Below are 72,089 nucleotides of genomic sequence, written 5' to 3'. Positions count from 1 at the left end.
AAGCCCCGGCAGGCCCGTTGGGCCCTGTTCTTCTCTTGATTCTGCTTTCACATCATGTATCATCCTGGGTCGAAGAATGTGAAACCAGACACGCTGTCGTGCATGTATGACTGCTCCAAAGACTCTGCTGCCCCGGATACCATTCTACCTGCGAGCAACTTTTTACTCGTGCAACCCGACCTGCTGTCTCAGATCAGAGAGGCATCTTTGAACTCGCCCATTCCTCCAGGAATTATCTTGACAACCAGGGAGGGCCTTTTGTGGAAGGACAGTCAAGTCTTTGTTCCTGAAAGTATCCAAGTAAGAGTCCTAGCCCTTCTGCATGACCATCCATTACCAGGGCATTTTGGGGCTCACAAGACTTTGGAACTTGTGCAACGTACTTTCTGGTGGCCTGGCTTAAAAGAATTTTGCAAGAAGTACGTCAGCTCTTGCCCTGTATGCATACGAAGTAAGGCAACTTGGAACTGGGCCTGGGGACTAGTGAAGCCTCTTCCTGCACCTGATCGGCCCTGGAGAATGATCACCATGGACTTCATAGTCGAGCTTCCATGTTCCGAAGGTTGCACAGCCATTTTTGTAGTCGTGGATCGACTTTCCAAGATGGCCCATTTCCTACCATTAAAGGGGACTCCATCAGCATCAGAGACAGCCTGTATCTTTATCAAGGAAATCATTAGACTACAGGGGGTACCTGCTAATATAGTATCGGACAGGGGGGGGTCCAATTTACATCCCAGTTCTGGAGGGCCCTGTGTGAGAGTTTGAAGATCGAGCTGGCCTTGTCATCTGCTTACCATCCCCAGACCAATGGGCAGACAGAGCGAACAAACCAGACTCTTGAACAGTACATCAGATGTTTTACGTCCTTTGTACAGGATGATTGGGTGTCTCTGCTGCCCCTAGCAGAATTTGCTTATAACAATGCCAGTCATTCAGTCACAGGACAGTCCCCGTTTTTTGCCAATTACGGGTTTCATTTATCATTTCTTGCTAATTTTCTCCCAGAACCTTCAGTTCCAGCAGTCCAGGACACGGTGACCTTCCTCAGTCGTAACAACCAGGTTTTGCAAGAAGCAATAACCAACGCCCAGGCAGACAGTAAGAAAGCCTTCGATCAGAGGAGAAGGGGAGAATTAGATCTTCAAAACTGGGATCAGGTATGGCTTTCTACTTCTAATCTCAAGTTAGCCTGTAAATCAAAAAAGCTTGCGCCCAAGTTCTTGGGCCCCCCTCCCAGTGAAGAGGAAGACTAATGAAGTATCTTATGAATTGTCCTTGCCTGATTCAATGAAGGAACACCCAGTTTTTCATGTGTCTCTGCTAAAACCCTCGGTACCTGACCGCCTGAACCCATCTTAGTTGACGGTGGAGGCCATTCTTGACTGTAGAAGACGGCAAGGGCAAAGACAGTTTCTGATAAAGTGGAAGGGCTGCGGCCCGGAGAGCAATTCTTGGGAGCCTGATAGTAACCTACATGCTGGAAGGTTGATTCGTACCTTTTTCTCTTCCCACCCTGAAAAGAAAGACTTGTTGAGCACTCGGAGGTTGCCCCTTGTTGGGGGGGCAAGGTCAGGGCTCTGCTCGCACTGTGCGGGTGAATCTGCATGCTCGCATGTGCACGCGCGGAGCTAGGCATCGACGCGTGTGTGTGCTCCAGTGTGCACCTCAGGTGCACGCACATGCGCAACAGGCTCATGTGCACGCTAGTGCGGTTTGACACCAGTGGCCCTATTTAAAGGTGACAGCTGCACTTCTTCAGCACTGTTTGTCTGCAGCTTGTACCTGAGACTTCTGCTACCTGCCTGGCTGATTGATATTACTGACCCGGCTTATGTCTGACCCAACTGATCTCTCCTGCCCTGATCCCGGTCTGCCTGACTCTGTTTATGGACTTGCCTATCTCTGATGCTGAACCTTTGCTAGCCTGTGACCTTGCCTTTGCCTGATGTATCTGCCTGATTACCTAACCTGCTCTGACCCGGTCTATCTGACCATCCCTCTGCTTGTTCCAAGTGTGCCGCGTTCCATCCAGGATCCGCTGCCGCTGTTCCTGTGCCTTCTTACTCCCGGCTGTTGACCATCCACCTGCTCTGCCAGCCTCTGCAGTTCCAGCCATCCGGAGGACCATTTCTCCTGTCTGCACCAGCCGCTGCATCCGGCTCAGACACTCCTACCCCGCTGCGCTCACGGAACCACTGTCTCCACTCCAGTGGGCCCTGAACCAGAGTCATAAAATAAGTCTTCTTCCACCAAGTCAGGCTCACCAACAAGGTACCTAACAACTTCCTTCGGATCATCAAACATTTGGGAAAGGGCGTCCGGTTTGGTATTTTTGGAGCCTGGCTGGCAGGTTATATGAAATGAAAACCTAGAGAATAACAATGCCCATCGTGCCTGGCGTGGTCTCAGACGTTTGGCAGCTCTCAAATACTCTAGGTTTTTGTGGTCTGTGTAGATGAGTATAGGGTGCGCTGCTCCTTCCAATAGGTACCTCCACTCCTCAAGGGCAAATTTAATGGCCAGAAGCTCCCGGTCCCCGTCATAATTCTTCTTGGACGGGGTAAATTTATGGGAGAAGAAGGCTATTGGGTGCATCAAGTCCTTGGGGCCCTGGCGTTGCGAGATGAGAGCTCCAACCGCAGTCTCAGAAGCATCTACCTCAAGTAGATAAGGAAGAGTAGGATCAGGGCGACTCAGAATAGGGGCAGACGTAAAAAGTCCTGATAGGTTTGTGAAGGTGGCCTGCGCCTCGGGAGTCCAATGGAACCACACATTTTGCTTGGTCAGCTGCGTAATTGGGGCAATGATGGCAGAGAATTCCTTGATGAACCTCCGATAAAAGCCTGCAAGGCCAATAAAGCGCTGCACCCCCTTTTTGTCCGAAGGTGCGGGTCAATCCAGAATGGCTGAACTTTCTGTGGATCCATCTTGAATCCCTCTATTGAGATCACTAGGCCAAGGAACTGGATACTCTGTCGCTCAAATTCACACTTTTCTGGCTTTGCCTATAGTCCATGTTGGTGGAGATGACAGTACATTCTTTACATGTTTCCGATGCTGCTCAAAAGATGAGGAAAAAAAATCAAAATATCATCCAGGTAGACAGCTACATAAATGTCCAGACAGTCTCCAAAAACATCATTAACTAGATGCTGGGAAGTAGCAGGGGCGTTACATAGTCCGAACGGCATTACTAGATACTCGTAATGGGCGAACCTGGTGCGAAAAGCGGTCTTCCATTCATCCTCTGCACGGATGCGGACCAGGTTATACACCCCCCACAAGTCTAACTTGGTGAACACAGAGGAAGTTCTGAGTCTTTGAAAAAGTTCAGGTACCAGGGACAGAGGGTACCGGGTTTTGACCGTGATTTTATTTAATTCCCGGTAATCAACACAGGGCCGAAGAGAATGATCCTTTTTCTCCACAAAAAAAAGATTCCTGCCCCTGCTGGAGAAGTGGAAGGGCAGATGAATCCCTTCTTGAGATTCTCATCAACATAGTCTTTTAGTACCCCAAGTTCTTGTTCAGATAAGGGAAAAATCCATCTGAAAGGAATATCAGCACCGGGAAGAAGTCCAATCGGACAATCGTATGGACGATGAGGTGGAAGAACTTCAGCCCCTCGTTTGCTGAAGATGTCCAAGTACTCATGGCACTGTTCGGGCACAGCAGAACGTGCCTCTGGATCTGGTTCCAGGCAACGCAGAGGACCAGAGGTGCTGGGACAGGAAGGCAGGCAGTGATGCAGGCAGTAAGGTGACTGAAACTTGATGCTTCCAGTTTCCCAATTGATCTGTGAATTGTGTGCCTGAAGCCAAGGAAAGCTTAAGATGACTGGAAACATGCGAGAGTCAATGGCATCCAAACTTAATAGTTCCTTATGCTCCATGGTGGTGATTACAGGCAGAGGAGGGGTTTCTTGGGTCACTACTCCGGACTTGATATGGGACCCATCTGCCAGAAATATGGAAAGTCCCTGGGTCTTGGGTTGGAGTGGGATGTGTTGTTGTGCTGCAAAGTCTAAATCAATGAAACAACTACAAGCCCCTGAATCAATTATCACAGTCACTGGTATTGTCCTTCCTGACAACTGGAACGAGATAGATAGAGCCAGGTGAGTGGCACTGGTAGAGGGAGGGGAATGGTTGGGAGAAGAGGTAGCCAGGACCTTACGCAATTTAACAGGACAAGAAGAGACATAATGGACAGCTTCCCCACAATACGGGCACAAGTAATTCTGTTGCCGATGAAGTCATTCTTGGGCGGACAGGGAGTGCTTAATCAGTCCAAGTTGCTTTGGTGTAGCAGAAACAAAAGTCTGGTTAAGAGGCAAAGTCTTAGCCAAAGCTGGACTGGCATTGATAGGATACTCAGGAGATGGCATCCGGGGTAGCATCCAAGCTGGGCGGAGCTGCTGAGTAGATCTTTCGGTTTTGCACTGAAAGATCAAGGCGGAACTGATGTCAGAGGGTGTCACGTACCTTCTAGTAGCGAGCCCGGATTGCGGAAAGAGGTCTCCCTTACGACTCCCACTACCGGTTTCCTGGCAATGTAACAGGGAACACAGGAGTAAGGAGGGGTACAGGTGCCTGGCAGGATCAACAGATGAGTAGGATGGGTAGGTGAAGTTCAGTGGAGCAGGTAATCACAGCGAATGGATCAGCAGGTAATTTATAGCAGATAACACGGTTCAATGGAACAGGTAACTTGCAGCAGATGAGAAGCAGTGCAGGGAAGTAGGCAACTTGTAGTAGATGAACAGTACAATATACACAGGTACTTGCAGCAGATGAACAGTTCAATATAAGCAGGCACTTGCAGCAGGTGAACAGTTCAATACAAGCAGGTTACTTGTAGCAGATGACACAGTTCAATATGAGCAGGCACTTGCAGCAGGTGAACAGTTCAATACAAGCAGGTTACTTGTAGCAGACGGATGGTCAAAGCAAGCCGGGTCAGATATCAGACTGGAAGCGAAGTACAAGGGAGCAGGCAGGAGAATCGTCACAACAAGCCGGGGTCGGGTGCAGGCAGATAGCAGATGGGTCACAGGCAGGCCGGGTCAAACAGGAACAAATGCTACGGATCAGGTCTCACAGGTATAACGCTGTAGAGCAGACAGCAAAGACTATTAGCAAGAGGCTAGTTTAAATAGGCCGTTTGGCGCCAACACGGACGCATGCACGCGACCGCGTACGTGCCCGGGCACCTGTGTACGAATGTATGGGCGTTTGTACGATCGTGCGTACCCGCGACGATCGTAAATCAGAAGACCTGGAGGACAGTCTCTTCATGCTATTTTCATGACATTGCCCCCTCCCAAGGGGCAGCCTCCGGATGCCCTTTCGGGCAAACTTTTCCGGATGGGCCCTTTTAAAGGATCGAATCAAGTTTTTCGCATGAATGTTGTCCTCGGGCTCCCAGGAGTTCTCTTCAGGGTCATATCCTTTCCATTTGATTAAGAACTGGTTCTGGTTTCCTCTTCTTCTGAAATTTAGGATGGCTTCTATTTCAAATTCTTCTTCACCATCAACCAAGATCGGATCAGGAGGAGTGGTATTTCGGTTAGGAAATGGATTGGGAGTGAAAGGTTTCAATAAGGACACATGGAATACCGGATGGACCTTTAGTGAGTCTGGAAATTCTAGTTCGAAAGCAACTTCGTTAATCTTCCTTTTGACTGAGAAAGGTCCTAAAAACTTGGGACCTAGTTTCCTTGAAGGGCACGCCATCTTCAAGTTTACCGTGGATAGCCACACCAAATCACCAGGTACCAGTATTAACTCCCCTCGTCTCTTCTTGTCAAAGGTTGCCTTGTTGTGCTCTTGAGTTCTAGTCATTGTTTCTTGCAGAAGTTTGTTGTTGGTTGAGAAAAAGTTAATCTTTTCCTGGACTGCTGGTACTGAGCATTCAGGAAGGGAGTTGGGTAGAAATGAAGGGTGGAAGCCATAATTGGCAAAAAAGGGTGTCTGTTTGGTGGCGGAATGGAGAGAATTATTATACGCGAATTCAGCTACTGGAAGCAGGGAGATCCAATCATCTTGTGCAAAAGAGGAAAAACAGCGTAAATATTGTTCGAGAGTTTGGTTCGTCCTCTCAGTCTGCCCATTGGACTGAGGATGATAGGCGGATGAAAAAGATAGCTCAATATTCAAGGCCTTGCAGAGGGACTTCCAGAATCGAGAGGTGAACTGTACTCCTCGATCCGAAACTATAATGGCTGGTACCCCATGGAGCCTAATGATTTCCTTGATAAACACTTGTGCAGTTTCAGAGGCTGAGGGGGTACCCTTCATGGGAATAAAATGTGCCATCTTTGACAGACGATCGACCACCACAAAGATAGTGGTATGATCGTCTGCCGGAAGCAATTCAACAATGAAGTCTAGAGACAGCATTTTCCATGGCCTGTCCGGAACAGACAACGGTTTAAGGAGGCCCCAGGCCTTAGTTTTACAGTTCTTACTTCTAATGCACGTAGTGCAGGTGTTCACGTATTTCTTGCAATACTCCCGTAACTGAGGCCACCAAAAAGTACGCTGTATCAAATCAATGGTTCTAGTGATACCAAAATGTCCGGCGAGTGCGTGGTCGTGACACAGCTCTAGAACAGATACCCGCAGAGTTTCGGGGATGTAGATTTTGTCTTTATACCACAGTAACCCACCTCTGGTTTGTAGTTCTGGTTCTGAAAAAGGTCTTTGTCCCATGGAGGCTTGTCTAAGCCGGGAGAGAAGATCTTCCTGAAGCAGAAGGAAATTCCCAGGAGCGAGAATGGTATCTGGAGGAGAAATTTCCTGGGACTTGTGGAACATCCGTGACAAGGCATCTGGTTTTATATTCTTAGACCCTGGGCGATACGTCACATGAAAAAAGAGAACCGGAAGAAGAAGAGTGCCCACCTGGCTTGTCTTGGTTTTAGTCTTTTTGCAGATCTTAAGTACTCCAGGTTTTTGTGATCGGTAAATATTAAAATTGGATGAGAAGCTCCTTCCAACAAATAACGCCATTCTTCTAATGCAGATTTAATCGCCAACAGCTCCCGGTCTCCAACATCGTAATTTTTCTCGGCTGCTGATAGTTTACGCGAAAAGAAAGCCACAGGATGAAGCAGGGCCTTAGTTCCTTGTCTTTGGGATAATATAGCTCCTACAGCGATTTCGGATGCATCCACTTCTAAAACAAATGGCAGGGAGAAATCTGGATGTCTTAAAATAGGAGCGGAGGTGAAAAGTCCCTTGAGAGTCTCAAATGATTCTTGAGCTTCAGAGGTCCAATGAAAATGGGTTCCTTGTCTAGTTAGTTGTGTGATGGGTGCGACAATAGCTGAGAAACCCTTAATAAATTTGCGATAGAAGTTGGTGAATCCAATAAAACGTTGGATTCCTTTCCTGTCTACAGGAGTTGGCCAGTCCAAAATCACAGCGATCTTCTGGGGGTCCATTTTTATACCCTTACTAGAAATGATCAGCCCCAAGAATGGTATACTTTCCTGTTCGAACAAACACTTGTCTGCTTTTGCATATAATCCGTGTTGGCGGAGCCGACCCAACACGCTTTTGACGTGCTTGCGATGGGCTTCAAAGGAGGAAGAAAAAATTAAAATATCATCTAAGTAAACGACAGCGAATAAGTCCAGAAAGTCCCGGAGCACATCATTGATAAAGTATTGGAAGGTGGCGGGGGCATTACACAAACCAAAGGGCATCACCAAATACTCAAAGTGTCCGAATCGGGTACGGAAAGCGGTCTTCCACTCATCTCCGGCCTTGATACGGATCAAGTTGTAAGCCCCGCGGAGATCGAGTTTAGTGAAAACCATAGCAGTTCCCAGTCTTTGGAATAACTCTGGAAATAGAGGGAGAGGGTACCGGTTCTTAATAGTGATGTTGTTTAATTCACGGTAGTCCACGCAGGGTCGGAGAGTGTGGTCCTTCTTCTCGACAAAAAAAATACCCGCACCTGCTGGGGACGTAGACGGGCGAATGAACCCCTTCTTTAAATTTTCTTTGAGGTATTCTTTGAGTTTCTCCTGCTCTACCTCTGTTAAGGGGAAAACCCTTCCAAAACGGAATTTTGGCTCCAGGAAGTAACTCAATGGGGCAGTCATAAGCTCGGTGGGGCGGGAGCACCTCTGCCTTCTGTTTACTGAACACGTCCAGGAATTCATGGTAGACTTTGGGAATGGCCTGACGTAAATCGATCTCTGAGTCAATAGATAATAAGGTTGCTGGTCTCAGAAAACCGGATGAACCACAGAACTTCTGGCAATAAGGTGAAGAAAAAGTAATTTCTCCTGTAGCCCAATTTATGGTTGGATTGTGGGCCTGTAGCCAGGGCATCCCAAGTAGGGATGAGCTTCGTGTTCGAGTCGAACGTACGTTCGACTCGAACATTGGCTGTTCGGCCGTTCGGCGAATTCCGAACGTTTTGGTCGTTCGCGTCAAAATTCGAGTGACGCGCGCGCGGACCACAATGCACTGCGTTGGCGCAGTGCATTGCTGCCCGATAATTGGCCAAGCATGCACTGTGACCCCGCATGCTTGGCCAATCGCAGCGCCGGCAGCGAGGAGAGCCATGATTGGCCACAGGCATCCTGCCTGTGGCCAATCATAGCTCAGGCTGTGTAGTGCACGCCCCACACTATATAAGGCCGCCTTTAAGGCGGCCTCCTGTAGTGTGTTACTTTGCATCTGAAGCAGTGGGTGTTCTGTGTACCTTCAACACAGTACACACCAATCGTTTTTGGCTGATTTCCTATCTTGCTGCTGTGTAGTGGTTGTTGTCTGTGCCCTGACTGCAGTATACACCACTATATTCACCTCACCTATATAGCTAGTGATCTAGCTTTAACCACTTAACAACTGCCCATTGCCGATTAACGGCTTCAGGGCGGTTGTTTAACTCAGAGAGGCCGTTAATTAACGGCCTCCCAGAATTCTGCTCTCGCGTGCCCCGAGGTGTGCGCACTCGAGAGCATCCGTGACCGCCGGGTCCATAGGACCCGGCGCATCACGGTAAACGGCCGCTCATAGCGGCCGTTTACCACGTGATTGCTCCGTCAAATGACGGAGTGATCACTTGGAAACAAACCGGCGTCATGTTATGACGCCTGTTCCTCCCTCCCCTTTCTGTACCGATCGGTACAGCGGAGGGGAAAGAGATCGGTGTCAGCAGCGATGTGGGCTGCATCTGCAGTGCCCACATCGCTGCTCACCGAATTTAACCCCTCAATTCCCTGCCAATACTCTGCAATACCAGTGCATACTCTGCAGTACCCTGCCATTACTCTGCAGTACCCCGCCATTACTCTGCAGTACCCCGCCATTACTCTGCAGTACCCCGCCATTACTCTGCAGTGCAGTACCCCGCCATTACTCTGCAGTGCAGTACCCTGCCATTACTCTGCAGTGCAGTACCCTGCCATTACTCTGCAGTACCCCGCCATTACTCTGCAGTACCCCGCCATTACTCTGCAGTACCCCGCCATTACTCTGCAGTGCAGTACCCTGCCATTACTCTGCAGTGCAGTACCCTGCCATTACTCTGCAGTACCCCGCCATTACTCTGCAGTACCCCGCCATTACTCTGCAGTACCCCGCCATTACTCTGCAGTGCAGTACCCCGCCATTACTCTGCAGTAACCCCCATTACTCTGCAGTAACCCCCATTACTCTGCAGTACCCCCAATACTCTGCAGTACCCCCAATACTCTGCAGTACCCCCAATACTCTGCAGTACCCGCCATTACTCTGCAGTACCCCCAATACTCTGCAGTACCCTGCTATTACTCTGTAGTACCCTGCCAATACCCCGCCAATACTCTGTAATACCCTGCCATAAATTGCCATACCCAGCCATACTCAGAGATACCCAGCCATACTCGGTGATACCCTGAAATACCCAGCCATAGACGCCCCCCACCCCTCATCGCCCTCCGGTGCTTCTACCAACTCGCCAGTACGATCAAAGCCAGAATCTTTTTTTTATTTTTTATTTCAGGCTTCCCAGCCTAGAGGTGAGATGTGGGGTCATATTGACCCCCCAGATTTCACTGTAAAGAGGACCTGTCACCCCATATTCCTATTACAAGGGATGTTTACATTTCTTGTAATAGGAATAAAAGTGATCAAAAATATATTTTTGGGAAAAAAAATGTCAAACTAAAATAAATAAAGTAAAATGAACAATAAAAAAATAAAATAAAAATTAAAGCGCCCATGTCCCCATGTGCTCGCATGTGCCACACATGTGAGGTATCGCCGAGAATGTTAGAGCGAGAGCAATAATTCTAGTCCTAGACCTCCTCTGCAACTCAAAACATGTAACCAGTAAAAAAATATTTAAAGCGTCGCCTATGGGGATTTTTTAAGTAGCGACGTTTGGCGCCATTCCACGGGCATGTGCAATTTTGAAGAGTGACATGTTTGATATCTATTTACTCAGCATAACTTCATCTTTCACTTTATGCAAACATTGGGCTAACAAGTGGTTAATAATAGAGCTTGCAGTCAGTAGTGTTAGGAGATAGTGCGTGCTGTCTGCGTGCTCTGTACCCAGTACATACCGCTATAATATAGGGCAGGCCCCTACTTTCAAACATCCAACTTACAAACATCTCCTACTTGCAAACGCAAGGAGACAGCAGCAAGTGAGATGAAAAAAGATGGACGACAAAACAAATTATACAGGGGTGATAACCCTTCCCTATGTTTTCCAAAAAGCTTAAAGATAGTTTTTTTGACTGGAGCTACACTTTAAAAATGTACCGGTTGAAAATGACAAACAGATTCAACTTAACACAACAAACCTACACAGTCCCTGTCTTGTTTGCACCGCCTGTATACTGCTGTTCTGAGTATATAGGGCCTGGGGGCCACACGCATTTCCTTTTTTTAATATGGGTACGGGGTTCCCCTTAATATGCGTACAAGACCCAAATAGGCTGGTAATGGGCAGGGAGGGCTACCCATGCCATGTTTCTCAATGATTTTCAACCATATTGCAGGAACCAGATATAACATTAAAACCGCAAGCAGTTTTAAATGGTGTTATTTCCGTTTAATGTAATTTTGTGCAGGGACTGTTCTAAACACGGGAAACACGTGGCACTTCACAGGCATACTACAGACACCCCCCAGGCACCATATTTAAAGGAATATTTCACTTTTTTTTTTCACTTTAATCGTCATTAAAATCAGTGCTCCCGCCAAAACGGTAGTTTTTAAAACTTTTTTTTGCAGTGACCCATGTCCCCTGAGGCAGGAGGCAGGTCGCCAAACCCTTTTTAGGACACTATCTTGCATATTAGCCGTTAAAATGAGCACTTTCCAATTCGAACGTTCGAGTCCCATAGACTTCAATGGGGTTCTAACGTTCGTACCGAACGCGGGGGTCGTTCGCAAGTTCTGGTGCGAACCGAACCGGGGGGTGTTCGGCTCATCCCTAATCCCAAGTATTACAGGAAAAAGAGGGGAGGTGATAATGTCCATCCGGAGAAGTTCTCGATGCGAACCAGAGATAACAGTAGATAGAGGTGCAGTTTCTCGAGTTACAGGACCAGATTTAATAGCGGAGCCATCGGCCAAATGGATAGAGAGTCCACAGGTCTTAGGTAGGAGAGGAATCTGATGTTGGGCAGCAAAGGATGAATCCATAAAACAGCTGCATGCCCCGGAATCAATAATGGCGGGTGTCTGTAAAGTCTTTCCTGGGAACTGAAAGGAGACAGAAATGATAAGGTGAGATGAAAACTTTATTAAAGAGTCTAGGAGATCAGGAGGCATGGATGGACACTTAAGAAGTTTAATAGGACAGTTCCTGACGTAATGTCCAGATTCCCCGCAATAGAGACATAAATTGTTATTCCGCCGACGTTGACGTTCTTCGGGGGTAAGAGATGGTCGCAAGACCCCAAGTTGCATAGGCTCAGGTGTGTCAGACGTGGCCCCAGGTCGGGTGGCAGGTGCTGGATGTAAATGGCTTGGGGCCTTTGGAAGCATCCAGGTTGGGCGAGAGAAACCTGTGGCCCTCTCAGCTCTCCTCTCTCTCAGACGACAATCGATCTGTATCGCCAAGTCAATTAGTGCGTTTAAGGTCTGTGGAACACCGATTCTAGCAAGCTCATCTTTCAAAGAATCAGAGAGTCCCATGCGGAACTGATGACGAAGGGCAGCATCATTCCAGTTCGTATCCGCGCCCCATTGCCTGAACTCGGCCACATAATCTTCCACCGCCCTTCGTCCCTGCTGGAGGGTCCGCAAGGTGGTTTCTGCAGTCGCTGAAAGTTGGGGATCTTCGTATAATTGAGCCATTGCATCAAAAAAGGTAGTAAGATTAGCCAACGCTGCGTCCTTCTGTTCTAACAGGCGGTGGGCCCAGGTCTGGGGGTCTCCAGAGAGTAAAGATACCACAAAACCCACCTTGGTAGCCTCCAGAGAAAAGGTCCGTGGTTGGAGGGCGAAATATAATTCGCAGGAGTTGCGGAAGGCCCTGAAGTCACTGCGATTCCCAGAAAATCGTTCGGGTGTGGGAACTTTAGGTTCTGGTGGTAACATCACAACTGTAGGTGCTGGACCTGCTTCAGCTGAAGAAACTGATGGTTGAGGGGCCCCCAAGGATCCGGAGGGGTTGGAAAGAGCAATTACCCGTTCTTCCAGCCGGGTGTAACCTTGCTGGAGGCCCTTAACTGCCTCATAAAGTCCTGCCAGGTGTTGACAAAGTTCTTCCATGGCGGAGGCTCCCCGCTCGGGCTCAGACATTGGCTGTCTGCTACTGTCACGTACCTTCTAGTAGCGAGCCCGGATTGCGGAAAGAGGCCTCCCTTACGACTCCCACTACCGGTTTCCTGGCAATGTAACAGGGAACACAGGAGTAAGGAGGGGTACAGGTGCCTGGCAGGATCAAGAGATGAGTAGGATGGGTAGGTGAAGTTCAGTGGAGCAGGTAATCACAGCGAATGGATCAGCAGGTAATTTATAGCAGATAACACGGTTCAATGGAACAGGTAACTTGCAGCAGATGAGAAGCAGTGCAGGGAAGTAGGCAACTTGTAGTAGATGAACAGTGCAATATACACAGGTACTTGCAGCAGATGAACAGTTCAATATAAGCAGGCACTTGCAGCAGGTGAACAGTTCAATACAAGCAGGTTACTTGTAGCAGATGACACAGTTCAATATAAGCAGGTACTTGCAGTAGGTGAACAGTTTAATACAAGCAGGTTACTTGTAGCAGATGACACAGTTCAATATAAGCAGGTACTTGCAGTAGGTGAACATTTTAATACAAGCAGGTTACTTGTAGCAGATGACACAGTTCAATATGAGCAGGCACTTGCAGCAGGTGAACAGTTCAATACAAGCAGGTTACTTGTAGCAGATGACACAGTTCAATATGAGCAGGCACTTGTAGCAGGTGAACAGTTCAATACAAGCAGGTTACTTGTAGCAGACGGATGGTCAAAGCAAGCCGGGTCAGATATCAGACTGGAAGCGAAGTACAAGGGAGCAGGCAGGAGAATCGTCACAACAAGCCGGGGTCGGGTGCAGGCAGATAGCAGACAGACAGCAGACAGCAAAGACTATTAGCTAGAGGCTAGTTTAAATAGGCCATTTGGCGCCAACACGAACGCACGCACGCGACCGCGCACGTGCACCTGTGTACGAACATATGGGCGTTTGTACGATCGTGCGTACCCGCGACGATCGTAAATCAGAAGACCTGGAGGACAGTCTCTTCATGCGATTTTCATGACAGAGGGCTGCCTCGTTCCAATGGGTATCTGCGCTCCAGCGTCTGAAATCGATCACATAGTCCTTGACCACTCGGTGGCCTTGCTGGAGCATGTGGAGGGCAGCCTCCGCAGTGGAAATCAGTTGAGGGTCATCATAGATTCGGTCCATAGCATCATTAACCACTTCAGCCCCGGACCAATTGTGAGCCTAAGGACCAGAGGTCTTTTTACAATTTCGCACTGCACTGCTTTAACTGGTAATTGCGCGGTAATGCAATGTTGTACCCAAACAAAATTTGTGTCCTTTTCTTCCCACAAATAGAGCTTTCTTTTGATGGTATTTGATTGCTTCTGCGATATTTATTTTTTACGATATAAAAGGAAAAAGACTGAAATTTTAAAAAAATATATATTTTCTACTTTTTGTTATAAGAAAAATCGAATGAACTAAATTTTAGTCATACATTTAGGCCAAAATGTATTCAGCCACATGTCTTTAGTAAAAAAAATGTCAATAAGCGTATATTTATTGGTTTGCGCAAAAGTTATAGCGTCTACAAACTAGAGTACATTTTCTGAAATTTACAGCTGCTTTTAATTTATGACTGCCTATCTCATTTCTTGAGGTGCTAAAATGGCAGGGCAGTACAAACCCCCCCAAATGACCCCATTTTGGAAAGTAGACACCCCAAGGAAATTGCTGAGGGGCATGTTGAGCCCATTGAATATTTTTTTTTTGTCCCAAGTGATTGAATAATGAAACAAAAAAAAAAGTTTACAAAAAGTTGTCACTAAATGATATATTGCTCACACATGCCATAGTTATATGTGGAATTGCACCCCAAAATATATTCTGCTGCTTCTCCTGAGTATGGGGATACCACATATGTGGGACTTTTTGGGAGTCTAGCCGCGTACGGCACCCCGAAAAACCAATCACCGCCTTCAGGATTTCTAAGGGTGCAAATTTTTGATTTCACTCCTCACTACCTATCACAGTTTCGAAGGCCATAAAATGCCAAAATAACACAACCCCCCCCCCATGACCCCATTTTGGAAAGTAGACACCCCAAGAAAATTGCAGAGAGGCATGTTGAGCCCATTGAATATTTTTTTTTTGTTCCAAGTGATTGAATAATGACACAAAAAAAAAAAAAATAACCAAAAAGTTGTCACTAAATGATATATTGCTCACACATACCATAGTTATATGTAGAATAGCACCCCAAAATATATTCTGCTGCTTCTCCTGAGTACAGGGATACCACATATGTGGGACTTTTTGGGAGCCTAGCCGCGTACGGGACCCCGAAAACCAATCACTACCTTCAGGATTTCTAAGGGTGCACATTTTTGATTTCACTCCTCACTACCTATCACAGTTTCGAAGGCCATAAAATGCCAAAATAGCACAACCCCCCCCCCCAAATGACCCCATTTTGGAAAGTAGGCACCCCAAGCTATTTACTGAGAGGCATGTTGAGTCCAAGAAATATTTTATATTTTGCCACAAGCTGCAGGAATATTACAATAAATTTTTTTTTTTTTTTGCACAAAGTTGTCACTAAATTATATATTGCTCACACATGCTATGGGCATAAGTAAAATTACACCCCAAAATAAATTCTGCTGCTTCTCCCGAGTACGGGGATACCACATGTAGGAGACTTTTTGGGAGCCTAGCCACGTACGGGACCCCGAAAACCAAGCACCGCCTTCAGGATTTAAATATAAAACGCTACCAAAAAAAACTGTTAGCGATCACAGGGATCAGGCCTGACTCTGTGAATGCTGCAGTTATGTGTTTAGTGTTTTGTAAGTGACAGTGATCGATCGATCGATACTGCACTTGGGTGGGCTGGGCGGAGGGGCAAAACACAGGTGCTAGCAGGTATCTGGGCTGATCCCGCTAACAATGCGTTTTTTTGGAACCCTAAACTGCTGGGGACACTAGTATAGATCTGATCAGATATTGATCTGTTCAGATACTATACCACTACGGGAGGTGTATGCTTTGCGCGTGGGTGTTAGCGGTACTGGCACTAACCTAGCGCTGCCTGGGGCGACGCAGACCCTGACCCTAAAAGCTAATTGATATCACCCGCCGGGTGATCAGGGGGTTAAACCTTTATTGGGTAATAAATGGTGGGTGCCCTGATGCTATTAAAAGCAAACTAACTAACCAGAGTCACCCATAACACTTATACGGTGATCACTGGTGAAAGGGTTAACTAGGGGCAATCAGAGGGGTTAAAATTTTTATTAGGTAGTATATGGGGGTTCCTGACGCTATATAAAAACCTGACGGGGAACCTAAATAACTAAATGGCTAACCAGCGTCACCAGTGGCACTTATACGGTGATCGCTGGTGAAAGGGTTAACTAGGGGCAATCAGGGGGTTAAAACCGTTATTGGGTAGTATATGGGGTACCTATCGCTATAAAAACCTGGCGGTGAACCTAAAAAAATAACTAGCTACCTAGCGGCACCAGTGACACTAATGCAGCGATCAGAAAAACGATCGCTTAGTGACACTGTCAAAAGGGGGTGAAAGGGTTAACTAGGGGCAATCAGGGGGTTAAAACCATTATTGGGTAGTATATCAGGGTACCTAGTGCTATAAAAACCTGGCGGTGAACCTAAAAAAAATAACTAGCGGCACCAGTGACACTAATGCAGCGATCAGAAAAACGATTGCTTAGTGACACTGGCAAAAGGGGGTGAAAGGGTTAAATCTAGGGGCAATCAGGGGGTTAAACCTTTATTGGGGGGGTAGGGGGCTACCCTGGACCTAACACTAACTGCCCTGACAGTTTTTACTGTCACAACTGACACTAAATGCAGTGATCAGTAAATAAATGAGCACTGCAATCAGTGACACTGTGACTGAGGGGGGGGGGGGGGGGGGCGGGGGGTGATCAGGGGGGGGATTTGTGTGCCTACGTGTCAGTGTAGTGTGTTTGGTGCACTTACTTTCTGTGTTCTCCTCGCAGTCCAGTAAAAAAGACGGCCCCCGGGGAGAATGACATCACTTCCTCCCTGCCTGTGTTTTCAATACACAGCGGGGGAAGCTTCTCATTCACCAGGAGCGATCGAGAGGGGATGGCCAGAAACCAACGGCCATCCCCTCATCCCGGATCGCTCCCGCCGCATCCAGCGGGAGGGGGGCCGATTGGACCCCCCACCCGCTGGAAGGCAAGCACGTACATGTACGTGCTTGTGCCTGTACATGCCATTCTGCTGACGTACATTGCCATGCGGCGGTCCTTAAGTGATTAAAGGATGACAGAGAGTCCAGAACTTAATGGCGGATTTCAAGTAGGTGGTGAGCCCAGGCCTGAGGCTCCCCCTGCAGTAGAGCGATAACAAAACCCCCTTTGGTGACTTCGGATGAAAAAGTCCAAGGTAGCAACGAAAAATAAAGTTCACATGCGTTTGCGAAATACGCAAAATTTGCTTCGGTTCACAGAGAAACTCTCCGGAACAGGCACCCTAGGCTCAGAAGATTGTATCATTCCAAAGGAGGATGTTGGGATCGAAGGTAGGTCCAAGGTGGCCTGGTCTTGTATCTGTTTATCCATTCAGATGAAGCTGTCCTGTAGAGACCTCACGACCTGATTGAGGGCTGTTAGGTGTTGACTGATATTCTCCATAGGCGAGGTCCCTCCTGCAGGCTCAGGCATGGCGGTTTGCTACTGTAACATACCTCGTATGTGAGCCTGATGTGCGGAGGGAAACCTCCCGTACCAACCCGGCTCGGAGACCACTGGAGTGGAGACAGTGGTGGTAAGAGCACAGTGAGGTAAAGGTGCCTGTTTAGTCTTCACTGCTTGGAGCCAGGTCAAAGACAGGAACGGGGTACTGGCACAGAGTTAGGAACACAGGTAACAGGAGCAGATCAAACCGCAAGGGGCGGCATTCTGGGAGCGTCTTTTATAGACTGTTGGGCGCCAATGTGCACCAATGTGCGCTCCTGCGCGCACACGCGCACGAATTCCGCAATTCGCGAGTGTTCGCATCTGTGCGCAAAGTCTGTGATTCGCGAGTGCGCTCATCTATGCGCAAATTCTGTGGTTCGCGCGTGCGCATAGGCGCACGTCTGCTGGAATGGGCAGTGCGTCCCTGACAGCAATCACGAGATTGCAGACGAGGCGCTTCATTTGCAGGATTTTTGCCCGCTTTGTGGGGCATTCCGTTGCTATGGGCGGGTGCTTTGTTCTTCAAGTTAAGATGTTACTTCTGATTTCTCTGGGAAACCCAGGGAAACCGGAAATGACGTCAGAAGTTCCGTGGAACACACAACCCGAGCGGAGCTGGTAAGTAAGGCTGCAAAATAGGTGAACTGTGAGCGCCATGCTTGGAGCTCGCAGTCCACTCAGCTGTGTTAAGAAAGCTAATGACTATTTGATTTCCTAAGACTTAACCGCCTCTCCGCCAATCAGGTGCTCGGGTCTGTTACCTGTCACCTGATTGGCTGAAATGATAGGCGCCGCTATTGGATGCCCATCAGGAGGCAGGAGACGCACGAAGGACCCCGCTTGTTGCCATCCCTGCTGCCCCACAGACACAGGGTAAGTGCTGGGCAGACGTCGAGTGGCCAGGGGGCACGCTGGCAGCAGTTAATGGGCACACTGGCAGCATTTAATGAGCACACTGGCAGCATTTTATGGATACACTGACAGCATATGATGGGCAGTTGGGAATACTGGCAGCATATGATGGGTACACTGGCAGCATTAAATGGGCACACTGGCAGCATATGATGGGCAGTTGGGCACACTGGCAGCATTTGATGGGCACACTGGCAGCATTTGATGGGCAGTTAGGCACATTGGCAGCATTTGATGGGCACACTGGCAGCGTTTGGCAGAGTAGCTGTGTTTGATGGCACAGTGGCTGCACTTGATGGCACAATGAGGCTGCAATTGATGTTTTTTTTTTTTTCAGTTTGTTTGTGCCCCCCCAAAAAAATTCTGAGCACCAGCCACCACTGCCTTTAAATGACTTAGAACAGTTGATGCAACTTTACTTGAACATTGTGCACTCAGTCCAACATGAACAGTACAATGCAACATTTCCTAAATAGCTCAACTAGGCGGCCCAGGCATACCTCAGCAAGGTCACAGTCCATAAATGAACTTGGTGGTTCTCTGGATTCCTGATGCCTTCCGGCAGACTGCTTGGCACCACAGTGCCCCCTTTGGTGCTCCACAACAATCATGGCATCTTTCTGAGCAGGCCAAAGCTTTCCCCTTATTTATAGCACAGAGGATAAGTTAAGTCCGAAAAGTCAGGGAACAGAGGTGCAGAACATTAACCCCTTCCCTAGCCAGGCCAGCCTAACTAACATACTTCCACATGGATTTCACACTTTTTACTAATAGATTTTGACTGACGTCTGCTGGACTTGTAACATTAAAAAAGATATATATCCTTAGGTATAGATTGATACCTTTATCCTCTTATGCTGCGTACACACGATCGGTTTTCTTGGCAGAATAAACCCCAAAAGTTTTTTCCGACAGAGTTCCGATGGAGTTCTGCTGAAACTGTCGCGCGTACACATGATCACACCAAATTCCGACCGTTTAGAATGTTTTACAACATTTACAACATGTTCGACAGGACTAGAAAAAGGAAGTTCAATAGCCAGTGGCCAACATCGTCTGTTCGGCCGTTCGCGGAATTCTGAACATTATGGGCCGTTCTCGGAATTCTGAACATTATGGGCCTTTCGTGCCAAATTCGAGCGGCGCGTCGAGGCCCATAATTCACTGTGGCATCGCAGTGCATTGCTGGCTGCTGATTGGCCAAGCATGCACTATGACCCGCATGCTTTGGCCAATCACAGTACAGAAAAAATGGAGAGCCCTGATTGGCCACGCCCCACACTATATAAGGCCGCCTGCGTGGCGGCCTTGTGTAGTGTGTTGCGGTGGTGATTAGACATAGAGAGAGAGAGACAGTGTTATTTAATTTGAGTTAGATAGAGTAGGCAGGCAAGTCAGTTAGCTTCAGTTACAGTGTGTAGAGGACATATATGCATCCCAGGTGTGTTTATATATATATATATATATATATATATATATATATATATATATATATATATATATATATATGGGAAGGATGTAGGACAAGGTGCAGTAGTGTTGGAGGTTGTTCCACCACCACGCCTCCAAAATGCTACTACTGGTGATTCTGACACACCTCTCTTCCACCCCCTCCTCTTCTTCTTCCTCCATGGCCTCTTCCTGTGCTTTGTACTCGGAACCAGCAGTGCTCCATAGGTGTTCAAGGGGCTACGCAAGTACGCAGGCAAAAAGATGCCATGCGGTGCTTGTGCTGGTGTGCTTGGGGGACAGGAGCCACACTGGGGCAGAGATTCTGCCAGCTCTGCAGGGGCAGGCTGAGAGGTGGTTGACGCCACGCCAGCTTAAGCCAGGAATGGTGGTTTGCGACAATGGCACCAACCTCCTTTCCGCCCTCTGACAGGGACAACTGACCCATGTGCCCTGTTTGGCTCACATCCTTAACTTGGTGGTGCAGCGGTTCTTGGGCAGGTACCCAGGCTTACAGGATGTCCTGAGGCAGGCCAGGAAAGTCTGTGTGCATTTCTGCCAGTCATATAATGCCAGTGCTTGGCTTGCTGACCTCCAAAAAGGAATATAACCTGCCCAAGAACTGCCTAATCTGTGACATGCCCACCAGGTGGAACTCAAGGTTGGCAATGCTGCAACGGGTGCACACGCAGCAGAGGGCCATCAATGAGTACCTGTGTGACTATGGCACCAGGGCAGGGTCAGGGGAGCTTGTTTTTTTTCCCCATGCCAGTGGGCCATGATCAGGGATGCATGCACTGTTCTGTCACCATTTGTGGAGGCCACGAGGATGGTGAGCAGTGACAGTGGATGCATCAGTGACACTGTCCCTCTTGTCCACCTGTTGGAGCACATGCTGCATGGAATAATGGGCAGGGCACTTGAGGCAGGAAGAGGAGGACTCTTCAAGGCCCCCTTTATCCAGACAGTGTTCCTGCTGGCCTGCCGATCGCACAGGAAGAGGACGAGGTGGAGGAGGAAGATTGTGTCAGCATGGAGGTGGAGCCTAGCACTCAGCATCAGCAGCAGTCTTTAAAGCGGAGTTCCACCCTCAAGTGGAACTTCCGCTCATCGGAACCCTCCCCCCCCCCCCCCGTTGTCACAGTTGGCACATTTCAGGGGGGAAGGGGGTGCAGATACCTGTCTAAGACAGGTATTTGCACCCACTTCTGGACATAGACTCCCACGGGAGTCTACGCTTCTTCCTGTCCCACCGCACTGTCTGCTGGGACACACACGGATCCCAGAGACAGCGCGGACCATTCCCATTGCGCTGCGTGACACTTCCTGATTCCCTCACCGAGAATGGCGGCGGCAGCAGCCGAGAGCCGAGCGATTGATCAGTCTCGTTCTGCCGACATCGCTGGACCCTGGGACAGGTGAGTGTCCATTTATTAAAAGTCAGCAGCTGTAGTATTTATAGCTGCTGGCTTTTAATAATTTTTTTTCCAGTGGACTCCCTCTTTAAGGGATCATTTACAGTCCCAAGAAACCCATGGACTTGTAAGTGGCTGGGAAGAGGTGGCTGCGGATTATGTCAGCCTTAGTGACCCAGAGGACTCCGGACCAAATGCCTCAGCTAACCTACGCTGCATGGCCTCCCTGATCCTGCAAAGCCTGCGGAAGGATCCTCATATTCGTCAGATGAAGGAGAGGGATCATTACTGGCTGGCAACCCTCCTTGATCCACGGTACAAGGGTAAGGTTGCGGACCTTATCTTGCCATCGCAGAGGGAGCAGAGGATGAAACACCTTCGGGAGGGCTTGCAGAAAGGTCTGTGCAATATGTTCCCAGAGACTGGGAGGTTCCAAATTCCTGGTCCTGGACAACGTATTGCTGAGGCTTTGGTCAGTGACAGAAGGAGCGGTGGAGAAGGTGGCCGTCTGACTGATGCTTTCAGACAATTTTTTAGTCCGCAGCCCCAAGGTATGATCGGTTCCAGCAACCATCACCAGCGGGATAAGGGACAAGATCAGACTTGGACACCTTTCCCACGAACATCTGGGTTACTGGGTTTTGAGGCTGGATCACTGGCGAGAGCTTGCACAGTACGCAATTGAGCTACTGGCCTGTCCTGCATCCAGCATTCTTTCGGAGCGCACATTCAGTTCTGCTGGGGGCTTTGTAACTGATCACAGGGTGTGCCTGTTCACCGACTCGGTTAATCGAATGACCTTCATAAAAATGAATCAGTCTTGGATCGCCACCAGCTACCAAGCACCTGATGCTGATGTAACCGAATAATTTTTTTGGAAATGTCAGATCCCTTCAAGACTTCCTATGCTGATGCTGAGTGACTATCCTGTTATGCTGAGTGACTATCCTCTTCCTCCTCAATGATCATGCTGATAGCTTGTAAGAACATTTTTGGTTCTGGGCACCGCCACCAGTGGGTAAGACCTAATTTTTATGCCCCTGTTTAACAGAGGCGTGTAATTACAATTTTTGATGCAATACTTTGCAGCAGGGCTCATTCCTGTGCTCCAACTAGAGTATCTGTGAGAGGTTGCAGTGTTGTGGCACCAGTGCTTATTGCCCAGTTTTTCTGCCCCTGTTTAACCAGTTCCCGACCGGTGCACACCGATGTAAGTCGGCAGAATGGCATGGGCAGGCATATTGGTGTACAGGTACGTCCATTTTTATATGCCGCCCTGCCATCGCAAGCGCGCCGCCGCCGGCACGCTCGTGTGCCGGTCAGGACCATCGTGAGTCCAGTCGCAGGTCCCGCGGCTGAACGGGGAGATGCCATTGTAAACAGCATCTCCTCGTTCTGCCTCGCAACACGTGACGCTGATCTCTGCTCCATGTGATTGGAGCAGAGATCAGTGTTCACTAACACAAAGCCCAGCCCCCCACAGTTAGTAACACGCCCCTAGGAACACTTAACCCCTACACTGCCACCCCCTGGTTAACCCCTTCACTGCCAGTGTCATTTACACAGGAATCACTGCACTTGTATAGCACTGATTGCTGTATAAATGACATTGGTCCCAAAAATGTGTCAAAAATGTCCGATGTGTCCACCATAATGTCGCAGTCACAATAAAAATTGCTGATCGCTGCCATTACTAGTAAAAAAAAAAAAATATTAATAAAAATGCCATAAAACTATCCCCTATTTTGTAAACGCTGTAACTTTTGTGCAAACCAATCAATAATCGCTTATTGGTTTGTTTTTTTACCAAAATATGTAGAAGAATATGCATCGGCCTAAACTGAGGGAAAAATATTTTTTTGTATATATTTTTGCTGGATATTTATTATAACAAAAAGTTAAAAATAATGCGTTTTTTTCAAAATTGTCGCTCTATTTTTGTTAATAGCGCAAAAAATAAAAACCGCAGAGGTGATCAAATACCACCAAAAGAAAGCTGTGGGAAAAAAGGACATTAATTTTGTTTGGGAGCCACGTCGCACGACAATTGTCAGTTAAAGCGACGCAGTGCCGAATCACAAAAAGTGCTCTGATCTTAAGCCAGCAAAATGGTCCGGTCTGAGAGTGGTTAACAGGGGCACGTAATTAAATTTTTTGATGCAATACTTTGCAGCAGGGCTCATTCCTGTGCTCCAACTAGAGTATCTGTGAGGGGTTGCAGTGTTGTGGCACCAGCACCAGTGTCTAAGGCCCATTTTTTCTGCCCCTGTTCAACAGGGGCATGTAATTACAATTCTTGATCTAATATTTCACAGCAGGTCCCGTTCCTGCGCCCACCAAGACTGAGGGCTTACAGTGTTGTGGCAACGCCAACACCTAAGGCCCAAATTTCTACAGAATATATAGGGCAGGCCCCTACTTTCAAACATCCAACTTACAAACGACTTCAACTTTCAAACAGAAGGAGACAACAGAAAGTGAGAGGAGATCTACCCCTAGGAAGGGAAATTCTCTCCTGTAAGTTCCTTGTTTCACTAAAACCCCTAAATTTTCCAAATCCAATTATCATTGGGACAGAAAGTGAGGTGAAATCTTCTGAACATGTGCGCACAGACAGCAAAACAAAGGTTATGGGGTGATAACCCTTCCCTATGTTTTCCTGTTTTCCAAAAAGTAAAAATAGATTTTTTGGCTGGAGCTACACTTTAAAAATGTACCAGTTCAAAATTACAAACAGATTCTACTTAAGAACAAATCTACAGTCCCTGTCTTGTTTTCGCCTGTACACTGCTGTTCAGAGTATATAGGGCCTGGGGGCCCCACACCTTTTCTTTTTTTAATTTGGGTGCAGGGTTCCCCTTAATATCTATACAAGACCCAAAGGGGCTGGTAATTGGCTGGGGGGGGGGGGGGGGGTACCCATGCCTTTTTTCTCAATGATTTTCATCCATATTGCCGAGACCAGACATTACATTAAAGCCGCAAGCAGTTTTAAATGACTTTTATGCCTTTAGAAATGTCATTTTGTGCAGGGACAGTTCTAAACACGGGAAATGTGCCACTTTACAGGCATACTATAGACACCCCCTAGACATGATATTTAAAGGAATATTTCACTTTTATTTTTTCACTTTAAGCATCATTAAAATCACTGCTCCTGAAAAAATTGCCATTTTTTAAACCTTTTTTTGCATTAATACAGATGGGGCAGGACCCGGGTCCCCCAACCCTTTTTAGGACAATAACTTGCATGTTAGCCTTTAAAATTCGCACTTTTCATTTCTCACGTTCGAGTCCCATAAACTTTAACGGGGTTCAAAAGTTTGTGAGAACTATCGGTCCGTTCGCAAGTTCTGGTGCGAACCAAACCGAGCGGTGTTTGGCTCATCCCTAGTCTCCAGTGATCCCTGTGACCCTTGCGCACTCCATTGTCACCACCAGTGTCTAGTGACTTGTATTTTCAGCTGCTCATATGTCACTCTTTATCAATGTGATCCCTGTGCATTACTGTGTCTCCAACGACTCCTATGTCTCTAGTGATCCCTGTGGCCCCTGTGTACCCCTGAATCCTGTGACTCTTGCGTCTCTAGTGATCTCTATACTCTTCTGTATCTCTAGTGACTCCTATCTCTCTTTTGATCTTCATGACCCCTGTGCACTCCTGAGTCTCCAGTGACTCCTGTGTCTCTAGTAATCTCTGTGATCCCTGTGCAGTCTTGAATCTCCAGTGATGCCTGTGTCTCCAGTGATCCCTTTGACCCTTGTGCCCACCTTTGTGACTTTGTGACTTGTATTTTCAGTGACTTTTGTGATCCCTGTGGCCCCTGTGCACTCCTGAATCTCCAGTGACTCTTGTGTCTCTAGTGATCCCTATGCTCTTCTGTATCTCCAGTGACTCCTATGTCTCTAGTGACCTCTATAACCCCTGTGCACTCTTGAGTCTCCAATAACACCTGTCTCTAGTGATCCCTGTGTGCCTTGTGCACTTATTTTGTCTCCAGTGACTCTTTTGTCCTTAGTGGCTCATGTGTCACTCTTGTTCGCTATGACCCCTGTACACTCCTGTGTCTCCAGTGTCTTTAGTGATCCCTGTGTCCACTGTGCACTCCTGTGTCTCCACCCAGATAGCAAGGATAACTTGCCACCAATTTGTGGCAGTGTTGCATTGCAAGTCTGTTAAATTGCTGTACATTTTCACTGGCAAGTTGTACACTTACAGAGCACTTGAAGCACAACTTCTTTTTTCCAATTTGTAGCAAATTTTGCATGGAAAGTCTCTAGCAAGACCAAAGTTGCAGTGGTGAGTATACAGCATGATATCTGCAAGTCATAGTGACCCCTGTGGTGGCATGACTATCATGATTGAACCAGAACTTGCAGCAGACTTGCAGAATGTTTGCAAAGAAAGTTTATCTGCAGTCGTGCAATGCGAACTTGCTGCGATTGTGCAATAAACTGGCAAGTCTAGCAATAGCTTAGCAAGTAATTTTCAAATTTGCAGCACAATTGCTTGCTATCTGGGTAATGACTCCTGTGTCTTCGGTGACCCTTGTGCACTCACATGACTCCAATTACATTCACTTGGACTATTCCCCACACTGTGGATTTGGCCCCATGTTCATGACACTGATCATGAGACCATCACTTTACATGGATTTTGAAAGTAACCCCATAACTAAATAAAAAAATGAGCAGATGGACAGCAAATGCAGTAGGACTTAGATACATATTTTTAAACATACTGTATATGGGAATTAAGACTTAAAAGTAGCAACTAACAAATCGTCATGTAGGAGACATAACCTTCATTGGACACCATATTCCAAGCTTCCTGAAAATCAGTTTAGTTGGGTCAAGGGATCAGATGAGCACCAGTCAGACAATATCAGCATATAAAGTATGTTAAAAAGTTTTATAAAAGACATGGAACTTATCGAGGGATTCAATGTTTCAAAACTGAAAGGCTTTCATATTATATTTACATGTTTGTCATGATAGGACGATCTTATGGGACTTGGTGCTGTCCTGGTTTGCAATGTAAATTGGATAAGTCTATACTTTCTGTGTATTTAGTCAGCAACACTAACAATATTTCTGTGTCAACTGTGATGTTATATAGTCATTTGCATGTTTCATGTTTTGCGCAAATATCCTTGGAAAGAGATAAAGCTTGTACATGAGGTGTAATAAAGGACAGAATTAGGAAAATGCTTCAGGTAATAACTAACACCCTGAAGCAATTCATCCAAAGAGAAAATGACAGGAGGACATAAGGAGACCACTTAGCATGGTAGGTGCTAGCTAGTATTACAATATGTCAACTCCTATCCAATCTGAAGACTAAAGCCTTGTACACACGGTCGGAGAATCCGTCGGAATGAGTCTTATCGGACCGTGTCGTCGGATAATCCGACTGTGTGTGGTATGCATCGGACTGATTCCGTCCGAATCTCCGTCTGACCCAATTTTCCAACATGTTGGAAATATTTTCCGACCAACTGGGCCGGTCGGACCTAATCCAATCATGTGTAGAGCATTTTGATCGGACCAGGTGCCACGCATGCTCAGATCAAATTCCTACATCAAAGCTATTGGCTACTAGCCTGAATGTAGTCCCATCGTAATGAAATTACGTCATCACGTTCTGAAAGATCGGATTTTTCGCCAACTTTGTCCAACCGTGTGTATGCAACAGTTTTGGACAAGATCCGACGGACAAAATCCGACGGATTTGGTTGGCAAAATCTCCGACCGTGTGTACAGGGGCTAAGGATGGGCAAACGGTTCGGCCCGAGCATGAGTTCGGGCGAACATTGGCTGTTCGGAAGTTCTCAGAACAACTGAATTATAGGGAAGCCCTGATTTGGCTGAAGCAATGAAAGCTTCACCTGATCAGGGCACAGAGCACTGTCAGATACATGATGGGACGCTGTCATGATGACTGTATCCAATCATGGCTCATTGCCCTTAATCCCACCCCACACTATAAAAGTGTAGCACCCCGATGTTTAGACAGGGTTGCTAGTAAATTTATTTGCCAAGTCATATTTGCTGTGCCCAATTGATAGGAGATCACCCCAGTTCTGGAATTGCTGCACTTCTCTCTTCTTTCACTAGATGGCCGGGTATCTGGTGGCCTTAAATAAGACAAGGGCATCGCAAGGACAGATTAGGAATGAATAAGGTGTCTCTGCCAATGGCCTGCGAGGAGAGCCTATTTATTTGAATGAGGTAATTGAGGTTCTGTGCCACCTGTCGGCTGTCTGGGTGGACATGTGTTGTGCTGCCCTGGCTGCTAGGCCAGAGCCTGAGGCCTATTCTGGGGACATCTGGCTGCTAGGCTGTCTGAGGGCCTATCCAGAAGCAAGAGAGTAGCGTAGGGTTGGAATTATGGCTTGCAGTCCAACCATAAGTGAATCATGGTTGAGGTATAGGGGAAGCTGTCACCACTAAGGGACCATCCACCTTGTTACCAGGGACCACTGTGAGTAGCTGAAGCAAGTAACAGAGCAGTATTCTCACCAACCGAGGATGTGGGAAACTTCAGCAGCTGTCAAGCCAGGGACCCAGCCAGTGGAGATGACGCTTGCAGAGCAATATTGTGTGCCAAGCCGGGGACCAAGCAGGCCAGTGGGGTGAAGCTTGAGGAGTATCTGTGAGTGCCAAGCTAGGGACCCAGCAGGGATGTGGGGGTGACGCTTGAGGAAGATACTGAATGAGAATATTTGAAGATCTCAGAGGATCCAGTGGCAGTGGATCAGCAAGTCCTGTGAAAGACTGGAAGAAGAAGTGAATAAGTTAATTACAACCTTTGCCAGAGCTGTTTCAAGATTGTTACCATAGGAGACAGCAGTCCAACTCATGCAGATGTAATGTCTTGCTGGATGCCTTTCCCTGCATGCCTGTCTGCCTATAGAATTTTCGGAGTCTGCTAAACTAATATTACAACTACTAAGGGGTGTCCTGGCTCTAAACCTCTCTCCCACAGTTCGGTTTAAGAGACAATAAAACTCTTTGTATTCAAGAAGTGTCTGGTGCCCATTAATCTACCTTGCATTGTACCCACCATGCCCCGTAACACACTCTACACAGAAGGATGTAAGCGGTTTCTAACTTAGGAGGTCACTATTAGGCCTTGAGAGGCCTGGGACATGGCTACAAAAGTATTCTTTCCATAGGGGTCATTTGTAGTGTGATAGTAGTGTGGAGAGAGATAGAACAGGGCTCTGTTGAGTGCTATTAGACAGTTAGTGTGCTTGTGCTATAGTGTTCGAGTCTGATTCTATTCAGTCAGTGTAGAATATCAGTTTAGTGTGCATCTAGGGATAGTTCAGTGAGAGTGCAGTGCAACCATTCATCTTTACATTAGTGTTAATGTAGGGATAGTTCAGTCAATATGAGTGTAGTGCAACCGTTCATCTTTATATTAGTGTGAATGTAGGGATAGATCAGTCATTGTGAGTGCAGTGACCACCATTCATCTTTACATTAGTGTGAATGTAGGGATAGAACAGTCATTGTGAGTGCAGTGACCACCATTCATATTTACATTAGTGTGAATGTAGGGATAGATCAGTCATTGTGAGTGCAGTGACCACCATTCATCTTTACATTAATGTAAATGTAGGGATAGTTCAGTCAGTGTGAGTGCAGTGACCGTTTATCGCAGTAGATTTTATTGCATTACTGCAAGTTTAATGCTATATAGTTCTATGCGTTACTGCAAGTTTAATGCCCTATAGTTCTGTGCATTACTGCAAGTTTAATTCCATATATTTCATTGCATTACTGTAAGCTTAACTCCATATATTTTATTGTAGAAACCATCAATGTATCAAAAAACACAGAGTGGTGCTGTGGGATATATAGAGAGGTAAGACTTTGCCACATCCTAATATATCATAGAAAGAGAAAAAAACATTTTGGAGGGACTTATGGACTTTTTAGGCACCATAGACAAAAAAATCAGTAGAAAATAGAAAACGTTATTGTTAAAAAACAATGCATCATACTTTTTTTTATAATTTAAATTTTATTGTATTTTTAAAAAATATCTCATACAGTACATATATTTTCAACTTTAATCACTTTCAACTTTTATCCTGTCTACCCTTCTATTTTCCTTTTGCTGCATTAAGCAAAAAAGGTACCAACGTATTTTTTATTTTATTTTTTTTAAATTGGTTACCAGTTTTTTCTTCTACCCCCAAGAACAGACACGCCCAGGGACAACATGGTATTCTTTCACCAGTTATTATTTCTATGTAGGCTATTATGTTGTGCCAATATTGTTTTATCTCTGGGCATTCCCACCATATGTGAAATGTTGTTCCGGGTAGTTTACATTCTCTCCAGCACTGTATGGATTTGGAGGGATCTATTCTGTGTAATCTATCTGGTGTCAAATGCCATCTCATCAGGCACTTATGCTCAACTGTCCTGTACAATTGGCCTCAACTGACATTGTATCCGATACATAACTGTGCACAGCGTCGATCATCTGAGTCTCGTCTGCTTTAATACCCATACCCTGTTCCCATTTGGCTATAGCTGGTATAGCCCCTCGCCCCTCTATTTCTGAAAGGATATCATATACCCGTGACACACTATGTTTTACTGTTATTTTTGCAATACAAAGCTTTTCCATTGGCGTTAATGTGTTTTCGTCCCTTATTGGTTTTGGGATTGAGTTGACAAAATGTTGAATCTGTAAGTATTCCCATTCCTTTAAAGTTTGCCAACTATGCTTCTTTATTAGATATTGTTTTAACATTAACTTACCACCCATCGTGATATCTTTTAATTGTAAATTTATAATTTGTTTCCCTAGTTGCGTGCCATTTCCTGGAATAAAAAAAATCGTGCCCTCAAGTGGAATTAATGGTGAATTGTATACCCATTTATTTCTCCGGTGTACTACGTCCCATATTTTAACCACTTCAGCCCCGGACCAATAAACACCCTAAGGACCAGAGGTCTTTTTCCAATTTCGCACTGCACTGCTTTAACTGGTAATTGCGCGGTCATGCAATATTGCACCCAAACGAAATTTGCGTCCTTTTCTTCCCACAAATAGAGCTTTCTTTTGATGGTATTTGATTGCCTCTGCGATTTTTTTTTTTTGCGATATAAATGGAAAAAGAGCGAAAATTTAGAAAAAAAAAGATATTTTCTTCTTTTTGTTATAAGAAAAATCGAATAAACTAAATTTTAGTCATACATTGAGGGCAAAATTTATTCAGCCACATGTCTTTAGTAAAAAAAATGTCAATAAGCGTATATTTTTTGGTTTGCGCAAAAGTTATAGCGTCTACAAGCTAGAGTACATTTTCTGGAATTTACACAGCTTTTAATTTATGACTGCCTATCTCATTTCTTGAGGTGCTAAAATGGCAGGGCAGTACAACCCCCCCCCCCAAATGACCCCATTTTGGAAAGTAGACACCCCAAAGAAATTGCTGATGGGTATGTTGAGCCCATTGAATATTTTTTTTTTTGTCCTAAGGGATTGAATAATGACAAAAAAAAATAAAAAATTTACAAAAAGTTGTCACTAAATGATATATTGCTCACACATGCCATGGTTATATGTGGAATTGCACCCCAAAATATATTCCGCTACTTCTCCCGAGTATGGGGATACCACATGTGTGGGACTTTTTGGGTGTCTAGTCGCGCACGGCACCCCGAAAACCAATCACCACCTTCAGGATTTCTAAGGGTGCAAATTTTTGATTTCACCCCTCACTACCTATCACAGTTTCGAAGGCCATAAAAAGCCAAAATAGCACAAAACCCCCCAAAATGACCCCATTTTGGAAAGTAGACACCCCAAACTATTTACTGAGAGGCATGTTGAGTCCATGGAATATTTAATATTTTGCCAAAAGTTGCGGGAATATTACAAACTTTTTTTTTTTGCACAAAGTTGTCACTAAATGATATATTGCTCACACATGCTATGGGCAGAAGTCAAATTACACCCCAAAATAAATTCTGCTGCTTCTCCCGAGTACGGGGATACCACATGTGGGGGACTTTTTGGGAGCCTAGCCACGTACGGGACCCCGAAAACCAAGCACTGCCTTCCGTATTTAAATATAAAATGCTACCAAAAAAACTTTTAGCGATCGCAGGGATCAGGCCTGACTCTGCGATCGCTGCAGTTATGTGTTTAGTGTTTTGTAAGTGACAGTGATCGATTGATACTGCACTTGGGTGGGCTGGGCAGAGGGGCAAAACGCAGGTGCTAGCAGGTATCTGGGCTGATCCCGCTAACAATGCGTTTTTTTGGAACCCTGAACTGCTGGGGATGCTAGTATAGATCTGATCAGATCAGATATTGATCTGTTCAGATTCTATACCACTACGGGAGGTGTATGCTTTGCGCGTGGGTGTTAGCAGTACTGGCACTAACCTAGCGCTGCCTGGGGCGACGCAGACCCTGACCCTAAAACCTAATTGATATCACCCGCCGGGTGATCAGGGGGTTAAACCTTTATTGGGTAATAAATGGTGGGTGCCCTGATGCTATAAAAAGCAAACTAACCAGAGTCACCCGTAACACTTATACGGTGATCAGTGGTGAAAGGGTTAACTAGGGGCAATCAGGGGGTTCAAATTTTTATTAGGTAGTATATGGGGTCCCTGGCGCTATATAAAAACCTGACGGGGAACCTAAATAACTAACTGGCTAACCAGCGTCACCAGTGACACTTATACTGTGATCGCTGGTGAAAGGGTTAACTAGGGGCAATCAGGGGGTTAAAACCATTATTGGGTAGTATATCGGGGTACCTAGCGCTATAAAAACCTGGCGGTGAACCTAAAAAAATAACTAGCTACCTAGCGACAGTAGCGACACTGATGCAGCGATCAGAAAAATTATCGCTTAGTGACACTGGCAAAAGGGGGTGAAAGGGTTAACTAGGGGCAATCAGGATGTTAAAACCATTATTGGGTAGTATATCGGGGTACCTAGCGATATAAAAACCTGGCGGTGAACCTAAAAAAATAACTAGCTATCTAGCGACAGTAGCGACACTGATGCAGCGATCAGAAAAATGATCGCTTAGTGACACTGGCAAAAGGGGGTGAAAGGGTTAACTAGGGGCAATCAGGATGTTAAAACCATTATTGGGTAGTATATCGGGGTACCTAGCGATTTAAAAACCTGGTGGTGAACCTAAAAAAATAACTAGCTACCTAGCGACAGTAGCGACACTAATGCAGCGATCAGAAAAATGATCGCTTAGTGACACTGGCAAAAGGGGGTGAAAGGGTTAACTAGGGGCAATCAGGATGTTAAAACCATTATTGGGTAGTATATCGGGGTACCTAGCGCTATAAAAACCTGGCGGTGAACCTAAAAAAATAACTAGCTATCTAGCGACAGTAGCGACACTGATGCAGCGATCAGAAAAATGATCGCTTAGTGACACTGGCAAAAGGGGGTGAAAGGGTTAACTAGGGGCAATCAGGATGTTAAAACCATTATTGGGTAGTATATCGGGGTACCTAGCGATTTAAAAACCTGGCGGTGAACCTAAAAAAATAACTAGCTACCTAGCGACAGTAGCGACACTAATGCAGCGATCAGAAAAATGATCGCTTAGTGACACTGGCAAAAGGGGGTGAAAGGGTTAACTAGGGGCAATCAGGATGTTAAAACCATTATTGGGTAGTATATCGGGGTACCTAGCGCTATAAAAACCTGGCGGTGAACCTAAAAAAATAACTAGCTACCTAGCGACAGTAGCGACACTGATGCAGCGATCAGAAAAATTATCGCTTAGTGACACTGGCAAAAGGGGGTGAAAGGGTTAACTAGGGGCAATCAGGATGTTAAAACCATTATTGGGTAATATATCGGGGTACCTAGCGCTATAAAAACCTGGCGGTGAACCTAAAAAAATAACTAGCTACCTAGCGACAGTAGCGACACTGATGCAGCGATCAGAAAAATGATCGCTTAGTGACACTGGCAAAAGGGGGTGAAAGGGTTAACTAGGGGCAATCAGGATGTTAAAACCATTATTGGGTAGTATATCGGGGTACCTAGCGATATAAAAACCTGGTGGTGAACCTAAAAAAATAACTAGCTACCTAGCGACACTAGCGACACTGATGCAGCGATCAGAAAAATTATCGCTTAGTGACACTGGCAAAAGGGGGTGAAAGGGTTAACTCTAGGGGCAATCAGGGGGTTAAATCTTTATTGGGGGGTGATAGGGGGCTACCCTGGACCTAACACTAACTGTCCTGACAGTTTTTACTTTTACAACTGACACTGAATGCATTGATCAGTAAAGAAATGATCAATCCAATCAGTGACACTGTGACTGGGGGGGGGGGGGCGGGGGGGATCGGGGGGCGATCGGGGGGGGATCGGGGGGGGTTTGTGTACCTATGTGTACCTATGTGTCAGTGTAGTGTTTTGGTGCACTTACTTTTAGTCTTCTCCTCGTAGTCCGGTCAAAAAGACCGCCCCGAGGAGAATGACATCACTTCCTCCTTCCTGTGTAAACAATACACAGTGGGAGGAAGTTCGTCATTGGCCAGGAGCGATCGAGAGGGGGTGGCCAGAAACCAACGGCCATCCCCTCATCACGGATCGCTCCCGGAGGGAAACGGACCGCCGTATCCAGCGGGAGAGGGTCCGATCGGACCCCCCACCCGCTGGAAGGCAGGCACGTACATGTACGTGCTTGTGCCTGCCTGTGCCATTGTGATGACGTACAATGGCAATACGGCGGTCCTTAAGTGGTTAAGTGTCGTTAAGGTGATTTCGTGAGCCCTATTACTAACTACTATTTTTTTGTAATTGTGATTCAATAAGTGACTCCTCCATTTTTACCCATTTCTTCTTAGTGTCTAAATTTGTCCACTCCACCAATCTCGCCAAAGTAATTGCAATATAATATCTATAGGTGTCTGGCAATGCCATTCCCCCTCTTTTTTTTCTGGTTAATATGTTATAATTTATCCTTGATTTTTTATTTTGCCATATAAATTTTAAGAAAAGTGTTTTTTTTACTTTAAAAAAACTATTTGGAATGTTGATCGGAAGCATTTGGAGTTTATAGGTAATTTTTGGTAAGACCACCATCTTCAACATATTAATTCTACCCGTCCATGTAATTGGTCCCTTTTTTATATTCCTTAACAATGTTTTAATTTCATTTACCAATGGAATATAATTGGCTTGATATAAATCGTGGACCGTCTTTGTTATTTTTATACCTAGATATATTATTTCTTTTTTTTCCCATGTGAAGGGGAATTCCTGTTGTAGCATTTTCTCTTCCCTATTGTCTAAGCCTATATTCAAAATAACTGTTTTTATTGGGTTTATTTTAAAGTTTGAAAGTGCGCCGTATTCCCTAATTTCTTTTATTAAACTAGGTAAAGACAGTCGTGGGTTGGTCATGTATAGGAGTATGTCGTCCGCATATGCCGCCACCTTATGTTCTTCTCCCCCCATTCTAACCCCCCCTATGTTGACATTATTTCGAATCTTTGCCAATAATGGCTCTAAAGCGATCACATACAGTAGGGGCGAGAGGGGACCCCTGCCTTGTCCCATTTAACATTTCGAATGAGGATGACATACTCCCATTTACCCCCACTCTGGCTGAAGGGTGAGTGTATAAATTATTTATCCATTTCAGCATTTTTGGTCCAAGACCTGCATTCTGGAGAGTTTCCATTATAAAACACCAGTCTACTCGATCTAATGCCTTTTCGGCATCAATCGAAATTAATATCATTGGGGGCTTGCTTTCCTTATCTCTACCCATGAGTAACAATGTTCTCAGACTATTATCTCGGCCCTCCCTGCCGGGAACGAATCCTACTTGATCCCCATTAATTAATTCTGGCATAAGATTTTTTATTCTTGTTGCTAATACATTCGCATATAACTTTGTATCCGTATTCAGCAGTGCTATAGGGCGGTAATTGGAACAAATAGATTTATCTTTGCCTGGTTTTGGAATAACTGTTATGTTCGCCAATAGTGATTCTTTTTTCAGAACTTCCTCCTCCCCCAATTTATTCCAAAATTTACTTAATTCTGGGACCAGTTGCTGTTTAAATTTCTTATAGTACCTGATGGTAAAACCATCCAGTCCTGGACTTTTCCCGTTCGGCGTTTCCTTTATTGCTTTGTAGATTTCGTCTGGCATAATCGGCTCAGCTAGCCTCTTAGCCATTTCTTCAGTTATTTTGGGTAAGTCTGTATCACTTAAATATTCTTGGATTTTAGTTTTCCTAATCCCCCTCTGTTTTTCTGTCTCGGTATTCCTAATTGAGTATAGAGCTCTATAGTATGTTTTAAAAGCGTTTGCTATCTCCGATGTTCTGAATTTAATTTCCCCCTGCACGTTTTTAATCTTTTCTATGTAATTTGAGGCTTTTTTTTCCTGTGCTAATCTTGCCAGGCGTTTCCCCGTCTTGTTTCCCCACATATATCTTTCTTTAGCTACATTTTTGTATACTTTTCTTGACTCTTGTTCCATCATGTCATTTAGTTGTATGCGTTTTTGGGTGATCTCTTTATATATATTTTTGTCTAGTTGTCTCTTATGCTTTTGTTCTAGCTCATGAAGTTCTTTTTTTAAATTATAAAATTTCATTTCACTTTCTTTTTTTTTCCCGGCACCTATGGAAATTAATTTCCCTCGGATTAGGGAGCCTCCCATAGAGTAGCTTTAGACACTTCTACTGTGTCGTTGGTTTTAAAGTATTGTTCGATCTCTATTTTTATAGTGTTCTCTGTTTTCTCATTTTCTAATAGAGCCTCATTGAGTCTCTAAGTCCCTTTTCTGCACTCCATTTCGTGCTCTCTCATTTTAACTATCACCGATGCGTGGTCCGACAGAGTAATGGTTCCTATTTTCGTGTCTACCACGTTTTCAAATAGTTCATGGTCTACAAATATGTAGTCCAGTCTCAAGTACATGCATACTACCAAGTTGGGAATTTTGCTGTGTTTAACCGAGTGTTGGAATCTAGAGATAGATGAGACTCCTGCAAAAAAACAATATCCGCAGAGTATCCCTCCAGCTCTTTGAGAATGTTATACCTTTTTTTAGGAGAATTCATTCCTCTAACGTTGCATGTTACTATCTTAATCTCCGGCATTAGACAAATCTAGGTACTTTCTTATTTCATTTAATGGATTCAGGCCAACAGATTTACCCTACCATCATTCCCACCCCCCTCCCTGCTCCCTCTTTTGGTGTAAATTTGACCCCATGGTCCAGGGCATTTTATCAGGAACCCCCTTGTTCCATTTGTCCCTTGGTCCTAGGGTGGAATTCTGTTTGGCCGTGTCGCAATCCATCTCACCTATTACTTGTGAGACGATTAACCAACATGCCAGGTGCATCTTGTCCCCCCCAAACCTCTCCCTCCCCCCCACCCCCAAACTCTCTCCCCTCTCCCCACCCCCCTCCCCCCCAAAAAAGGGGGGGACGAGCGAGCGGGAGGAAACGACCCGGGGAAAAAAATAAAGAACAAAAAGGGGCAAAACACCCATATATTTATCTATCTTCACTTATCCTCTCCCCCTCTCCCATTACAGAAGAGGGGGGTGGACCAGTCCCCCATTAGTTTCCCCCCTCTCCATCTCTATGTCCTTGGTACTGGGATATCAAGTTTTTTACAAAATTCTGTTATATCTTCGATATGTCTCAGTCTTCCTATTCGACCATTCTTTCTGCCTATTAGGCATGCAGGGAAGCCCCAGTTATATTGTACCCCATTCTCGATCAACACTGCTAGTAAAGGTTTTAGGGCTCTTCTTCTCCTTAGGGTTTCTTGAGATAGGTCCTGGAATATCTGAATGTCCTTTCCTTCATATTCTATTGGTGCGTTTGCTCTTATATTTCTCCATATTTGATATTTATCTTCTTCATTTTGAAATCGCACTATTATATCCCGTGGCATATTTTGTGGCAGGTCCTTAGGTTTCCTTAATCGATGAACCCTTTCGATATTTATTGGGTTAGTTATGTCTTTATTCATCAATGGATTGCAGATCTTCTTTATTATATCTATAAGATACTCTCGCTGTGATGAGTCCGGGACTCCACGTATTCTTAAATTTTTTCTTCTGTCTCTGTTTTCTTGGTCTTCAACTTTATATGCTTGTTCTTGTGCTTTTTTTAAGAATACTATTTCTACTTCTAATTTCTTTATTATATTAGTATCTTTTTCCACTTTTTTTTCTATGTTTTCTACCCGTTCCAGTATGTGGCCAAGATTCTTGTGTAATCTTTCCATTTCCGATTTCATGGAGTTTTCCAGAGCTGCAAGCATAGAGATTATTTCCTTTTTTGTAGGCAAAGACTGGAGGTTTTCCTGTTGGGTCAGGTGAGTCTGTGTACCTTCTGTTTCGCGCTCTAGTTCTACTAGTTGGTCCATCTCCATCTCAGGCGGTATGTCTTGGTCCTGTAAAGAGTTGTTTTGCGCTTGTTGCGTTCTTTTTTCTTTGTCTTTCTTATCTCTTTCTTTTTCCTTTTTATCTTTATTTTCAGCTTGTGAACTTCTTGTATGTTGTTGTTTTTCAAGCTGTTGTTTCTCCATTACCCCCGTTTGCGTGACATATTTATTCATTGCGCCAGGACTGGTAACCAGGCTCCGCCAAGGTGATTTTGGGATGGCTCCCGTCTTCGATGTCTTTCCTTTATTTATCCAGGCACACTTACACACTCCAATTTATCTGTCTAGCAGTGGCGGAACTACCGCCATAGCAGCACATGCGGGCGCTATGGGGCCCGCAGTCAAATGGGGCCCAGTGAGGACAGGCGCTATGGCTCCGCGGGAGATAGCGGGCGGCTCCGCGGGTGGCCCGCGGGCAGTCCGCGGCTCCGCGGGTGGTCCGCGGGCGGCTCCGCGGGTGAGAGCTGGCGGTCCGCGGGCGGCCCGCGGCTCCGCGGGTGGTCCGCGGGTAGTCCGCGGCTCCGCGGGTGGACCGCGGGCGGCTCCGCGGGTGGACCGCGGGCGGCTCCGCGGGTGAGAGCGGGCAGTCCGCGGGTCCGCGGGGGGCTCCACGGGTGATAGTGGGAGGCAGATGAGAGTGGCCGGTCCGCTGGTGAGAGAGTGGGCGTGAGCGGGCTGGCCAATCAGGGAGCTGACAGGGCGAGGGAGCATAGAGATGACATCATCTCTCGCCGCCCTCTCATCCCTGCAGTGCAGTTCCCCCCTCACTGTGCAGGCTGCCTGACTGATAATCTGCTGGCTGACTCTGTGACACAGCAGGAAAGTGGCAGAGCAAGTGACAATCCATAATGTGTGGCAGGCAACGTGGCAAGTGAAAATCCATGACGTGGCAAATGACAATCCATAATGTGTGGCAGGCAACGTGGCAAGTGACAACCAGGGACGTGGCAAGTGACAATCCGTAACGTGTGGCAGGTGACATGGCAAGTGACAACCTGGATGTGGCAAGTGACAATCCGTAACATGTGGCAGGTGACGTGGCAAGTGAAAATCTGTGACGTGACAAGTGACAATCCGTAATGTGTGGCAGGTGACGTGGCAAGTGACAACCCGGGACGTGCAAGTGACAATCCATAATGTGTGGTAAGTGACAATCTGTAATGTGTGGCAATCTAGGACGTGGCAAGTGACAATCCGTAATGTGTGGCAGGTGACGTGGCAAGTGACAACCTGGATGTGGCAAGTGACAATCTGTAACATGTGGCAGGTGACGTGGCAAGTGAAAATCCGTGACGTGACAATCCGTAATGTGTGGCAGGTGACGTGGCAAGTGACAACCCGGGACGTGCAAGTGACAATCCATAATGTGTGGCAAGTGACAATCTAGGATGTGGTAAGTGACAATCTGTAATGTGTGGCAATCTAGGACGTGGCAAGTGACAATCCGTAATGTGTGGCAGGTGACGTGGCAAGTGACAACCTGGATGTGGCAAGTGACAATCCGTAACATGTGGCAGGTGACGTGGCAAGTGAAAATCTGTGATGTGACAAGTGACAATCCGTAATGTGTGGCAGGTGACGTGGCAAGTGACAATCCGTAATGTGTGGCAGGTGACGTGGCAAGTGACAACCCGAGACGTGGCAAGTGACAATCTAGGACAAGGCAAGTGACAATCCGTAATGTGTGGCAGGTAATGGGGCAAGTGACAATCCGGTACTTGGCAAGTGGACAATCCGCAACATGTGGCAGGTGACATTCTGCAACGTGTGACAAGTGACAATCTGCATCTGGTGGCAGGCGACGTGGCAAGTGGACAATCTGCAATGTGTAGCAGGTGATGTGACAAGTGACAATCCTTAATGTGTGGCAAGTGACAATCCAGGACATGGCAAGTTACAATCCATAATGTGTGGCAAGTGACGTGGCAAGTGACAATCCAGGACGTGGCATGTGACAATCCATAATGTGTGGCAAGTGACAATCCAGGACGTGGCAAGTGACAATCCATAATGTGTGGCAGGTGACTTGGCAAGTGACAATCCGCAACATGTGGTAGGTGACATTCCGCAACGTTTGACAAGTTACAATCTGCATCTGGTGGCAGGCGATGATGGCAAGTGACACGCTCAGGGATCCCACTGATTTTGCATTATGGTGAGTTGAACTATTTCATTTTATATAACAGAACAGAAATTGGTTAAAAGGCCTGGAGGTCAGCAATGTGTTCCCTTCAGGGGCTGCATAGAGTATACTGCATACTTTGTTGTTCAAAATTAATATAAGCCGTTGCCTGGGTACTGTGCCACATGGATGTGGTAGTCTGTTGTTTAATGGCATTAGTTCATTTTTTTTGGTGGGGGGGGGGGGGCATACAACATTTTGCTATGGGGCCCTGTGATTTCTAGTTACGCCCCTGCTGTCTAGTATTGTTTTTTAATGATGACTGTTTAGGATATCTCTTTTCCTGGTTGTGCCCGACCATTAAGGGGAAATGGTGATTACTGAGATAGGCGTCAGTATACCAGAGCAATACTCAAAAAAAAAAAAAAAAAAACATATTCAAGAAACCGCTTTATTCTTTATTATATGATACGTTTACTTCCCATAGTTTCAGTCCACTGAGTCCGCCTCAAAACATACACAAGTTTTCCTTTTTTTTTTCTTCCTTCTCTTCCCCCTTTCCTCTCTTTTCTCCATTCTCTCCCTTCCCCTGCAGTCCTTTAAGCAGGTTCTCTCCAAGCATCTCCCGCTGGGACTGCTGGAACACGAAACGTCTCGTGGGGCTTTGGCATCCTCCTCTGTCAGTATTGACACTCCAAGGCCATTCTGCTAGGTGCACCGTTTCTCCTTCAACAGCAGAGGGCGCCCGGCGCTGTCGTTTCTCCGAAGATCTCCGACTTCGCTCGGGATACCGTCCATCTCAAGGAGTCACAGCCAGCGTCCTTCCCCGAGACTCTCACTCGCCTCGTCGGGCCCTCTCTCGGACGAGAGAACCCACGTCCGCACGGAGCGTCCAGCTGCAGGCACCGCTATACGGTATGGGAAATGGGGGGAGAATGGAGAGAGGGGAGCAACTACAGCAAATACGCCGAAGCCAGAGCCAGGGTCAGTCAGGAACGAGCGGTGGCATCACTGCCATGGAGGGAGACCCGATGCACACCTGACGTGCTAGGTGCAGACACGCTCCATTACTAGACTCGTCCCCCTCGTCGGATGCTCCATGACAATGTATCATACTTGATACCAATAACTTAAAAACATATTTCACAATAATATTCATAGTCAATATGTAACAATCGATATCAATTACCACTACTATAAACTGCTCATTTCCGAAAAGGTTCTGAAAAAAATATGACAAAACAGTGTACATTTACATCACTATCAGCATCAAAATAAGCAGTATTTGCGGTTAAGAATACATTTTTTGACAAAGGGTTCAACATGTTTCGCGTGTTTTAACACGCTTCTTCTGGAGCTTGTATTATTGTGACTAGCAAAAAACAAAAAAGAAAACAAAATTAAATATTGACAAAGTATGTATGGTCATAGATTAATAAAGAAAAAGTATAAAGCATGTGAGCATGCGGTGTCCAGAATACTCAGGGGTGCCAAGGGCACAACAACCAAAAGGGAGGACAAGCAGCAACAGGTCACCATGGGGGCGTGTATAACACAATGTAGAAGGTGCTCTTATAATGAAAATTACTATCAGGGACTTACTAAAGCAGCTGCTTTGGAAAAGAGAAGTTTCATTCATATACAGCGCCTTGCGAAAGTATTCGGCCCCCTTGAACTTTTCAACCTTTTGCCACATTTCAGGCTTCAAACATAAAGATATAAAATTTTTATTTTTTGTGAAGAATCACCAACAAGTGGGACACAATTGTGAAGTGGAACGAAATCTATTGGATATTTTAAACTTTTTTTAGCAAATAAAAAACTGAAAAGTGGTGCGTGCAAAATTATTCGGCCCCTTTGCTTTCAGTGCAGCAAACTCACTCCAGAAGTTCAGCGAGGATCTCTGAATGATCCAATGTTGTCCTAAATGACTGATGGTGATAAATAGAATCCACCTGTGTGTAATCAAGTCTCTGTATAAATGCACCTGCTCTGTGATAGTCTCAGGGTTCTGTTGAAAGCGCAGAGAGCATCATGAAGACCAAGGAACACACCAGGCAGGTCCGTAATACTGTTGTGGAGAAATTTAAAGCCGGATTTGGATACAAAAAGATTTCCCAAGCTTTAAACATCCCAAGGAGCACTGTGCAAGCGATCATTTTGAAATGGAAGGAGTATCAGACCATTGCAAATCTACCAAGACCTGGCCGTCCCTCTAAACTTTCAGCTCAGACAAGGAGAAGACTGATCAGAGATGCAGCCAAGAGGCCCATGATCACTCTGGATGAACTGCAGAGAACTACAGCTGAGGTGGGAGAGTCTGTCCATAGGACAACAATTAGTCGTACACTGCACAAATCTGGCCTTTATGGAGTGGCAAGAAGAAAGCCATTTCTCAAAGATATCCATAAAAAGTCTCGTCTAAAGTTTGCCACAAGCCACCTGGGAGACACACCAAACATGTGGAAGAAGGTGCTCTGGTCAGATGAAACCAAAATTGAACTTTTTGCCCACAATGCAAAATGATATGTTTGGCGTAAAAGCAACACAGCTCATCACCCTCAACACACCATCCCCACTGTCAAACATGGTGGTGGCAGCATCATGGTTTGGGCCTGCTTTTCTTCAGCAGGGACAGGGAAGATGGTTAAAATTGAGGGGAAGATGGATGCAGCCAAATACAGGACCATTCTGGATGAAAACCTGTTGGAGTCTGCAAAAGACCTGAAACTGGGACGGAGATTTATCTTCCAACAAGACAATGATCCCAAACATACAGCAAAATTTACAAAGGAATGGTTCACAAATAAACGTATCCAGGTGTTAGAATGGCCAGGTCAAAGTCCAGACCTGAATCCAATCGAGAATCTGTGGAAAGAGCTGAAAACTGCTGTTCACAAACGCTCTCCATCCCACCTCACTGAGCTCGAGCTGTTTTGCAAGGAAGAATGGGCAAGAATTTCAGTCTCTCGATGTGCAAAACTGATAGAGACATACCTCAAGCGACTTGCAGCTGTAATCGCCGGAAAAAAGGTGGCTCTACAAAGTATTAACGCAAGGGGGCCGAATAATTTTGCACGCCCCACTTTTCATTTTTTTATTTCTTAAAAAAAGTTTCAAAAATCCAATAGATTTCGTTCCACTTCACAATTGTGTCCCACTTGTTGGTGATTCTTCACAAAAAATAAAAAATTTAATATCTTTATGTTTGAAGCCTGAAATGTGGCAAAGGGTTGAAAAGTTCAAGGGGGCCGAATACTTTCGCAAGGCACTGTATGTATGGTTCTGAACTATATCCCACGTGGAGGGTACTATGTATCCACTAATTGTAACATGCCTGTAGGGGGAGGGGTTTTCAGATCCTTAGACCTCAACCCGCATGGATAAGTCCCCCCAAGTAGTCTATAAATAAAGAGAATATTATAAGAATCATATACCGGGGCTTGTAATTAGTAGACTTTAAAGGTTAGTTAATAGGATAGTTAGTGTTAATATTACATTTTATTATTCTCATTTTTTTTAATCCTCATACTAAAAGTATATTGAAATTAATTTAAAAAAATTCTGAAAATATTCTGTTACATATATATTAATGAATCTATCACAGCAAGTAAATTTTAATGCTGTGCCTAGCAAAATATTCAAAGATAAATAATTAATAATTGAGGAGATAAGATTAATTAGGACATACTAACATGGAGGACTCACCAACAGGTAAAGGCTGTAGTAGCGCCTAGTTTTCATTTAATCCAATGGGTATACATTTATGGAATAACATAGCCAGAGGTCATGATGGACTAGTTCCAATATGTGGGGGAGAAATTGCCCTCGCACCAGGTGGCCGCTAGGAGGTTCAAAAAGAGCCAGCAAGGGATCTGTAATTACATTGTGTAGCCTTGTAAATCCCCAGCAGTACCAATGAGAGCGTAACCGGTGTGTAAATAATAAAGATTCCAAAGCGCTTACCACTGAAGTATCCCCAGCAATGTTGCCTGTATGCTGTATGTAAATAATATGGATCAGCTGTGCAGAGATCGTGCGGAGCGTGCTGCTTGTATACATGTCCCTGCTCGTAGTCAACCAAGCGGTGAAAAGCCGATGTGACGTCATCCAAGCCGGCTGCAAAGTCACTGCGCATGCACCCGACCTACATGGCACGCCTGTGCATTGCGCTCAGCATACCAGTCAGTTGGACCCATTGAGTAACACGGGATCGACAATCAAGGCCGCACAGCCCCGCCCACCAAGCCGCACAACCATATGTCCAGACCGGAAACAGCAGTGACATCAAAATATATACCCCGCCCAACATACGAAACACTGCGCGGCAGCCGGGGGGCAGCGCAAGGAGCCCCAGTGGATTAATACCTGCGCCACAACCACAGAGAGTGTTCTCTGCAGGCTGTGGCGCTGGGCGGCCGCATGGTGCCAGCACCAACATCCCCCTCCAGGTGATTGGTACCCAGACGGCTCCCAGCACAATGGACACTGCACAGAAAAAAGGCAATACATGAGTTAACCATAGTTAAATATATAATGTTAAATCACATTATTACAATCATCTTGGCAGACAAACTCCCTGTTAAAGGGATAAAGTTAACATCAATAAAGGGGACATTTAAATTAGCATTGTCCATAATAGTAAATATATAAAACTTAAATATATATAAAAAAGGACTTAGACACAATGGACTGGAATATGAAAAAAAAAACAACCCTATTTGCAAGTACATCCCTATTATTTCTTTTATTTTTTAATTTATTATAGAAATGGTTTATATGACTGGGCTTCATTGATACCTGGGGCCTGCATTTCGTTTAGGCATTCTATTCACATAGTCTCTTTTCTAAGAATTTGTTTGTCCCAATCGCCCCCACGTGGGTCTCTAGGAATGACAGCCAAAGCAATAAAGGAAATTACTGATGTATCGAATTTGTGATAAAGGTCCAAATGCCTTTTCAACGACGTAACCATTTTCCCACCTGAAGAGAAATACACATGATCTTTTATTCGTAAACAAAAACGTCTGATAGTTTTTCCAACGTAAAAAGCGTTACATTGGCATGTCATCAAGTAAACCACACCTTGGGTGTTGCAGTATGTGAAAGGTTATGTTAAGCATCCATCTTGTTTCTGTCAGCCATCTTAATATTCACAAACTTCCATTTTACAATATGTACAGTTTGAACACCCCTTTAACTTCTCAGATAACTGTCTCAACATGAGATTCTTCTAACTCATGTGTTCTCACACACTTATCTATAACCTTCACACTGTTTCTCAGCATTCTTTTAGCTACAGAAGGAATTATGTATCTTTTTCTTATATTAATTCAGCTAGCTTAGAACAAAGAACAATAGCGTTTTGTCTTAACCAGCTGTAATCGTCTTGATGTCTACTGCGCATGTCTTATTCTGTATGACGTGAAATTTACTATATCAATCGCTTTGTAATAACTCAATACAATTAGTTCTTGAAGGACGCCATGGTGTGTGTGTGGTTTTATTTGTCCTTCGAGAATTGATTCCAGATATATCTGAATTTATACAATACATTGGATCTAAGGTCTGAGAGGTTGAAGGGACCACCCTAGACACAGGATTAACCCTTTCAGAACTGGGGGCTTGTCCCGGGATGGATGTTTATTTACCCTTAACGGACGTAGAAAGCTACTATTAACGGCTCGGTAAGTGGATTCTATTCTTATTGAGTGAAATTGACTTGCCGGGGTCCGGGTGTCAGGTGTGTGACTTGGCTTCCATCCCACAGAGATTGCTGTTGGGTTATAGAACCTCTCATAAGTATACATAAGTTGACCGGTCATGACCTTGGGGGTCATATAGTGTTTTGGGGACACTTGTAAAGATCTTGGCGATCTTAGAAGGATAGGTTTTGGGGACCTTGGAAAAATTTACAGAGTACTCTAGAGTTTTAGTTCTGTTCGGGACAGAACTGGTGACTGATGATCAATGTATTGTGTAAACTTTGTGTATGATTGTATAACTGCTTTTGCTTTAAAAGTATCACACTGAATGAATTGCACTGAGTGTGTATATGTGAACTGCTATTTTGTTTCCAGAACCAAAAGGCATACTTGGTGAGTAGTATTCCTGGAGGTTATAAAGTTACAATTTGGGTAAAGCTATTTTGGAAAAGGTAAACAGATTAATGTACATTGCAAGTTAATTTCATAGGTGATTTAAATTTGTCTGAAACAAGACAGCAGGTCCATGAGCAAAATTGTGTGTTTATTGATCTTGTGTGTTTATCTGAAATACTCTTGAACTTGTTCCAAATTTATTCTGTTACAGACTTGAAGTGATTGTAGCTATATTAGTATAAAAAAAAAAGTATCACGGACAGTACTGATATTTTTTGTTAAAGGAATCTAAGTTGAGGTATTGTCTAATTGTCTGATTCACACCGTTGTATGATTGTCTGCACCGCTAGCTGGCAGTCAACCATGATAAATTGTTTTGTTTTCATAGGAAAATTAAATGTACGGAGCAATACCTAGTTAACCCTTAGGTGGATCATATGGCAGGATGGACAGAAAGCCGGTTTGGGTATTCTGACAATTTTGGATCCATTATTGATCCAGACTTTCCTGAGTAATCTCAAACCCCATTTAGTGGTCCCAGTGAAACAAATGATTACTGAATGGTCCCAGCTTTTCCTTTTGTCTCAGATGATTTCACTGACAGTCCAATGGTTGCTATTTCAATAAATGGGAGACTCCTCCCCTATCTCGTTGATAGCGGGGCCACTAGGAGTACTATTTGTGAAGATCATTTCAGAGGCAAATGGGAACCAGCGGAACCCTCTTTGGGAATTAATGGGATACTGACAAAAACATATAGGACTCCACCCCTACCAATAGAAGATGATGAAGGGTACACCATATGCACACATTCTTTCAGGATAATACCAAGGTGTCCTGTAAATTTGTTGGGAAGAGACTTGTTTGGGCCACTAGGAATCACAATTAGAACCAACTCAGAAGGAGGTCTAGACATTTCCTCAGATAAAATCACTATAGTAGCATGCAAACCAGGTTTATTGATGCTGTCACAACAAAATAGTGAAGAAGATTTTGAGGATATAGACCCCCAGGTCTGGTTCACATCAGATCTGGATGTAGGACTTGTTTCATGCACACCATACAAGGCCACTCTCAAAGAAGGTGCATTTCCTATCTATCACAAACAGTATCCCCTCTCTAAAGAAAAGATGGATGGCATAGTGCCAATGGTGAAAAAGTTTCTGCAGGATGGAATCCTGGAGGAAATTATTTCTCCATACAACACACCTGTTAACCCTGTAAAGAAGCCGGATGGCTCCTTCAGATTTGTACAGGACTTGAGGGCCATAAATGACCTCATAGTCCCAATAGCACCCATTGTACCTGATGTTCCATCTCTACTGTCCTCCATTCCAGCAACAGCCAAATGTTTTACTGTAATTGATTTAAAGAATGCTTTTTTTCTCTGTCCTTGTAGACAAGGAGACAAGGCCACTCTTTGCTTTTACTGTGTCGATTGACCAACACAATCGCCAGTTTACCTGGTGTAGAATGCCCCAGGGATATATAGACTCACCTGTGGTCTATTCTATAGTACTCCAAGCCACCCTCAGGCCTTGGACTGCCCCTCATGGTTCTGTACTGTTGCAATATGTTGATGATCTTTTGATTTGTAGTTCTTCAGAGGAGGACTGCCGAGCTGATAGCCTATCCTTATTGAAATGGTTACATACGTGTGGTCACAAAGTGTCTAAGAAAAAATTAAAATGGTGTAAACAGGAGGTTGAGTACCTAGGGTTTGTGCTGTCTCCGGGAGTTAGGAAAGTCAGTCACAAAAGAACCGTTGCTATAGTGGGTCTGCCCCGCCCACTTACCAAGAAAGACCTGCTAACCTTTCTTGGAATGATTGGTTACTGCCGCCAATGGATACCTGACTGTTCTTTCTATGACAATATATTGAGACAAGCAACACTCTCTGAAATGTCTGACATTGTAAAATGGTCTGATGAAATGTTAAATGCTTTTACCATGTTGAAAAGTGCAATGGTTACCAGCCCGAGCCTCGGCCTCCCTGATTTTAGCAAAATGTTTCACTTGTTTGCTAGGGAAAATTGCAGAACCATGGCAGGAGTACTGGCCCAGGAACATGGTGGGAGACTGCGCCCTGTAGCTTTTTTCTCAAAGGTGGTTCCAGTACAGGTGCAAGGCATGCCTGCTTGTCTCGTTGAAGCTTGAAGCGTTGGCTTCTTGTTCTATGGTTGCAGAGTTGGCAGCACCATTTACCTTGGGCCATAACACTACTTTACACACCTCACACAACGTTACCACACTCCTCAAAGCTTTATATACTCAGCATATGTCAGCACAAAGATTGAGTGGGTATGAAGTCATCCTCCTGTCCAATCCAAACCTGAAAATAAAAAGTTCAAACATAAACTCTGGCCCAGCTCCAATTTTGAATGCCTTATTAGGTCTTAAAGGAGAACAGGATGACTTACCACCACCTCATGACTGTACACAATCAATACATCAGGACACTTCACCTAGAGCAGATATGCTTTCAGTACCAATTCCTACTGCACAAACAGTTTTTGTTGATGGCTCTTGCAGCAGACCAAGTGATAATGTCTATCATGCAGGATATGCTGTTGTCCAACTGCCGGATACTGTCCTCGAGGCCAATCCAATACCCTATCAGTCTGCACAAGCTGCTGAATTGATAGCATTAACCCGTGCATGCCAGCTGTTTGCAGGAAAAGAGGTAAACATTTACACCGATTCCAGGTATGCTCATGGTGTGGTTTGGGACCATGGTGTAATATGGCTTCGCAGAGGATATGTGGCAGCAGATGGAAGGAGCATCTCACACTCTGACCTAGTCACAGCATTACTAGATGCAATTCAGTTGCCTTCAAAACTAGCTATCATGCACTGTAAGGCACATACAGGCCAAATGACTGATATAGCCAAAGGTAATGCACTAGCTGACAGAATAGCTAAAGAAGCTGCATCTACACAAAAGGCAAACATTCAAATGCCCATGCTAACACCTCAGCCATGTTCCCTGAAAGAGACACATTGGCTCACGGAACTACAGGCTTTTGCCACCCCTGATGATATTGCGCAATGGAACTGTGATGGGATGGTACAAAAGGATCCTAAAACAGGAATAATCTGCAAAGAGGGGAAGCCGTGTATTCCTGTTGCTAGCGCCCCCCTGTTCATTGCACAATACCATGGACTGGGTCACAAGGGATGGCAGGCCACATGTGAACTTCTAGATGCAGATTTTTTCATTGCAGGATTACCTAATCTAGTCAAAGCTTTTGTAAGGAGATGTGTCACTTGCATTAGGAACAATCCAACAAACCCAAAGAAATCAAAGCATGAACATCTTGAGTACCCAACAACACCGTTTACCCATTTACAGATAGACTTTACATATATGCCCAAAGACAGGATAAGGAAAGCTACGGGTGGGAATTTTGGCAAGTGGAAAAAAGTTCTCCCAGCTGTATTAGCTGAAATCAGAATGACCCCTCACAGTGTGACGGGTTATTCCCCCTTTGAGGTACTCATGGGTAGGCCATTCCCTACACCGTGGGCTAATCATCCCTTGATGGTAGAGAAAGGTGATTTGGAACAAATACAGGAGTAATATGTAAAAAAACTGATTGAAACTCTTGATATTGTCGAAAGAAGAGTTGCTCGCACCTCTCCTTCTTCTTCACAGGTACCAACCCACCCGTTCCAGGTCGGTGATCAAGTTGTGGTCCAGAGGCTTCAGAAAGGTCGAAAGCTGCAAGAGGTTCCATTCGGACCAGTGACCAAAGTGGTAGCCGTCACCAGGACCGCCATCCTTACAGAGGAAAGTCCTACTTGGATCCATGCCAGCAGAGTAAAGAAGGTTGATCTTAGCCCAGGAATTCAAGAAAGGCTGAAAAGAGGTGAGGCAGGTGTTTTAAGTCCTCAAAAGACAAGCACAGACATAAAGGACAGTGATGTCACTCATTTCACCACAGACTTCTGGGAAGGCCTTTTGCCTTCTGGTGATGTTTCTACTTCTGATCTTTGTCCCAGTGTGGATAATAACTAACTGTATCTTTCATCCTGAAGACTTAGGTGCCTTGAAACTCATATGTGGTAAAAGCGAAATACACACCAACCATACTGACTTTCACCTCAGAAATCGCAGTAAAAGAGATGTCTCTAATGAATTGATCAAAGAAACAAGTTTTTCTGGAAAAATGTTACTGTTAAAATTTAAATATGCTTATGCTAGAAAGTCAGGATATGAAAAATGCTGGATTTGTAGTAAGTTGCACCCAGAAACTGCTAAAATCCCACTCTTAGCTGTCCCTCTGAACCTCAAGTCATTATTGGAAAATACTCTAGTCTTAAGTATTAAGAATGTCTCGGAAGGGTACCGCAATCAGAGTATTATGTTTTACACTTTAGGAAAGACACATGAACCTGAGTGGTGTGTTCAGTTAGGCAATACATCCAACGGAATAGGTATGTGTTCCAAGTCTGTATTTAACATTTCAAAGGGTATTCCCTTCCACACCAGTAACATTATCATGGGTCATATGTGTAGTTACAAAAATCAATCCCTTAACAACACCATTAGTGAACTTACTACATACAGGAACACAACCTCTGGGATACTTGTGAGTAAACTTGTTAGTGCTGCATTTGAGGCTGGAATTGAGCCCCAACGTAGTTCTCTAAGAAGTTTTTCATTGGGAAACAATACATACGTATGCTGTGCTAAAATTTGTTACCCATGAATCCCCGCAGGAGTGAAAGGATGGTGTTATTTAGCACAGTTGGTACCAGTCATGTCAGCCCTAGGCCAGAATCAGGAACATCACATACAAGTTACTTCAAGTCCAGTACATAGGTTAACTTATAAATACAAGAGAGAAACCCCACCTATGTTTTCTACTTCAGATAAGTCATGGACATGGTTTCCATCCTGGACAGGATGGGGCATAACCATGATGGACAAATTAAATAACTACACTAGTTTAATAAATGATGTTATGAAAAAAAACTCCCAAGATATAGGACTACTCAATGTCGAGCTCAAAGCAATTAGAAGACAACTAGAGTTACACGAATTGGCTATTGAAAGCATGAGTGCAGCTCTGACAGGTTTATGCGAAATGACCCAAGATTATGAATGTTGTACATGGTTTCACAATACCAGCCTGGAAATCCCAGACTACTATGATGTTATTAGTCAACACCGAACACAGGTAAATGAATTAATGAAACAAGCAAGGGACATAGGTAATTATGGATGGAACCCCTTTTCTAGTTTGGGTTTAGGTGGAATGTTTTCATGGTTAAAGGACATAGTGATTATGATTATCATAGTACTATTGTTATGATTGATAGGCTACCTGATTTTCAAGCTTATTCTACTTTGTATTAGCAAGTGTACTACACCAGACCAACCTTCTCACGCATATACACAATATCTGCAGCTTTATGTAAATGAATATAACAAACGTAGCAAGAACCGTAGATTTCAGGAGGCTGCGGATCTGTAGAAGTCATTCCATGACTTAAGAGGGGGTTGAAAGGTTATGTTAAGCATCCATCTTGTTTCTGTCAGCCATCTTAATATTCACAAACTTCCATTTTACAATATGTACAGTTTGAACACCCCTTTAACTTCTCAGATAACTGTCTCAACATGAGATTCTTCTAACTCATGTGTTCTCACACACTTATCTATAACCTTCACACTGTTTCTCAGCATTCTTTTAGCTACAGAAGGAATTATGTATCTTTTTCTTATATTAATTCAGCTAGCTTAGAACAAAGAACAATAGCGTTTTGTCTTAACCAGCTGTAATCGTCTTGATGTCTACTGCGCATGTCTTATTCTGTATGACGTGAAATTTACTATATCAATCGCTTTGTAATAACTCAATACAATTAGTTCTTGAAGGACTCCATGGTGTGTGTGTGGTTTTATTTGTCCTTCGAGAATTGATTCCAGATATATCTGAATTTATACAATACATTGGATCTAAGGTCTGAGAGGTTGAAGGGACCACCCTAGACACAGGATTAACCCTTTCAGTATGCATGAAAATTAAGGGTTAATTTTTCACCGTTGGGTAGAGTAAAACATGTACCTACGTTGAGAAATGAACAAAATGCACATCTGCCACATCTAGTGATACCCCAAGGTCGATGTCGAGACCTTGCGTCAGTAGAGTAGTGGCTAGATGTGAGTTTGTCCCGTAAAGATAGTGACCGTCTAAATGTGATAGTTGGATTGGGGCCTATATATTTGACGAGAATGGGGTCCCCACGTAAAATGGACCAATGATTGGTAAGAATATCTTGCAGTTCCAGATGGTGTTTAGAAAACCTAGTAATGTACCTTACTGTTTCATTGCAATTTACAGTTTTCTTTTTGTATAACAAAGAGTTCCGTGATTGTCGGAGAGCCTTATTGTAAGCACTGCGTAGAATTGTTTTACTGTATCCCCTAGCTCTTAGACGGTCCCGAAGTAAATTGGCTTGTAATTTGAATTCATCAGTGAACGTACATAGTTGCGTCTCAACCTTAAATATTGCGCATATGGTATGCTTCGAATCAGTGTGGCCAGGTGGGCACTATTTGCATGTAGCAGCGTATTTCCCGCCGTGTCCTTCCTAAAGAGTGTAGAGGCTAAACAACCAGTCTCGTCTTTGAAAATCGTGAGATCCAGGAAAGTGATCCTGGATACATCACTAGAGACTGTGAATTTCAAGTTAAACTGGTAATTAAAGTATCGACGAACATCTTAAGCAGAGTCGGGGTACCTGACCAGATAATAAAAATATAATCGATAAAACGTAGCCAGCACAACGCATGACCCGTGTAAATTGATAATTTCTTTATCAGAAAAAATAGCACGTTCCCACCCCCCAGGTACAGGTTGGCATAGGCCGGTGCACAACAAGTGCCCATGGCTACCCCCTGTACCTGGAGGAAGTGGGAATCCTTGAACGTGAAACAATTACGGGTTAGGACAAATTGTAAGAGGCCAAGAATAAACTCGCAAAATTCCCATTTATGATGATCCTGCTCTCGAAGAAAGGTACGTATAAAGCTTCCACATCCAAAGTCACGAGCAGGGCATCAGGGGGCACGACCATCCCTTCAATCTGTTTGAGTAAATCAAGGGTGTCCGTTGTGTATGATGGCAATGCCAACACATGTGGCATCAAGATGGAATCTATTAAACGATCTGGAATTTTCGGTAAGGGACCCAATCCCTGAAACTATGGGTCTTCCAGGGGGTTTTGAGGGGTGTTTATGTATTTTTGGTAGGGCGTAGAATGTCGCCAATCTCGGATTTTTGACATTGAGGTAATTGTACAGTTCCTGGTTAATGAGACCTCTCTGATAGGCACCCCCAATAATTTCTAGAAATTCTTTCCTAAATTTATCAATTTGTATTGTATTGATTTGCATATACCACTCCTGATTCCGCAAGATGTTCATAACCATAGTTTCATAAAGGTTTTTTGTCATCAAGACGATATTACCGCCTTTATCCGCAGCCTTGATTTCAAGGTCTGGATATCTTTGTAGGGTTTGGATCGCTCGCATTTGTGAAGGAGAAAGATTATTTGGTTTGGAAGTGAGCATTAATTGTTTAATATCATTAACCGTTCCCATTAGGAAGGCCCATATATTAGGATTGGTCATTAAGTCAGGAAATCGTTGTGACTTAGATCTAAATTGCATTTGTATTGGCCTATTCCCTACGGTCAAAGGACTAGATGTGCCCAATTGATCGGCTGAATCAGTTGAGGTATCATTTTTATCTAGTAACAACATTAGATCTTGAAGAGTCCGAAAATCCCCCATTGTATAATTTTTTACTTGCTCAGAGATGTGTTTGTCTTGTAAAGATCGCTGACGATCTTTATCAAAGAGGAATTTATAAGTCAAGTTTCGTGAGAAGAGATAAAGATCCTTTATTGCTTCATACTTGTCGATGTCCATCGAAGGGCAGAAACTCAAGCCCAAACGAAGCACATCACTCTCATCCTTAGTAAAAGTATAAGGGGTAAGATTGATAATATCCAAGTCGGGTGTTAAGTCGGAGGTAGTGTGTTGGGGAGTAAGTGAAAATGTGGTATAGAATTGGATTGAGCAATGTGAGCATCTAAGGTGCTTTGTTGTGTACAAGTTTGTAATTGAGTGACCGGGAGGGTGGTCCCTGATAGATTAGTAGGGGTCAAAGATAAGTGATCAGAGGTATTAGCTCCCCCACCTAGTGGGGCCGAGCGATTACCATTATTTAACACAGAGGTGCTGGTGTATTTTGACCTTGTGCTTGTGTGTTCAGAATTCGAATAGCTTGGAGAGCAGTGGCACCCAGGTATTTGCCCTGCGAACCACTGTTCACACCATAGGACTGCAAATTGTCCTGTAAAGGCTTGTGCAACGTGAGGGTAGTGTCTACAGTTGGAGGGCATTTTTTGTAAGGTGTGTACGACCCCCCACGAGGTCCCGTTTGCGTGCACCCGAGGAGTTATGGTGAACTGACGGATTGCCTCTTCGGGAGGTAGATTGTGAGGGAAATAAAGTAGAGTCAGACTCTGTATCATCATCAGTAGTGGAATATATATTTCCTTTAGATTTAAAAGTATGAGTATTAATTCTAGAATTCCTAGATTGATTCGCAGGTTGCCATCGGTAGGCATATCCTTCTGCAAAGGCAAGTCTATCCTTAGATAGCTTATTTTGTTTTTTAAAAATAATATCTTTCGTAATTCTTGTAACAAAATCTTTTACCTCTTGCCATCTCTTAGTGTAGAGTGTGTGGGTTTTCATACTCTCGTTGGTGGATTGTAGTAACAAAATATCTTGATCCAAAGTGGTTAGATTGGTATTGTGTAATTAGTAATTGCATTAGATTTGTACTGCACGAGGTGAGTATGTTTTCCCACACTACCCTAAACTCAGATGTGGCATTCTGGAACGAGGGGTATACCTGTACTCTCAAGCCTAACGGACTTATATTTTCGCGAACATACTTGTTTAGGAATTCTATATGCCAGTACAAATTCGATTTCTTTTTTAGCAAGCGTTTCATCTTCACCATATATTGGTTAATATCAATCTCTTGTTCTGTATCAATGTTACAGTTAGTTTGTATCTCTGACATAAAGCCAGTCCATGCCGTGCCCACAAAGACCATAGTTGTGGACCAAGTGTTTGAAAATATATAATAGTCAAATGATTAACGTAATTAAAATAACCCAAATGAGTAAAAAAAACAACGTAAGAACAATAGTTAAACCACTTATGTGTCCAATAGGACTTTGCCCAGGTGCTTCCACCTATTTAATTGGAGAAACCATCAATATATCAAAAAACACAGAGTGGTGCTGTGGATACATAGAGAGGTAAGACTGTGCCACGTCCTAATATATCATAGAAAGAGAAAAAAAATTTTGGAGGGACTTATGGAATTTTTAGGCACCATAGACAAAACAATAAGTAGAAAAATAGAAAACTTTATTGTTAAAAAACAATGTATCATACTTGATACCAATAATTTAAAAACATATTTCACAATAATATTCGTAGTCAATATGTAACAATCGATATCAATTACCGCTACTATAAACTGTTCATTTCCGAAATGTTTCTGAAAAAAATATGACAAAACAGTGTACATTTATATCACTATCAGCATCAGAATAAGCAGTATTTGCGGTTAAGAGTAATTTTTTAGACAAGAAGACTGAACATGTTTTGCGTGTTTTAACGCGCTTCTTCTGGAGCTTGTATTATTGTGACTAGCAAAAAACAATAAAGAAAACAAAATTAAATATTGACAAAGTATGTATGGTCATAGATTCATAAAGAAAAAGTATACAGCATGTGAGCATGCGGTGTCCAGAATACTCAGGGGTGCCAAGGGCCCAACAACCAAAAGGGAGGACAAGGAGCAACAGGTCACCATGGGGGCGTGTATAACACAATGTAGAAGGTGCTCTTATAATGAAAATTACTATCAGGGACTTACTAAAGCAGCTGCTTTGGAAAAGGGAAATTTCATTCATATATGTATGTTTCTGAACTATATCCGACGTGGATATTGTGTTACTGCAAGTTTAACCACTACAGCCCCGGACCAATAAACACCTTAAGGACCATAGGTCTTTTTCCAATTTCGCACTGCGCTGCTTTAACTGGTAATTGCGCGGTCATGCAATATTGCACCCAAACGAAATTTGCGTCCTTTTCTTCCCACAAATAGAGCTTTCTTTTGATGGTATTTGATTGCCAATGCGATTTTTATTTTTTGCGATATAAATGGAAAAAGAGCGAAAATTTTGAAAAAAAAAGATATTTTCTTCTTTTTGTTATAAGAAAAATCGAATAAACGAAATTTTAGTCATACATTGAGGGCAAAATTTATTCAGCCACATGTCTTTAGTAAAAAAAATGTCAATAAGCATATATTTTTTGGTTTGCGCAAAAGTTATAGCGTCTACAAACTAGAGTACATTTTCTGGAATTTACACAGTTTTTAATTTATGACTGCCTATCTAATTTCTTGAGGTGCTAAAATGGCAGGGCAGTACAAACCCCCCCCAAATGACCCCATTTTGGAAAGTAGACACCCCAAGGAAATTGCTGATGGGTATGTTGAGCCCATTGAATATTTATTTTTTTGGTCCTAAGGGATTGAATAATGACAAAAAAAAAAAAAATTTACAAAAAGTTGTCACTAAATGATATATTGCTCACACATGCCATTGTTATATGTGGAATTGCACCCCAAAATATATTCCGCTACTTCCCCGAGTATGGTCGCGCACGGCACTAGTCACGCACGGCACCCCAAAAACCAATCACCACCTTCAGGATTTCTAATGCCCAGTACACACGACCGGACTTTTCAACATCAAAAGTCTGACGGAATGATTCCGGCAGACTATTCGATCGTGTGTGGGCTGCAACGGACTTTTGATTCACAAAAGACTGACAGACTTTAGAAATGGAACATGCTTCAAATTTTTCCGCCAGAACTCCGCCGGATCCAGTTCCTATCGAAAAATCCGCTCGTCTGTATGCTAGTCCGACGGACAAACAGCGACGCTAGGGCAGCTATTGGCTCCTGGCTATGAACTTCCTTATTCTAGTCCAGTCGTACGTCATCACGTTCGAATCCCTCGGATTTTGGTGTGATTGTGTGTGGCCAAGTCCGCTCATTCGGAAAGTCCGTCAGAACTCCGTCAGAACTCCGTCGAAAGTCTGTCGGACATAAGTCTGGTCGTGTGTACGCGGCATTAGGGTGCAAATTTTTGATTTCACTCCTCTCCTATCACAGTTTCGAAGGCCATAAAATGCCAAAATAGCACAAAACCCCCCAAAATGACCCCATTTTGGAAAGTAGACACCCCAAGCTATTTACTGAGAGGCATGTTGAGTCCATGGAATATTTTATATTTTGCCACAAGTTGCGGGAATATTACAAACTTTTTTTTTTTTGCACAAAGTTGTCACTAAATGATATATTGCTCACACATGCTATGGGCATATGTGAAATGACACCCCAAAATATATTCCGCTACTTCTCCCGAGTATGGGGATACCACATGTGTGGGACTTTTTGGGAGCCTAGCCGCGTACGAGACCCCAAAATCCAAGCACCGCCTTCAGGATTTCTAAGGGCATACATTTTTTATTTTACTCTTCACTACCTATCACTACCTATCACAGTTTTGAAGGCCATAAAATGCCAAGATGGCACAAAACCCCCCCAAATGACCCCATTTTGGAAAGTAGACACCCCAAGCTATTTTCTGAGGGCCATGTTGAGACCATTGAATATTTTTTTTTTGTCCCAAGGGATTGAATAATGACAAAAAATAAAAAAATATTTTTTTTTTACAAAAAGTTGTCACTAAATGATATATTGCTCACACATGCCATGGTTATATGTGGAATTGCATCCCAAAATATATTCCGCTACTTCTCCCGAGTATGGGGATACCACATGTGTGGGACTTTTTGGGAGTCTAGTCGCGCGCGGCACCCCGAAAACCAATCACCACCTTCAGGATTTCTAAGGGTGCAAATTTTTGATTTCACTCCTCACTACCTATCACAGTTTCAAAGGCCATAAAATGCCAAAATAGCACAAAACCCCCCAAAATGACCCCATTTTGGAAAGTAGACACCCCAAGCTATTTACTGAGAGGCATGTTGAGTCCATGGATAATTTTATATTTTGCCACAAGTTGCGGGAATATTACAAACTTTTTTTTTTTTTTTTGCACAAAGTTGTCACTAAATGATATATTGCTCACACATGCTATGGGCATAAGTCAAATTACACCCCAAAATAGATTCTGCTGCTTCTCCCGAGTATGGGGATACCACATGTGGGGGACTTTTTGGGAGCCTAGCCACGTACGGGACCCCGAAAACCAAGCACTGCCTTCCGGATTTAAATATAAAATGCTACCAAAAAAACTGTTAGCCGATCGCAGGGATCAGGCCTGACTCTGCGATCGCTGCAGTTATGTGTTTAGTGTTTTGTAAGTGACAGTGATCGATCGATACTGCACTTGGGTGGGCTGGGCAGAGGGGCAAAACGCAGGTGCTAGCAGGTATCTGGGCTGATCCCGCTAACAATGCGTTTTTTGGAACCCTGAACTGCTGGGGACGCTAGTATAGATCTGATCAGATCAGATATTGATCTGTTCAGATTCTATACCACTACGGGAGGTTTATGCTTTGCGTGTGGGTGTTAGCGGTACTGGCACTAACCTAGCGCTGCCTGGGGCGACGCAGACCCTGACCCTAAAACCTAATTGATATCACCCGCCGGGTGATCAGGGGGTTAAACCTTTATTGGGTAATAAATGGTGGGTGCCCTGATGCTATAAAAAGCAAACTAACCAGAGTCACCCGTAACACTTATACGGTGATCAGTGGTGAAAGGGTTAACTAGGGGCAATCAGGGGGTTAAAATTTTTATTAGGTAGTATATGGGGGTCCCTGGCGCTATATAAAAACCTGACGGGAACCTAAATAACTAACTGGCTAACCAGCGTCACCAGTGACACTTATACTGTGATCGCTGGTGAAAGGGTTAACTAGGGGCAATCAGGGGGTTAAAACCATTATTGGGTAGTATATGGGGGTACCTAACGCTATAAAAACCTGGCGGTGAACCTAAAAAAGTAACTAGCTACCTAACGACACTAGTGACACTAATGCAGCGATCAGAAAAACGATCGCTTAGTGACACTGGCAAAAGGGGGTGAAAGGGTTAACTAGGGGCAATCAGGGGGTTAAAACCATTATTGGGTAGTATATCGGGGTACCTAGCGCTATAAAAACCTGGTGATGAACCTAAAAAAATAACTAGCTACCTAGCGGCACTAGTGACACTAATGCAGCGATCAGAAAAATGATCGCTTAGTGACACTGGCAAAAGGGGGTAAAAGGGTTAACTAGGGGCAATCAGGGGGTTAAAACCATTATTGGGTAGTATATTGGGGTACCTAGCGCTATAAAAACCTGGCGGTGAACCTAAAAAAAAAACTAGCTACCTAGCGACACTAGCGACACTAATGCAGCGATCAGAAAAATGATCGCTTAGTGACACTGGCAAAAGGGGGTGAAAGGGTTAATTAGGGGCAATCAGGGGGTTAAAACCATTATTGGGTAGTATATTGGGGTACCTAGCGCTATAAAAACCTGGCGGTGAACCTAAAAAAAAAACTAGCTACCTAGCGACACTAGCGACACTAATGCAGCGATCAGAAAAATGATCACTTAGTGACACTGGCAAAAGGGGGTGAAAGGGTTAACTAGGGGCAATCAGGGGGTTAAAACCATTATTGGGTAGTATATCGGGATATCTAGCGCCATAAAAACCTGGCGGTGAACCTAAAAAAAAAACTAGCTACCTAGCGACACTAGCGACACTAATGCAGCGATCAGAAAAATGATCGCTTAGTGACACTGGCAAAAGGGGGTGAAAGGGTTAACTAGGGGCAATCAGGGGGTTAAAACCATTATTGGGTAGTATATCGGGGTACCTAGTGCTATAAAAACCTGGCGGTGAACCTAAAAAAAAAACTAGCTACCTAGCGACACTAGCGACACTAATGCAGCGATCAGAAAAATTACCACTTAGTGAAACTGGCAAAAGGGGGTGAAAGGGTTAACTAGGGGCAATCAGGGGGTTAAAACCATTATTGGGTAGTATATCGGGGTACCTAGCGCTATAAAAACCTGGTGATGAACCTAAAAAAATAACTAGCTACCTAGCGGCACTAGTGACACTAATGCAGCGATCAGAAAAACGATTGCTTAGTGACACTGGCAAAAGGGGGTAAAAGGGTTAACTAGGGGCAATCAGAGGGTTAAAACCATTATTGGGTAGTATATTGGGGTACCTAGCGCTATAAAAACCTGGCGGTGAACCTAAAAAAAAAACTAGCTACCTAGCGACACTAGCGACACTAATGCAGCGATCAGATAAATGATCGCTTAGTGACACTGGCAAAAGGGGGTGAAAGGGTTAACTCTAGGGGCAATCAGGGGGTTAAATCTTTATTGGGGGGTGATAGGGGGCTACCCTGGACCTAACACTAACTGCCCTGACAGTTTTTACTGTTACAACTGACACTGAATGCATTGATCAGTAAAGAAATGATCAATGCAATCAGTGACACTGTGACTGGGGGGGAGGGCGGGCAGGGGGGGGATGGGGGGGGGGGTCGGGGGGGATCGGGGGGGGTTTGTGTGCCTGTGTGTACCTACATGTCAGTGTAGTGTTGGTGCACACTTACTTCTAGTCTTCTCCTCGTAGTCCGGTCAAAAAGACCGCTCCGAGGAGAATGACATCACTTCCTCCTTCCTGTGTAAACAATACACAGTGGGAGGAAGCTTCTCATTGGCCAGGAGCGATCCAGAGGGGGTGGCCAGAAACCAATGGCCATCCCCTCATCACAGATCGCTCCTGGAGCGAACCGGACCGCCGTATCCAGCGGGAGGGGGTCCGATCATACCCCCCACCCGCTGGAAGGCAGGCACGTACATGTACGTGCTTGTGCCTGCCTGTGCCATTGCGATGACGTACAATGGCAATACGGCTGTCCTTAAGTGGTTAACACCACACAGTTCTGTGCATTACTGCAAGTTTAACGCTGTATAGTTCTGTGCGTTACCGCAAGTTTAACACCGTATAGTTCAGTGCATTACTGCAAGTTTAACGCCATATAGATTTGTGCGTTTAACGCCATATATTTAATTGCGTTACTGCAAGTTTAAGCAGTATAGTTCTGTGCAATACTACAAGTTTAATGCCATATAGTGTAAAGGTGCTTGCTCTGTTGGGTGCTCGGTTTCCCTCATCCTATCTTGCCTAGGCCGTGGTCTGGATGAACCTGGGAGTCCCCTTCACCGGTGAGATAACCAAGACACATACACGAGATGTACGTGAATAATGATTACATTTTAATGTTTTGAATACAACAGGTTATATGCTGAGACAGTTGGGGCGGCACCCTGTGGAGGAGCCAATCAGGGATTCCCATTCCCCTTGTAGTTATACACCAAACTTTTCCTAGTAACAGGTTTATTGACAGAACAAGCAGAATAAGCAGAAATCATGTCTTCATGGCAAAGCACATCATTAACCTTCACACGAGATAAGAGTGAGACTACAATATTCATCAACATCGTGCTGGTAGCCTGTGATCCAGACGTTCTAGGTTACAGACGCAGTTAAAGATATGTGAGATGACCGCAAGTCTGGCTTTCTTTGCACAAACTCTCGCGGCCAAGGGCATTTTAATAAAACAGCATATTTCCCAGATAGAGAGCAGCTATGTCTTTGTACTTAGAATTCTAACTTGGTCATACAAAGTTTAAAGATGAAATACAGTATAACAAAATGGAGACTCGATAATCCTTATAATCCCTCCTGTGATCATAACTTTGGCACGAAGTTATGATCATCCTTTATACCAGACACCCTTAGAGAAAGCCATAAGTGCTTTCTCTTCGTCATTGGGCTTGGTTGCTATTGTTAGATGGGAAACCTTGGAGGCTGCTAGGCAGCAGCACTTGGCAATCACATAGAACATTACTATCAACAACACTATCATTACTAATACGAGAAATATTTTCTTAAAAAATCCCAGTATGCCCCCCCAAATACCTCCAAACCACCCTCCCATACCCGAGAAAAGGTTCCAATCATCTCCCAAGTTTTTTGCTTCCTGTAGGAGGGTCTGTCTTTGGGCTGAATGACTTTTGATAATATCGTAATAATCGGGTACCGACAGACTTTCCACAGGAACGGTGAAGTTGTGTATGAAGGTGCAACACATCTCCGAATTGGCCATGAGGTTACAAATCCCAGTGATAGCGGCCAAAAGTTGTTCCTGCCTCATTTTTATCAGTTCCTGCACAGTTCGGATCTTCCGAGTTTCTTCGTTTAGCAGAGAAACATCTCTGGAAGTAGAATTCACTACCCCAGAGATTATTTCGGCAAAGAGATCTATTTTAGTTAGGGCATTCCACATTCCCGGGCTTCCAATGGAGGCGGCTAATTTTTCCCACCATGATGTTACTTGTCTCTTAGCCCTCCCGAACTCTAAATGCCCATGGGCAGGGGTCATTTTGATATACTGATTGTCCGAAGCTATACCCATATATGGTACCATCCTGGCAATGGTGCACCAACCACCTGTAGAGGAATCTAGAGGGTAAGGTATGGTAGTGTGACATATTAGACCACAACACACCATCCATCCATGAGGCAGATGAGGTGCTGGTATTATATCAGGGGGTTGGGATATGCCTGACCTGAGTCCAACTAGGCATAACCAATCTCCTAAACTTGGGGTGCTATTGTACTCTAATAAAGCATCATCCATGTGGTAGGACTCTAACCATTCTTTTAGGTCGGTATCGTTAAATGTTTCTGAGGATAGTACACAGTCCATTATGTTATATAAAGACATGTTCCCTATCCTTTCGTCACTATCTCCAATGGTGGAAGTATTCAACCCCTGGATGTCAAACGTCCCATCCCGCAGAAACTTCCCTAAGTCTCTCAGGGTAAGATTTACTAGTGTGTTTCTACAGAATTGGCCATTGGGGATTTCCCCGTTTTCTTTCCAAGCTCCATTTAGGAAACAGAAGGATGGGGGTTGTGTGAAACCGGAGAAAATAAGGGGGGAGGGTCTGGTCGTTATATTGGCCATATGGTCTTGTGTCGTCTCGTTAAACAGGTCCTCTACTGGGAGGGGGATTCCCACTACTGGAATTTGATTCCTACCCGTTCCCATGTGGGAGCACACCCATCAGGGTGCCCCTTTTCCCATTACTTGACCAAACGCGTATTGCCATAAAAAATGATGTGGTATTGTTGGGGCTAAAGAAAACGTTTTACTGTCCTGGGGGGGGGGGGGGGGTAATTTGTTCCGTGCTACCTTTACTCCTAAACCTTTGTTGTTATTATTATTATGATTACTGGGCCTTGGAACTAATGCTCTTCTGTCTAGCGGTCGGTTCTCAGTACCTTTTGGGCTTCTTGTAAACCCACATGACCCTGTCATGATACATGTCATCATGACTATAGAAAAAACCACAAAAGTCAATACTATCGACCAGAGCAAAATGGTGTGTAGTACATACTGATCTTCTAAGCCCCTGTCTCTTTCTTTTTGCAAAGACTTCAGTCCGAGCTGGTGGGAGGAGGAGGAAAGTCCAGGGAGATTCTGCCGAACTGTTCCTGGAGGGTCTGTAGGTTCGTCTGCGGGGTCCCTTCGGTGGTGGCGTCCTCCTGTTGGTCTTGGGCAAGTGTCCTCTGGGGGTGTTCTGGAGTCGGTGGAGGTTCTGCTGGCATGGATCCACTGAGGGTGTAGTCTGTGAGGACAGCAGTCCTGGAAACCTTCTCCACCTTCCATGGACAGGAGTAGATGGGCCCCACGTGCTTCCGTTGGGCAAGCTGCTTGATCAACACTTTATCCCCCGGGATGAAGGGGTGAGTAGGTTCTGTTGGAAGAGGAGAGAAGGTGACAGCAACTTGTTCATTATGTTCTTCTATTGTACTTACCAGATGTTTCACGTACTCTTCCTGTAAAGAATATAGGTTAATGTCAGTCTGTGCATCTAATGCTTTTAGTTGAGTTTGTGCTGGGACACCCATTAGGATTTCGAATGGTGACAAACGTGTCCTAGAGTGGGGGGTGGTTCTGATTTGGAACAATATTCCTGGAAGGAAATCTATCCAGTTTTTTAACGTTCCTCCTGTGGCCTTTTTTAGTTTGTCCTTTATATTCCTGTTCATTCTTTCTACCACTCCTGCGCTTTGGGGATGATAGGGAATGTGAAGTTTCCACTGTATTCCTAGGCACCCCGCCAATTCTCGTGTCATATCTGAAGTAAAAGCCGGGCCCTGGTCTGACCAAATGGTGGCTGGTATGCCAAACCTACATACCCAATGATTAAGGAGAGCCCTTGTCGCTATTTTAGCTGTTTCCCCAGTGCAGGGTACCGCCTCCACCCATCCTGACCATTTGTCAACAATAACGCACAGGTGTTTGATGTTTCCCTTTTGTCTGGGCATGTGGGTGAAGTCTATTTGTAGGTCCTGTAGTGGGCCTAGGGGTGGGGGCAACTGGCCGTGTATACCATGTCGCTTACCCTGCGTGTTGTTTTGAGCGCATGTGAGGCATGACTTTGTTAGGGTCTTTGCATGGTTCTTTAGATTAACTGTGCAGAAGGTTTTTTCATACAGCTGTTGCAAAGGTTGGGACCCTATATGTCCGGGACCATGCAGGTAGGAAAGGATGAGGGCCGAGCTGGCTTCGGGGATCCCAATGACCCCTCCATTTGTCCAAAGGCCTCTTTGGTCTTTGGACAATCCTTGTTCGACCCAGAAAAGGACATCAGCGTCTGTGGCCATGGATTGGATTTGGGCTGCAACTGAGGGGAAATCTGGCGCTGAAAAATCTTGTTGGAAAAATATTGTGATAGGGGCGGGTGGATGTGTGGAGGAATTTGCCGCCGCTCGAGCGCATCTATCTGCAAGGGCGTTGCCTCGGGCAATGTAGCTACCAGCGGTGGTGTGAGCCTTGACTTTAATAATTGCCAAATGTTTGGGCAGTAATATAGCCTGGAGAAGGGCCAGGATATGTTCCTTGTTGGCTATAATTTTGTTATCAGCCGTTCTAAACCCCCTGTTAGCCCAGATCACCCCGAAATCGTGAACCACGCCGAAGGCGTATCGACTGTCAGTGTAAATATTGACATCCCTATTTGTGAACAGGATGCATGCTCTGGTGAGGGCCACCAGTTCCGCGACCTGTGCCGAGGAAGGCGGAAGTGGCTTAGCCTCCAGAACCAGATCTGGGAGTTGTACTACCGCATATCCTGTCAGGAAAGTGGAATCCGAAGGGCGCGAGCAACTGCCGTCCACAAAAACTTCCTCTGCACCGGCCAGAGGTACGTCTGTTAAGTCCTTTCGTGGAGAGGTGACTTGATCCAACACTTTTGTGCAGTCATGCATTTTGGATGGTTCACCATAATTCATGAGTTTGAGCAGAGAATGTAATAGCCTGAGGATGGGGGAGGTGTCAGAGGTGTGTTTGATGGTCAGATTGGAGGTGTTTAGAAGAATGATTTCATACCCGCTGGCTCTTTGGGTGGTCATATGTTGTGTATTGAGGTTTTGTATAAGGTGAGTGACTGAGTGGGTGGTGTATACAGTTAGGGGGTGTCCCAGAACCAACTTGTTGGCTTCTTGGATGGCCATGGCACATGCGGCCATGTTCTGGAGGCAAGCAGGCATGCCCTGGACCTGGAGTGGGAGTTTCTTCTAAAGGAAAGCCACCGGTCGGTAAGAATTACCGTGTTCTTGGGCAAGAACTGCTGCAAAGGCAGATCCATTAACTACACAATATAGATGAAAAGTTTTCCTGTAGTCCACTAGTCCTAAGGCCGGGGCGGAGGCAAGGGAGGAGAGGAGGGTGTTAAATGAGTGTAACATTTCCTCCGTCCATTCCACCACTTTTGGCGCAGTGGAGAGCGTGGCCCTCCTCAGAATGGAGTCATGAAATGAGCAGTCAGGGATCCATTGCTGGCAATAGACGATTGCTCCCAGGAAAGACAAGAGGGCGGCCTTGTCCCTGGGTGGCTGCAGAGCGTTAAGGGCTGCGGCGCGGTGGGGGGAAACACTTCTCTCTCCCTTATTGAGGATGCACCCCAAGTACTCTACAGTAGGGGTTACCCACTGTATCTTTTTCCGTGAGGCCAAGTGACCTGCCTTAGCTAGGTGATCCAGCAAGTTTTTTGAGTCTGCTTCAAAAGCTTCTGGGGTAGGGCTGCAGAGAAGGAGGTCATCCACATATTGGATGAGTACCGACCCGGCGCTCGATTGCCAGGATTTGACTGTCTCATTCAATACCATAGAGAAGGCTGCCGGGCTGTCCACATAGCCCTGCAGTAGGTGGGTCCAAGTCAGTTGCCCCCTCCCCCCCCAAGAAAAGCAAACATGGGCTGGGCCAGTGGATCCACAGGGATGCTAAAGAAAGCGTTAGCTAAGTCAATTACCGTGTAGGCCACAGAGTTCGCCGGTATGCAAGAAAAGATAAAGGCAATGTCTGAGACCAGAGGGGGGAGGGGAACCACCATCTTGTTGACTGCCCTGAGGTCCTGTACCAAGCACCATTCCCCGCTTGCCTTTCTCACTGGGTATATGGGGGTGTTCCATGAGCTGATGACGGGTGTCAGGATGCCCATGGCTACATACCTATTGATGAGGGGTGTAATTCCCTGAATTTTGTCAGAATGTAGTGCATACTGTTTTTGAAAGACAGGTACTGAGTCTGGGCGCATTTGGGGGGTGTAGTTATAGGTGCCGAGGGTATTGGTTTTCCTTTTGTGAGGGCATGATTTTTGGCATGCTTTTTTTTATAAATTTTTAGAGGGGCTTCCCATATCTTGCAAGATTTTTTCATGTAATCTACATCCCACTTCCCGGGGGGGGTATGAGTGCTTATGTAACTGACAAATCTTTTTTACTACATTCCAATCTTCTGTGTTGCAGGGGCCCGCGGGACCTATATCATGGATCCCTAATTGCTGGCACCTTTCCCTAACCTGACTCCAAAATGGTTCTACATAGGGACCGGGCACTGTAGTCTGCACATACTGATAGGGAGTAGGTTGTTCATGAGGGGTCCCGTCTTTGCCTACAGTATTCCCCATTATGGGGGGGTGTTATGAGATGCTTGGTAAGGGGGCAGAGGTGATAGCAGCCAGTGGCACGAATCACCTGTTGTTGAACTTCTTCCAGGGAAGATTCAGCAAGGAGGTGGGATTCACTGACTGGGCTATGCAGGTTTATTCTGACTAGCGTGACAACGGGAGAAGTTTCGTCCTGGGGGTACACGGGGCGTTCTCCTAGTCTAGTGGAATATCCCCCTGGGCGAGTGGCTATCAATACCAGGATATCAATTTGTTTAAGAAACAATAAACCAAGAGTACAGCGAGGGCAAGGGTTAACAATTTCACAGCAATCTGGATCACAAGGTAAAGACATTGAAAAGACAAGTTTGAAATACTTACGTAACCTGAAAAGAAAAATATGAACAACTAAATCACATACAATCGTTTTACATGACTAGATAAAATGTGCACTGTGTTCCGTTTTAGCAAAGTACCCTTCGGGCGTCCCTTGAACATCCAACCTTATTTGGGGAGGGCGCAATCTATTGCTTCCCTTCCCTGTAATGTTCCTCTTTAATCTATTTTACTTAATAGTTTTAAGTCAGGCCAACCTAGCCGGACTCTCTTTTCAGGTACAAGCCCTCTACTTCTCCCGATGGGCCAGCCTAGCCCACCGCGGAGGCACAGCAGCAATAAAGGTCCCGCACGTGGCAATACGGCGGTCCTTAAGTGGTTAACACCACACAGTTCTGTGCATTACTGCAAGTTTAACGCTGTATAGTTCTGTGCGTTACCGCAAGTTTAACACCGTATAGTTGAATGCATTACTGCAAGTTTAACGCCATATAGATTTGTGCGTTTAACGCCATATATTTAATTACGTTACTGCAAGTTTAAGCAGTATAGTTCTGTGCAATACTACAAGTTTAACGCCATATAGTTCTGTGCATTACTGCACAGGTCCTTAAGTGGTTAACACCACACAGTTCTGTGCATTACTGCAAGTTTAACGCTGTATAGTTCTGTGCGTTACCGCAAGTTTAACACCGTATAGTTCAGTGCATTACTGCAAGTTTAACGCCATATAGATTTGTGCGTTTAACGCCATATATTTAATTGCGTTATTGCAAGTTTAAGCAGTATAGTTCTGTGCAATACTACAAGTTTAACGCCATATAGTTCTGTGCATTACTGCACAGGTCCTTAAGTGGTTAACACCACACAGTTCTGTGCATTACTGCAAGTTTAACGCTGTATAGTTCTGTGCGTTACCGCAAGTTTAACACCGTATAGTTCAGTGCATTACTGCAAGTTTAACGCCATTTAGATTTGTGCGTTTAACGCCATATATTTAATGGCGTTACTGCAAGTTTAAGCAGTATAGTTCTGTGCAATACTACAAGTTTAACGCCATATAGTTCTGTGCATTACTGCACAGGTCCTTAAGTGGTTAACACCACACAGTTCTGTGCATTACTGCAAGTTTAACGCTGTATAGCTCTGTGCGTTACCGCAAGTTTAACACCGTATAGTTCAGTGCATTACTGCAAGTTTAACGCCATATAGATTTGTGCGTTTAACGCCATATATTTAATTGCGTTACTGCAATTTTAAGCAGTATAGTTCTGTGCAATACTACAAGTTTAACGCCATATAGTTCTGTGCATTACTGCAAGTTTAATGCCATATATTTCATTGCGCTACTGCAAATTTAAAGCCATACAGTTTTGTGGATTACTGTAAGTTTGACAACATATAGTTCTGTGCGTTACTGCAAGTTTAACGCCATATAGTTCTGTGCGTTACTGCATGTTTGACACAGTATATTGCAATATATTATAGTGTCGCTATTTCTTTTCCCATAAGGCCATTCCATCTCTCTACCATCATGTGGAAGGTAATGTTGTGGCATTGCTGGGCAAGGCAGTCAGCCGGAAAGTCCACATTACTGCTGACACGTGGAACAGCAAGCATGGGCAGGGACGATATATTTAGGTCACAGCACACTGGGTAATTCAGCTTGCAACTCGGAAGGATGCAGGACAGGGCTCAGTGCTGCAGCTTGTTGTGCCCCCACGACTCCATGCAGCTGGTGATGAGGCCAGGTTTGTCAGCTCCACCCCCTCCTCCTCCTCCAGGCCCTCCTCTGCTGGATTGTTTTATGAACCTTAAAGTGGTTGTAAACTCATGCTTTTGACTTTTACCTACAGGAAAGCCTATAATAACGCTTACCTGTAGGTAAAAAAATATCTCCTAAACCTGTACGGTTTAGGAGATATTCCCCTCGGTATGCGCCGCTGACTGCAGCGGCGCATGCGCACAAGGGTTTTCTCGGCCTGAAAATCCGGCAGTGGCCGACCGGCCGGATTGAAATCTCCCACGCGCATGCGCGGGAGTGACGATATCGCGGCTCCGGCCACTCACAGCGCCGGAGCCGCGATACCCGGAAGAAATGCCGAGGGAGCATGTCAGCTCCCTCGGCGTGGATCGGGCCAGATGTCGGGGCCTCGTTCTAAGGTAAGTATTTCATAATGAGCTAGTATGCGGTGCATACTAGCTCATTATGCCTTTTGCTTTGCAGGTGTTAAAAAAATAAAAAATAAATAACGGGTTTACTACCGCTTTAAGTACCCCCTAAGCATTCAAAGGGCTATTCAATGAGTCAGGCTAAAAGGTGCCATGCAGTGCTTCAGCTGGTGTGTGTAGGGGACAGGAACCACAGTGGAGCAGAAATTCTTGCAGCTCTGCGGGGACAGGCCGAGAGGTGGTTCACGCCATGCCAGCTGGAGCCAGGATTGGTGGTGTGTGATAATAGCACCAACCTCCTCTCCGTCCTTGGACAGGGAAAGCTGACACATTTGCCATGCTTGGTACATGTCCTCAATTTGGTGGTGCAGCGTTTCCTAAATAGGTACCCAGGGTTGGAAGATCTACTAAAGTACGCCAAAAGAGTGTGTAGCCATTTTAGGCCGGGCATACACAGCCAATGCTCAGTTGGCTGAAATTCAGTGGGCATTCCACCTGCCCATAAACCACCTGATTTGTGACATGCCAACCAGGTGGAATTCGATTTTTGGCAATGCTGCAGCTGCTGGAGCAGACTCTGCATGGCATTATGGACAAGGCACTCGAGGCAGAGCAGCAGGACAAAGAGGAGGACTTCCTTTCCTCTCAAGGCCCACATTATGCAGACACCATTGTTCCTATGCCGCAGAACACACAAAAGGAGAGAGGAGGAGGAGGAGGATTCTGGCAGTTTTTGAGTCATTGAAGCAGAGGAAGACATACAGTATACATACATACAGTCAAACAGTAAAGCCGCGTACACACCGTCAGACTGTCTGGCCTACTTAGTCCGCCGAAACACATTTCAGCGGACAGTCCGCTCGTGTGTGGGCTTCCGCGGACTTTTCTAAGTATTTCGGAATTTCCGTAATACTGTCCGTCAGACTCGCATTTCGGCGGACAATCCGCCCGTGTGTGTGCCAGTCCGCCGTACTTTTGAAATGAGCGGACTTTTCCCGCCCGGAGAAAAGTCCGCTCATTTCGAGCGGGTATCCAGGTAGGCGGGGCCCGCAAAGGAGACGTCGCTGGCCCCGCCGCCTGGTATGGACTTAAAGGGGAACCCCAACACCGAAAAAAATCGGCGTGGGGGTCCCCCCCAAGTCCACAACAGACCCTTGTCCGAGCACGCTACCCGGCCGGTCAGGAAAGGGGGGCGAGCGAGCGCCCCCCTCCTGAGCCGTACCAGGCCGCGTGCCCTCAACATGGGGGGGGTGCCTTGGGGAAGGGGGGGCCGCGCGGCCCCCCCACCCCAAAGCACCTTGTCCCCATGTTGATGAGGACAAGGGCCTCTTCCCGACAACCCTGGCCGTTGGTTGTCGGGGTCTGCGGGCGGGGGGCTTATCGGAATCCGGGAGCCCCCTTTAATAAGGGGGCCCCCGGATAACGACCCCCCACCCTATGTGAATGAGTATGGGGTACAATGTACCCCTACCCATTCACCTGTAAAATAAAAGTACCAAAAAAAAACACAACACACGAGATAAAATACTTTATTGCACAGCTCCGGGGGTCTTCCGTCTTCGGGGGTCTTCTCGCCAGACTCCTCCGCTATCTTCTTGTAGCTCTTTTGCTAGCGGAGGAGTCCGGCTTTCTTCCTCGCCGCCGGCCTCTTCTCCCGACTTCGGGGGTCTTGTCCCCCTCTTCGGTTCTTCTGCCGGGCCACCGTGCCTTCTTATAGCTCTTTTACAGGCGGTAGCCCGGTCTTCTGTTGCCGCCGTCGCCTTCCGTTCTTCTTCTTCTTCTTCTTCTCCAGGAGATGTTGCCTCGACGATCTCTCTGGCCGGAATGCCAGGGCCGCGCTGCGCGGCCACTTATATAGGGACAAGGGGCGGTGTCACATGGCTTTATGTCACATGGGTTGGTCACATGGGTTGATGTCACATGGGGACTATGACATCGTAAGGGGGCGGGGTCACCATGTGACACCAACCCATGTGACATAAAGCCATGTGACACCGCCCCTTGTCCCTATATAAGTGGCCGCGCAGCGCCGCCCTGGCATTCCGGCCGGAGAGATCGTCTAGGCAACATCTCCTGGAGAAGAAGAAGAAGAAGAAGAACGAAAGGCGGCGGCGACGACGGCGGCAACGGCGGCGACAGAAGACCGGGCCACCGCCTGTAAAAGAGCTATAAGAAGGCGCGGTGGCCCGGCAGAAGAACCGAAGAGGGGAACAAGACCCCCGAAGTCGGGAGAAGAGGCCGGCGGCGAGGAAGAAAGCCGGACTCCTCCGCTAGCAAAAGAGCTACAAGAAGATAGCGGAGGAGTCCGGCGAGAAGACCCCGAAGACGGAAGACCCCCGGAGCTGTGCAATAAAGTATTTTATCTCGTGTGTTGTGTTTTTTTTGGTACTTTTATTTTACAGCTGAATGGGTAGGGGTACATTGTACCCCATACTCATTCACATAGGGTGGGGGGCCGGTATCCGGGGGCCCCCTTATTAAAGGGGGCTCCCGGATTCCGATAAGCCCCCCGCCC

Source organism: Lithobates pipiens, unplaced genomic scaffold (assembly GCF_037356315.1).
Source record: "Lithobates pipiens isolate NorthernLeopardFrog02 unplaced genomic scaffold, aLitPip1_a1.2 Scaffold_18, whole genome shotgun sequence".
Taxonomy (NCBI): Eukaryota; Metazoa; Chordata; class Amphibia; order Anura; family Ranidae; genus Lithobates; species Lithobates pipiens.
This window is presented reverse-complemented; position numbering follows the sequence as displayed.